We start from the raw sequence: 72,089 nt of genomic DNA, 5'->3' as shown, positions 1-72,089 counted from the left end.
TTCCTAGCTGGGGATTGTCGGCTTCTGAAGCCGAGAGGGATGCACCGGGTTGGAGCTCCCAGGCTCTCGATGTTAAAGTCCGCGCCGCCCGCTCCCGCTCCGCAGACCCGCAGCCCGGAGGTGTTGAACACGGCGGTCACAGCTCACCGGAGCACCAGCGCGTCGATCCAGCGCGGCGACCCAGGCAAGGCATCGCCCGCTCCGCTCCACGATAGCGCTCCAGCGCTGCGCCGCCAACGAAGCCGAGGTGCTGGGCGGTCCCCGCCAGGAAACGGCGCTCCAAGCCCGCTGGTAGGCCACGAGGACGGGTCGACGGGCAGCCCGGAGAAAAAGCTGCCTCACCGACCAGGTAGGGACCTAGAAGTAAGATTACCTCCTTCCCCCCCACAATAAGAAGTCCATTTCTCCTACAAACGAAAAACAAGACTAACTAAAAAACTGGGGAAAAAAATGGATTAAACGGACGGCTGCTGGTAGCAGCCGTTCCCCAAGATGGCTCCTCCTCCCTGGCTGATCATCCCCAATCAGTACCCCGTTCCTGCCTTCTCCCCATATCCCCTGACTCCGCTATTTTTAAGAACCCTATCTAGCTCTCTTGAAAGAATCCAGAGAATCTGCCTCCACCGCCCTCTGAGGCAGGGAATTCCACAGACTATGGGGTGAAGGCAGGAAAATGGGATTAGGAGGCAGAGATCAGCCATGATTGAATGGTGGAGAAGACGCGATGGGCCGAACGGCCTATTTCTACTACTGTTACCTGCGGAATTGTGACAGTGGTAATTCTTTTGCAGGGAGGAACTGCTGATGCTGGTTTACACCAAAGATAAACACAGCATGCTGGAGTAACTCAGCGAGACAGGCAGCATCTCTGGAGAGAAGGAATGGGTGACATATCGGGTTGAGGCCCTTCTTCACACTGGTTAGGGGAAAGGGCTGCGAGTGATAGATGATGATGTGGTGAGGTAATGAACAATGAATGAAAGGTATGCAAAAACATAACGATGGCTGTTTGTTGGGTCAAAACGCCAGCCATTCCTTCTCTCCAGAGATGCTGCCTGACCCGCTGAGTTACTCCAGCATTTTGTGTCTATATTTGCTTTCTTCCACCATCTGCAATTCCTTCCTACACATTATATTGTGTCTTACCCACTCTTCTCAGAATTATATAGATTTTATTAAGGTAACACTGCAAATAAATCAAAATCTGTCGACCTCAAAAATATCAAAACAAACCGTGTTAACTAGAGGGATACTTAGGGGCAGCGCAGTGGTGCAGCGGTAGAGTTGCTGCCTTATAGCGCAAGAGAAGGCAGGCACGGGTTATTGATAGGGGACGATCAGCCATGATCACAATGAATGGCGGTGCTGGCTCGAAGGGCTGAATGGCCTCCTCCTGCACCTATTTTCAATGTTTCTATGTTTCTATGAGACCCGGGTCTGATCCTGACTACTGGTACTATCTGTACGGAGTTTGTAAGTTCTTCCCTGGGACCGTGTGGGTTTTCTCCAGGTGCTCTGATTTCCTCCCTCATCCCAGAGACATGCAGATTTTAGGATAATGTGTTCTGCAAATTGTCCCGTGTGTAGAATAGAGCTAACGTGAGCAGGTGATCAATGGCCTGCGTGGACTCAACGGGTCCAAACTCTACCGCTGTGCCACCCTGCCGTGCTGACTTATCTTTTTTGGAGGATATTAAAGATGAGGAGAGGGGGAGACAGAGAAACGGGAGTGTTCAGGTTAAGGATAGGAACATATTTCAAAGAATGAGAAAACAGCAGTGCCAGCTTTGGAGCGATGGCAACATTCACGGGTGGATTGAGTTGTCTGTTTGAATATAAATTTGGGGACCATTCAGAGAGTACACTTATGTAGAGTCACATAGAGTCATACGGCATGGAAACAGGCCACTTCAGTCTAACTGGCGGAACGTGGACCTTTTTTTCATCCATTTTAGTAACCCGACCCGACCCGACCCGCAGTGTAATCAACGTTGTGGGGGGACAGTTTGTGTTAATAAATTATAATTCTGAAAATGAGGAGAAGATTTTTATCAAAGAACTTTTATTTTTACGAGGATGTTTCCGTAACCGGCTTCCGTCTCCGCACTAGTATCTTTGCTCCGCTACGGGATCTTTGGTGCAGAGACGGAAGCCGGTTACGGAAATGGGGCCGAAAATTACCCATGAATCTGCCCATGGCCGTACTACGTCTTTTTCGTCGAGTGGACTATCTTGCTCGCTATAGGATCTTTGGCCTCAACTACCTCCTCTGGCAGCTCGCTCCATACAGGCACCATCCCCTATAACAATTGCTTAAAGAGTTGCTATTAAGTCTTTCCCCTCACACCTTAAACCTATGAGCTTTGATTCCTGATTCCCCTTCGCTGGGTAAAAGTCTCAGTGCATTCATCTGGAGTTTAGAAGGATGAGCGGGTTCTTATAGAAACGTTTAAAATTCTAAAAGGACTGGACAAGCTAGATGCAGGAAAAATGCTCCCAATGTTGGGCGAGTCCAGAACCAGGGGCCACAGTCTTAGAATAAAGGGGAGGCCATTTAAGACTGAGGTGAGAAAAAACTTTTTCACCCAGAGAGTTGTGAATTTATGGAATTCCCTGCCACAGAGGGCAGTGGAGGCCAAGTCACTGGATGGATTTAAGAGAGAGTTAGATAGAGCTCTAGGGGCTAGTGGAGTCAAGGGATATGGGGAGAAGGCAGGCATGGGTTATTGATTGGGGACGATCAGCCATGATCACAATAATAATAATAATAATAATGGATGGGATTTATATAGCGCCTTTCTAATACTCAAGGCGCTTTACATCGCATTATTCAATCACTCCTCAGTCACACTCGGTGATGGTAAGCTACTTCTGTAGCCACAGCTGCCCTGGGGCAGACTGACGGAAGCGTGGCTGCCAATCGGCGCCTACGGCCCCTCCGACCACCACCAGTCACTCACACACATTCACACACATTCACACACAGGCAAAGGTGGGTGAAGTGTCTTGCCCAAGGACACAACGACAGTATGCACTCCAAGCGGGATTCGAACCGGCTACCTTCCGGTTGCCAGCCGAACACTTAGCCCATTGTGCCATCTGTCGTCCCGATGAATGGCGGTGCTGGCTCGAAGGGCCGAATGGCCTCCTCCTGCACCTATTTTCTATGTTTCTATCCTATCAATTTTTCTGGCACTCTGGCAAAATATTCCCTGGAGCACCAGGAAATAACCGGATGGAAGGAATTCAATATTAATATTGTCATTGGGAAAGGTTCAAAGAAAAAAATAAAGTTAGGAAATCAAATGTACATATCATTTTGACCACAGCATTTAAAATCATTTATCATTTTATGTGTGGAGCATGAAAGAAATCTCTTTGACAGGCATGTATTTGTCATTGCCCATGTACATTCTATACTTGTGTGTAGCAAGGAACCGCAGATGCTGGTTTAAACCGAAGATGGACACAAAAAGCTGGAGGAACTCAACGGGTCAGGCAGCGTCTCTCGAGAGAAAGGAATCGGTGACGTGTCGCGGTTGGGACCATCTTCAAACTGAGTCTGAAGAAAGGTCTCGACCCGAAACCTCAGCTTTTCCTTTTCTCTAGACATGCTGCCTGATTCATTGAGTTACTCCAGCTTTATGCGTCTCAGCCATTTGGCTCAGCCGCCAAGCACGTCATCCGGAGGCTGCAGCGAATCGTTCGATCAGCAGAGAAGGCTATTGGCTGTAACCTTCCCTCCATTGATGAACTGTACACTGCAAGGGCCAGGAAGCGAGCGGGCAGGATCATCTCTGACCCCTCTCACCCTGGTTACAAACTCTTTGAAGCACTTCCCTCTGGAAGGCGACTCCGGATTGTCAAAGCTGCCACAGCCAGACTTAAAAACAGCTTTTATCCACGAGTAGTTGCTCTACTCAACAGCCAAAAATTTGTAGCCTCCCTTTGATCTGGCATTTTATTTCTTTCACATGTTTAAACTATAATGATTTATTCTAAATGTTTTAATGTTATATATTTTATTCTTAATTGTTTACTGTATGTCGTGCTGTTACTTGCAAGCGGAGCACCAAGGCAAATTCCTTGTATGTGTACATACTTGTCCAATAAACTTATTCATTCATTCATTACATTCTTTACTCTGGGCGCTTCATGTGAACAAGTTCATTTTATTGGTGTATATTTAGTTTAGTTTAGGGATACAGAGTGGAAATCTGCCTTCGGCCCACCGTGTCCGCACTGCAGGGGTTTCGTTTCCCTTTACTCCACTTCGGTCAAACGGCCACCACTCCACTCGAGCGGTTTCCAAGAGAGAGAATACAACAAAAGGGATTCCCCTAGGTTCTAGACCTCGGAATTATGGTGGGATATGATCAAAGGTTGAATTGACCAGAGTGTGCTGATGAGAGAAAACAGAAACCAAGATGGACTCAAAGCAAGTCTAAAATTTACAGGCTTTATTAAACAATGAGAAATCGAATCTCACCAACACTACATAATACGTGGCTAAACTTATGCTTTAAACTACGACTATGGACGGAAAACTATCGGGCACGTCGTAAAACTTACTTTACACAATTTTAATTGCAAGTATACTCCCCCTTTCTCTTTCGCTTCTCAACTATCCTATTTCGGGAACTTCACCAGGTCACTGGGATACTCACAGCTTAGGTCGATCGGTTGGGCCCACGAGCCGTCCAGCAGAGCAGAAAGAGAGCGAGTTCTGGCTTGACCGGCTTTTATACCTGAGTTTCCTTTGAAATCCCCAGGTGGTCCTCTGGATAAAAGGGTTCTTTTGATGATTCCCAGTTTCGATCTGGCATGAACAATAGGCTTCCGATGATAAGGAGTTTGCTGATGTCATGATCCCTCAGCCTGATCGTTATCCCATCGCCTGGATGGGCTCCCATTGTCCTGATGGATGGGTCATCCACGATGGTGATTGTGCTTGCTGCTGGCCTGTTTACCACCGTCTGCTGAGGCTCGGTACCTTCCTTTGTGTTTCCAAGATAATCTCGTTATCTCCGTCTCAGCCTTTCCTGCCCACACCATTCGCAAGGTTGTGTGATGCCCAAGTCCACAGGCCAGACAGGTTTGAAACTTGAAACTGATTCTTTCTATGTGGATTGGGGGTTTTTCCGTTGCAGCCAGCAAATCTGTCTTTTTAAAATGTCCATGTCCTTATCCGAGTTCTTCCATAATTTTGGAGGATTTGCCCCAATAACTTACATGCCCCTACGATACGTCCAGGCTTGCATGTACCGTTTCGATTGACAAAGTTAGTGGGCAATCCTCCAGCCTCAAGAGCTGTAAACACTCCTGGTGAGAAGGTGAAATGATGTACCCCGAAAGCCCCCTTAATCGCTAAACTAGGCCCTCAAAGCACATTAACTTACACTATACACCTTTTACTTTACATCAATCCCACAAACCATACAGTACCCTCACGACCATTCCCTGAAAATGCAGGGATTACAACATATGTACAAAAACTATTGCACTAGAGTACAGACATTTTTACAGTGATGGGGTGTCGTTACGGTGACGTCGGGCGGCTCGATTTACCAGCTGTTGTAATTTGGCCATCCTCCTCCGCCTTTTAAATTTGCAATTAATGCATAGCAAATACACCACAATTATCATCTGGCAGATGATCAGAACATGGGACACGATGCGGACCCATGCTGGAACTATGATCCAGGACTCCAGGTCCCACCAACTTGGAGACTTGATCTCTTCGATCTCCCTGGCGATATCCAGAGTCTTTTGTTCCAGGGAGAAGAAGTGTTTGTGCGACAACTCGACCGCCACCAGCAACACTTTTAATTCTTCATTCACTGGGGGAATATCATACCCAAAATGGGCAACATAGTTAAATAAGTCAGTTACATTTTCTCGTACCGAAAGGTGAACCGAAGAAGGTTCCGGGATGGGTAATATTCGCTGCTGTGCCACATGGACTTCTGCCCTGGGTTTAAAGCAGAAGCTGCTGTGCGGTATCGGGCACCACAGCTGTGATCCGTGCTGATACCGCTGGGCACTTGTGGTGACACAGTACGTCCCACTGTCTATATACGCCACCTGTGGAGGGACATGGTCTGCCGCCATCGCCTCCGTGGTGCAGTTTATAGGCTGTGCCCCAACAGCCCTGAACCCACACTGAGGCCTAGCCTCAGCGCCCATGTGCTGGGGACACAGGATTACCTGTGCTCCCCGGCTCCGACAACCCAAAAGGTCAATGCCTGTCACAGCTTGCTCCCTCACTATGACATAGGGCGGGACCTTCCCGTAGCGAATATGCACCCCCCCACGAACAACTCCCACGTTCTCCACTCGGTACAGAGGAGCTGGTCGTGCCGAGGTTCCCATCACCGGGATTCTTACGACCACTCCCATTATGGTGTGATTGGATTTTCCACAATCCACCGGTAGAGTTGCTGCCTTTCAGCACCAGAGACCCGGGTTTGATCCTGACTACGGGTGCTTGTCTGTACGGAGTTTGTGCGTTCTCCCCGAGACCAGCGTGGGATTTCTCCGGGCGCTCCGGTTTCTTCCCACACTCCAAAGACCTACAGGTTTGTAGGCTAATTTGCTTTGATAAAATTGTAAATTGTCCACAGTGTGTGTAGGTTAGTGTCAATATGTGGGGATCGCTGGTCGGCGTGGACTGGCTGGGCGGAAGTGCCTATTTGCGCGCTGTATCTCTAAACTAAACGAAACTTATTATGAATGGGTTTGGAAGGCAATTACTGAGCACGATGACAACATTTTGTGACTGGGGTCAGATGTGAGTTACGTGAATGAATATTGATTACAACACTGGGGAGGCCCATTATCAATGGGCATTTGTTTCTTGGAGAGCAAATTATCCAGCCTGACCAACAATTATAAATTACTGATGAGGTGTTGCACCTCAATGGAGATGTAGATTCTACTTTGAGAAAGGTTTCTGGTACTGCGTGGGCTTACTTGTCAAGTGACTAATGGTGAGGGCTCACTCAATTAGCGTGCATTCTTTAGAAGATCAATGCATAATGATGCCGCAAACTGTGACTGTTTTGTTTTCTATCAACGTTTTTTTAAGTTCAGTTTAGTTTAGAGATACAGTGCAGAAACAGGCCCTTCGGCCCACTGAGTATACTCCTACCAGCGATACTTAGAAACATAGAATCATAGAAAATAGGTGCAGGAGGAGGCCATTTGGCCCTTCGAGCCAGCACCGCCATTCATTGTGATCATGGCTGATTGTCCCCTATCAATAACCCGTGCCTGCCTTCTCCCCATATCCCTTGATTTTTCTTTTTTTTTTCTTTTTTTCTTTTTCTATTTTTTTTTTTTTTATATAGAGAAAATAGAGAAAAGAAAATAAAATAAAAAAGAAAAGGAGATCATTATTTATAATCTTGACCAACCCTCGTCCAGGAGGAATCGCATTTCCTCAAGATGAGTGGTGTCCAACATACTTGCAATCCACATTTTAAGGGTTGGTATTTATGTACCCTTCCAAAATTTAAGAATTAATTTTTTTGCAATTATTAAACCGTAGTTAAGGAATAGATTTTGAGATGTGTTCAATTTATTCCCATCTTCCATTACGCCAAATATAATCATTTCAGTATTAGGTTCCATTCTTGTCTTGAATAATTTTGTAAATATTTCAAAAATATAATTCCAAAATCTATAAAGTATCCCTTGATTTCACTAGCGCCTAGAGCTCTATCTACCTCTCTCTTAAATCCATCCACTGACTTGGCCTCCACTGCGCTCTGTGGCAGGGAATTCCATAAATTCACAACTCTCTGGGTGAAAAAGTTTTTTCTCACCTCAGTCTTAAACGACCTCCCCTTAACTACATGCACATAGACACTATCCTACACACAATAGGGACAATGTTTACATTTACACCAAGCCAATTAACCTGCAAACCTGTACGTCTTTGGAGTGTGGGAGGAACCCGAAGATCTCGGAGAAAACCCACGCGGTCACGGGGAGAACGTACAACCTGCCTACAGACAGCACCTGGAGTCGGGATCGAACCCGAGTCTCTGGCACTGTATGTGCTGTAAGGCAGCAACACTATCGCTGCGCCACCGTGCTGCCCGTTATGTGTGAGGAAGTGACAAAGGCTGGAGATGAAAGAGTTATATTCCAACTGGACAACCCTCAGCCCTGTACAGCACCCGTAGTCAGGATCGAACCCTTGTCCCTAGTGCTTTTATGCAGCATCACCACCGTGACAACATGCCGTGGAGGACAAAGCTGACGGTGACAAAGCAGGCACGATGGCAGAGCTACTAGAACAGCTGCCTCACAGTGCCAGAGACCCAGGTTCCAATCTGATCTCGGATGTGTGGAGTATTGGAGCCCTAAGCAGACCATGCCGACTAGGTTTCCAGTATCTGCTTATACTTTTGAGCCAAATTAAAGTTTCAGAAATGATCGTGTGGTCTGCTTTGACTCAACATTGACCACATACATCAGTGTTTGAGGGTGACTTCCAAGCTTTTGGCTTTTCGGGCTGCTTCAGTTTTAACACAGTCTAGGATACTGGGCAGTTAAGTTGTGTCTCCACTCTAGCTTGCGTCCTTATGACCATTCAAATGGTTTTCTCTCGAGATATAGTGCGGACACAGGCACATCAGCCCACCGAGCCTGCACCAACCTGCGATCCCCGTACACTAACACTACCCTACTCACACTAGGGACAATTTTACGTTTACACCAAGTCAATGAACCTGCTAACCTGTATGTCTTTGGAGTGTGGGAGGAAACTGAAGATCTCTGACAAAATCCACACAGGTCACGGGGAGAACGTACAAACTCAGTTCATACAGCACCTGTAGTCAGGATCGAACCCTTGCCTCTGGCGCTGTTATGCAGCAATACTACTGTGACACTGTGCCATGGAGCACAAAGCTGACAGTCACAAAGCAGTCGTGGTGGCACAGTTAGTAGAACTGCTACCTTACAGTGCCAGAGACCCAGGTTCCAATCTGATCTCGGATGTGTGGAGTATGCCATTTTTCTGCCCAAATATCCAACTTTTAGGGTTTGATCCTGACTCCGGGCGCTGTCTGTACAGAGTTTGCACGTTCTCCCCGTGACCTGCGTGGGTCTTCTCCGGGATCTCTGGTTTCCTCCCAAAGACCTACTGGTTTGTAGGCTAATTGGCCTCGCAAAATTGAAAATTGTCCCGAGTGCGTTCAGTTCAGTTTAGTTTAGTTTATTGTCGCGTGTACCGAGGTACAGTGAAAAGCTTTTGCTGCGTGCTAACCAGTCAGCGGAAAGACAATACATGATTACATTCAAGCCATTTACAGTGTATAGATACATGATAAGGGAATAACGTTTAGTGCAAGGTAAAGCCGGCAAAGTCCGGTCAAGGGTAGTCCGAGGAGCACAAAAGAAGTAGATAGTAGTTCAGCACTGGTTTCTGGTTGTGGTAGGATGATTCAGTTTCCTGATAACAGCTGGGAAGAAACTGTCCCTGAATCTGGAGGTGTGCGTTTTCACATTTCTATCCTATTCAAGAGCGAGTGGCCAGGATGCGACTTGTCCTTGATTATGCTGCTGGCTAAAGTTCTTTGCTGCTGGCCTTGCCGAGGCAGCGTGAGGTATAAATGGGGTCAATAGAATATTGCTGCCTTACAGCGCCAGAAACCCGGGTTCGATTCTGACTACGGGTGCTGTCTGTACGGAGTTTGCCTCCGTGACCTGCGTGGGCTTTCTCCAGGTGCTCCGGTTTCCTCCCACACTCCAAAGACATGCATGTTTGTAAGTTAATTGACTTTGGTAAAACTGTTGCTAGTGTGTAGGATAGTGCTAGCGTGCGGGGATCGCTGGCCGGTGCGGAATCGGTGGGCCAAAGGGCCTATTTCTGCGCTATTTCCCCAATCTAAACTAAACTAAACATTCGTATCTAGGAACTTAATCAAGGAAGCAATCACAGCATTTAATACAGCTGTGTGGGTGGATCAAAATCATCAGGTTAATTTGGGGAAATAGCAGTTATTTCCTCTGACTGACGACAATCACTAAACAGAGACAGATGTTCCCATAAGTGCCTCAAAGGAATTATGATCAGAAGGGAACAGGAGTGGTATCCCCTTGCACACAGAAATAATTCCCAGCCATCCGCAATTTTATCCCTTAGGGATTTTTAAAGGTTTCCATTTACAGAGCACGATTCTTATTTCAAGTCTTTGCAAAAATTACTGTAGGACCTAGTAAGCAATTCCATTTTACTCAAAGGCCGACACAAAAAGCTGAGGTAACTCAGCAGGACAGGCAGCATCACTGGAGAGAAGGAATGGGTGACGTTTCGGGTTGAGAAGAAGGGTCTCGACCCGAAACGTCACCCATTCCGTCTCTCCAGAAATGGTGCCCTTTCCCGCTGAGTTACTCCAGCTTTTTGTGTCTATCTTCGGTTTAAACCAGCATCTGCAGTTCCTTTGTTGGAAAAAACTGCTGGTTTAAATCGAAGGTAGACACAAAATGCTGGAGTAACTCAGCTGGACAGGCAGCATCTCTGGAGAGACGGAATGGGCGACGTTTCGGGTCGGGTCTGAAGATGGGTCTCGACCCAGAACATCACCCATTCCTTCTCTGCAGTTCCTTGCTACACCTTCCATTTTACTCACTGTAAACCAAACACTTTGGAAGTATGACAGGCAGCATCTCTGGATGGAAGGAATTGGTGACGATTCAGGTCAAGACCCTTCCTCAGACTGAGAGGGTCTGGAGAAGGTTCTTGACCCATTCCTTCTCTCCAGAGATGCTTCCTGCCCCGCTGAGTTGCTCCAGTATTTGGTGTCTAGCTTTGGTGTAAACCAGCATCTGCAGTTCCTTCCTATACTTTGGAAGTACCCTCACTGTTATAATGTGAATTGCTCAATTTCTACATAGAAATGTACCGTAAACAGCAATGAGATCAACAGTCAGACCCTTCAGAGATTAGTTAAAGGTAAATTTAGAAACAAGGAACTGCAGATGCTGGTTTACAAAGATAGACACAATGTGCTGGAGTAACTCCATATCAATCAATATCAGTTTTATTCGTCACTTGCCCATAAAGTGCAAGTGAAATGAATTTGCCAGCAGCTGCACAATGAAAAAGAACACACAAAAACACAATTTTTTTTTTAAACACAAACATCCACCATCGCTGTGGTGGAAGGCACAAAATTTGGCCAGTCCTCCTCCATTTCCCCCCGTGTTCGGGACCTCAACTCTCGTCCAGAAGTTCAGACAAGGCAAAGTCCAGCAGGTCAGGCAGCATTTCTGGTGCCGATTAGGGTCGGGACCCTTCTTTGGACAGTTTCGACCAGAAACGTCATCAATCCATGTAGCCCAGGAATGGAGCCTGACCCGCTGAGTTACTCCAGCACCTTGTGGCTTCTCTTAGTTAAAGATAAATATTGCCGTGCATTTGGCGACTTTAACTTCCCCAATATGGACTGGGATCCCCCCCAATTCCCAGGGATTGTCTCCTGAAACAAAGGACAAACGGTTGAAGTGACTCAGTGGGACAAGCAATAGTTGTGCAGGGGATGGATCGAGATTGTTTTGGGCCAGGAACCTTCTTCAGACTCCGAGTTTCTTGAAACAATATGTAGATGTTAGGGATGGAGCCATACTAGATCTTTTTATTTATTTTTTATTTATTAGAAGTTGTGTACATTACAGTGATATAAGCCAAAAATAACATCATACATTTCCTGTACCACTTCATATTTTAAACTTTAAAAAGAAGAAAAGTAAAGAGAGTTAGATAGGATAGTGAGTGTGTGAAAGATACTAGATCTTATATTGGGGAATAAGACTGGTCAGATTAGTTTAGTTTAGTTTAGAGATACAGTACGTAAACAGGGCCTTTGCCCCAACGAGTCTGTGCCGACCAGCGATCCCCACATCCTACACACTAGGGACAATTTACAATTTTACCAAAGTCAATTCACTTACAGACCTCTCTGTCTTTGGATTGCAGGAGGAAACCGGACTCACAGTCATACGGCGTGGAAACAGGCCCTTTGGCCCAACTTGCCCACACTGGCCAATATGTCCCAGCTACACTAGTCCCACCTCAGAAGTTCATAAGTTCATAGGTGATAGGAGCAGAATTAGGCCATTCAGCCCATCAAGTCTACTCCACCATTCAATCATGGCTGATCTATCTCTCCCTCCTAACCCCATTCTCCTGCCTTCTCCCCATAGTCCCTGACACCCGTACTAATCAAGAATCTATCTATCTCTTCCTTAAAAATATCCATTGGCCTCCACAGTCTTCTGTGACAAAGAATCCCACAGATTCACCCCCCTCTGACTAAAGAAATTCATTCTCATCTCCTTTATGAATGAATGTCCTTTTATACCGAGGTTGAGTCCTCTAGTCTTAGACTCTCCCACTAGTGGAAACATCCTCTCCATATCCACTCTATCCAGGCCTTTCATTATTCTGTAAATTTCAATGAGTTCACCCCTCATCCTCCTAAACTTCAGCATGTACAGCCCCAGAGCCATCAAATGCTCATCATATGTTAACCCACTCATTCCTGGGATCATTCTCGTAAACCTCCTCTGGACCCTCTCCAGAGCCAGCACATCCTTCCCCAGATGTGAGGGTCCATAACTCCTCGCCCTACTCCAAATCAGTTTCAATTCAGGTAATTGCCATGTGTACCGAGGTACAATGAAGAGCTTTTGTTGCGTTCTAAGCAGTCAGCGGAAAGACGTTACATGATTACAGTCGAGCTATTCACAGTGTATCGATGGGGTCTGACCAGTGCCTTATAACGCCACGGCATTATGTCCCTGTTTTTTATATTCTAGTTCCTGTTATAGTCCAACGAAGTTTGGCTCAGTGCCAACGTAAACCTCAGCTGCCAATCTTACGACTAGTTTCTGTCATCTAGATGCCTTTGAGATGAACGTCGATGTGAGTGCCTGAAGCCAGATGTAGAACAGATTGTCACTATGTTAGGCTTCTTTTGTTAACACGGTGCCAATGACCCATGCACTGTTCTGCTTCAGGTATAGTCCATGCACCACTTGCTCTCTGAAACAGCCATATTTATATACGATGAAAGAATGGATTGACTGGGCTTACATTCACTGGAATTTAGAAGGGTGAGAGGCGATCTTATAGAAACATATGCAATTCTTAAGGGATTGGACAGGCTAGATACAGGAAAGAATTTCCCGATGTTGGGGGGAGTCCAGAACCAGAGGTCACAGTTTAAGAATAAGGGGTAGGCCATTTAGGACTGAGATGTGGAAAAACTTTTTCATGCAGAGAGTTGTGAATCTGTGGAATCCTCTGCCGCAGCAGGCAGTGGAGGCCAATTCACTGGATGTATTCAAGAGAGAGTTAGATATAGCTCTTCGGGCTAACGGAATCAAGGGATGTGGGGAGAAGGCAGGAACGGGATACTAATTTTGGATGATCAGCCATGATAATATTGAATGGTGGTGCTGGCTCGAAGGGCCGAATGGACTACTCCTGAACCTATTTTCTATGTTTCTAAAGATTCTGTAGAAAATTTAGAGTATTGTGAGCAGATTTGGGCCCCGTGTCTGAGGAAGGATGTGCTGGATCTGGAGAGGGTCCATTGGAGGTTTATGGGAATGATCCCAGGAATGATTGGGTTAGTGTATGATGAGTGTTTGAAGGCGCTGGACATCTACCCGCTGGAGTTTGGAAGGATGAGGGGAGATCTCATTGAAACTTACCAAATAGTGAAAGAGTGTATGTGGAGAGGATGTTTCCATGACGGGAGAGTATAGGACCAGAGGGCACAGCCTCAGAATGAAAGGTTGTACCTGAAGAAAGGAGACGGGAAGCAAATTTGTTTAGTCAGAGGGTGGTGAATCTGTGGAATTCATTGCCACAGACGGCTGTGGAGGCCAAGTCAATGGAGATTGACAGATTTTTGATTAGTACGTGTGTCAGGGGTTAGTCTGTGGAGAGGGCGGTGGAGGCAGGTTCTCTGGATGCTTTCAAGAGAGAGCTAGATAGGGCTCTTAAAGGTAGCGGAGTCAGGGGATATGGGGAGAAGGCAGGAACGGGGTACTGATTGGGGATGATCAGCCATGATCACATTGAATGGCGGTGCTGGCTCGAAGGGCCAAATGGCCGACTCCTGCACTTCTTGTCTATTGTCTATTGTTATGGGGAGAGGGCAGGAGAATGGGGTTTAGTGGGAAAGACAGATCAGCCATGATTGAATGGCAGTAGACTTGATGGGCCGAATGGCGTAATTCTGCTCCTATGACATGAACTTATTGAAAGAACTGCAGATGCTGGTTTACAGTATACTATAGATGGACACAAAGTGCTTGAGTAACTTTGCCTCCTGACCCGTTGAATTACTCCAGCACTTTATGTCTACCTTATGTTAAGGTTGCCTTGACTACTCCCCGCTTTTGGGTTCGAGACAGCTCTATTTTTTACAATGCCACAGGCATGTTTCCAGCAACACTCATCAACTCCAACAGAAGCGCTGTGGAAAGCATTTTATTGGAATGCATCACAGCGTGGTTTGGGAACAACTCCATCCAGGGCTGCAAGAAATTTAGCTCGAGTTTGTGTTTGAGATTAGTTTATTGTCACATGAACCGAGAAACAGTGAAAAGCGGTGCTGGCTTGAAGGGCCAAATGGCCTACTCCTGCACCTATTGTCTATTGTCTATTGTCTATTGGAAACAGTGAAAAGCCTTTGTTGCGTGCTAACAAGTCAGTGGAAAGAGAATACATGATTACAATTGAGCCGACAAAGTGTTTAAGAAGGAACTGCAGATGTTGGAAAATCAAAGGTACACAAAAATGCTGGAGAAACTCAGCGGGTGCAGCAGCATCTATGGAGCGAAGGAAATAGGCAACGTTTCGGGACGAAACCCTTCTTCAGTCTGAACAATTACTGGACAATTGAGCCGTCCACTGTGTGCAGTTGCATGATAAAGGAAATAATGTGATTTACATTGAGTGCAAGATAAAGTCCAGTAACGTCTGGTCACAGATTGTCCGAGGGTCTCCAATGAGGACGATAGTAGCCCAGGACTGCTCTCTCGTTGTTGATAGGATGGTTCAGTTGCCTGATAAAATGCAATAATTCTGGACGCAATACAGACCATCGTGCAAACCATCGCCTCCCTGCCAATGACTCCCATTTATACTTCACGCTGCCTCAGCAAGACTACCAGCATAATCAACGACCAGTCTCACCCTTCTCCCCCCCCCCACAAGAGGTACATAAGTTTGAAAACGCACACCTCCAGATTCAGGGACCATTTCTTCCCAGCTGTTATCAGACAAATGAATGGTCCAGACCTATGTACCCCACTGGAGATTTTTGAACTAGCTTTAATCGGACTTTATCGGACTTCAGTGTTATATCTTGCACTAAATGTTGTGCTCCTTATCTGTATTTGGTGTTCTGTACCCACCTGAACCTACCTGACCTCCCGGTTGCCGGACACGTCAATTCTCCAATTGTCAAGCTTGAAAGGGTTCAGAAAAGATTTAAGAGGATTCAAGAAGGAACTGCAGATGCTGGAAAATCGAAGGTACACAAAAATGCTGGAGAAACTCAGTGGGTGCAGCAGCATCTATGGAGCGAAGGAGATAGGCAACGTTTCGGGCCGAAACCCTTCTTCAGACAGATTTAAGGGGATGGTGCGAGCTATAGGGAGAGGTTGAGTAGACTGGGTCTCTATTCCATGGAGCACAGGAGGATGAGGGGAGATCTTATAGAGGTATTCAAAATCATGAGAGGAATAGATCGGGTAGATGCACAGAGTCTTTTACCCAGAGTAGAGGAATCGAGGACCAGAGGACATGGGTTCAAGGTGAAGGGGAAAAGATTTAATAGGAATCCGAGGGGTAACTTTTTCACACAGAGGGTAGTGGGTGTATGGAACAAGCTGCCAGAGGAGGTAGTTGAGGCTGGGACTATCCCATCATTTAAGAAACAGTTGGACAAGTGCATGGATAGGATAGGTTTGGAGGGTTATGGGCCAAGCGCAGGCAAGTGGGACTAGGGTAGATGGGACATTGTGGGCCGAAGGGCCTGTTTCCACACTGTGTTACTCTATGACTCTATTCCTACACAGACCTTTCTGTCCTAGGTCTCCTACATTGTCAGAGTGAGGCTAAACGCAAATTGGAGGAACAGCATCTCATATTCCGCTTGGGCAGCTTACACCCCAGTGGTATGAATATTGATTTCTCTCACTTCAGGTAGCCGCGGCATTCCCCCTCTCGCTATCCCTCCCCCACCGAAAGTCGCACCGGTTTCTCGTTTTCACCCAACAAACAACTAACAATGGCCTGTTTCCATTGTCATCGTTACTTTTTTGCATATCTTTCATTCATTGTCCTTTACCATCTATATCTCTCGTTTCCCTTATCTCTAACCAGTCAGAAGAAGGGTCTCGACCCAAGACGTCACACATTCCTTCTCTTCAGAGATGCTGCCTGTCCCGCTGAGTTACTCCAGTTCTATGTGTCTATCTTCAGTGCACTGTGGATGGCTTGATGTAGTCTATTCATGTATAGCCTTTTCTTTAACTGGATAGTACCCAAACAAAAGCTTTTCACTTGACCCCAATACACAGGCCAATAATAAACTAAGCATGGCCGGCCACAGTGGCGCAGCGGTAGAGCTGCTGCCTTACAGCGCCAGAGACCCGGGCTCGATCCTGACTATGGATGCTGTCTCTGCAGAGCTTGTACGTTCTCCCTGTGACCGCGTGGGTTTTCTCTGAGTTCTCCGGCTTCCTCCCACATTCCAAAGACGTGCAGATTTGTAGGTTAATTGATCTGTAAATTGTCCCTTCGGTGTAGGGTAGAACTACTGTATGTCTGGATGATTGCTGGTCAGCGTGGACATGTTGGGCCGAATGGCCACTTTCCATGCTGTATCTCTAAACTAAAGGAATGTTTCACCCGACGCCGGAGTTCCATCTTCACGGCAAGAGGGCCCTGAAAATCATCGGACTGGCTGCACGGCCACAGATGGGCCCCGACCTCGGGTGTTTCACAGAGGAAGAGGACTTAACTTTCTGGTGCCTTTCCCCACAGTGGAAATTTTTTATTCCGCTGTGGGGGGACGTTTGTGTTGAACTATAATGTGTTGTGTCCATTTTCTTTATTTTTTAACCTTTTTCTCTGGTTTGTATGGAAACTTATCTATTTCATGTAAAGCACTTTGTTGTCAAAGCGAGTTGACTTAAAACGTGCTATATAAATAAAACCTACTTACTTACTTTCTTACTTACTAAACTAAACTAAACCGAATTGAACTAAACTAAACTAAACTAAACTAAATTAATCTATCTCTGAAATCTCCAAAGACGTACAGGTATGTAGGTTAATTGGCTTGGTAAATGTACAAAAAAATGTCCCTAGTGGGTATAGGATAGTGTTAATGTGCGGGGATCACTGGTCGGCACAGACCCAGTTTCCAGGGCCTGTTTCCGCATTGTGTGTCTAAACTAAACTAAACTAAACCAATCTATCTCTGAAATTCCATTCACTTGATGAGGACGTGAGATCTTGGTCTGATAGTTTTTTTAAGTGCCCTGCAGGAAAGAGAGTATTCTGAGCTGAGCAATTCACCATTATAAACAGAAAACTGTACTGGGAATTGTGCTTTGTACAAACAAGGAGAAACTCAAAGCCCTCATGTGCACTGTTGCAAGACACCAAAGGGGGTCCGGGGTTTTAACAGGCGACTGGAGTACAAGAACACTGGTGCTCTTAAAAACAGCCACATCGCTCAATATATTAAAGGTCATGCATTCATGCACACAGGTAGTTAAATGAAGAAAAATAATGTCAAGTGAATCCTGTTACCAGAAAAGTGATATTTCCGAGGATGTTGCCAGGACTTGAGGGTGTGAGCTCCAGGGAGAGGTTGAGTAGGCTAGGACTCTATTCCTTGGAGTGCTGGAGGCTGAGGGGTGATCTTATTGTGTATAAAATCATGGGAGGAATAGATTGGGTAGATGGACAGACCCTCTTGCTCAGAGTAGGGGAATCGAGGACCAGAGGACATAGGTTTAAGATGACAGGGAAAAGATTTAATAGGAATCTGAGGGGTGACGTTTTCACACAAAAGGTGGTGGGAGTATGGAACAAACTGCCAGAGGAGAGGTAGTTGAGGCAGGGACTATCCCAACATTTAAGAAACAGTTAGACAGGTAAATGGATAGGACAGGTTTGGAGGGATATGGAGCAAATGCGGGCTGGTGGGACAAGTGCAGCTGGGACATGTTGGCCGGTGTGGGCAAGTTGGGCCGAAGAGCCGAAACCTCGCCTATTCCTTCGCTCCATAGACGCTGCCTCACCCGCTGAGTTTCTCCAGCATTTTTGTCTACCTTCGATTTTACCATCATCTGCAGTTCTTTCTTATACATGTATCTATACACTGTGAATGTCTCGATTGTAATCATGTATTGTCTTTCCGCTGGCTGGTCAGCGCACAACAAAAGCGTTTCACTGTACCTCGGTACACGTTACGATAAGCTAAACTAAATTGAAACACGGTAAGCCGAAGGGCACGTCTCTGTGCTGTATCTTTCAATCAATTCCTAGTACCTCCCATCACCACATATTCAGGCCATGATTCTTTTGATTATTTTAATGTCGCCTGCCCATTTTTACATCACAAGCTTTCTTTATTTTACTCCCTGCGCCTGCCTTTCCTTCTCCGCTTGGAGCTTCAATCTTGGACCAGTTCACATTTGGTAGTCAGCCCTCAATGCACCCAAGGGTATTGGCTGCTAATCATAGTCCCATTTGCCCATTCCCTTTAATTCCTGGCAACATATCGCTGTAGCGTGTACAACTGACATTCACTGCTCTTGTGTGTGTTTAATAGCGATTACCTCTCTCATGTCTTCCAGTTCTGATGTAAATTCGTTATTCCGTCGTCAGTATATAGGACAATTAAACACCCTTGATCATAGCATCATAGCCCTGGTGCCATGCAGCGCGCCCACAGGCCCATTTGGCCAAGCTCTTCACACCGACCAACATGACTCATTTGCCCATGTTTGATCCATATGATAAAGTCATAAGTAGTAGGAGTAGAATTAGGCCATTCAGCCCATCAAGTCTACTCCACCATTCAATCATGGCTACATAAAAAAGCTGGAGAAACTCAGCGGGTGCAGCAGCATCTATGGAGCAAAGGAAATAGGCAACGTTTCGGGCCGAAATCCTTCTTCAGTTTCTCCAGCTTTTTTGTGTACTTTCGATTTTCCAGCATCTGCAGTTCCTTCTTAAACATTCAATCATGGCTGATCTATCTCTCCCTCCTTAACCCCATTCTCCTGCCTTCTTCCCATAAACTCTGACACCCGCACTAATCAAGAATCCATCTATCTCTGCCTTAAAAAGACCCACTGACTTGGCCTCTATAGCCCTCTGTAGCAAAGAATCCACAGATTCACCACCCTCTGACTAAACAAATTTCTCCTTATCTTCCGAAAATAACGTGCTTTAATTCTGTGGCTATGACCTCTAGTTCTAGACTGTCCCACTAGTGGAAACATCCTCTCCACATCCACTCTATCCAAGCCTTTCATTATTCTGTATGTTTCAATGAGGTCCCCTTCATTCTTCTAAACTCCAGCAAGTACAGGTCCAGTGCCGACAAACGCTCATCATCGGTTAACCTACTCATTCCTGGGATCATTCTTGCAAAATCCCTCTAAACCTTTCCAATCCATGTTATAAGGTCATAAGATCAAAAGTAATAGGAGTAGAAATAAGCCATTTGGCCCATCAAATCTACTCTGCCATTCAATCATGGCTGATCTATCTTTCCTTTTCAACCCTATTCTCCTGCCTTCACCCCATAACCTCTGACACCTGTTTTTGAAATGTTTGTACATCAGTCTATGAAAGTAAGCATGCAGGTACAGCAGGCAGTGAAGAAAGTGAATGGCATGTTGGCCTTTATAACAAGAGGAGTCGAGTATAGGAGCAAAGAGGTCCTTCTGCAGTTGTACAGAGCCCTAGTGAGACCACACCTGGAGTATTGTGTGCAGTTTTGGTCCCCAAATTTGAGGAAGGACATCCTTGCTATTGAGGGAGTGCAGCGTAGGTTTACAAGGTTAATTCCCGGGATGGCGGTAGTGTCATATGTTGAGAGAATGGTGCGGCTGGGCTTGTATACTCTGGAGTTTAGATGAATGAGAGGGGATCTTATTGAAACATATAAGATTGTTAAGGGTTTGGACACGCTAGAGGCAGGAAACATGTTCCCGATGTTGGGGGAGTTCTGAACCAGGGGCCACAGTTTAAGAATAAGGGGTAAGTCATTTAGAACGGAGACGATGAAACACTTTTTCTCACAGAGAGTTGTGAATCTGTGGAATGCTCTGCCTCAGAGGGTGGTGGAGGCTAGTTCTCTGGATGCTTTCAATAGAGTGCTAGATAGGGCTCTTAAAGATAGCAGAATCAGGGGATATGGGGAGAAGGCAGGAACGGGGTACTGATTGGGGATGATCAGCCATGATCACATTGAATGGCGGTGCTGGCTCGATGGGCCGAATGGCCTACTCCTGCACCGATTGTCTATTGTATGTTTTGATGAGGTCCCCCCTCATCCGGCAACCCTGACTACTTAGGGTTAACACAAGGCATCAAGCTTTGATGGATGTTGTTCTTTCAACGTACATTGTAGTCCAAATATGGCCTTTGTGGTTTAAGACTGAGGTGGAATATATCATAAAAAAGAGGGATTTAACCATGCAATTCATGGGTAGAACTTGCAACCGTCATGGGTTATTGGCATCAGACTGATGCACAAACCTCACGGGAAAAATAACTCAATTCACAACTAAATAAATAATATAGATATGTGGATGACAACCCTCTTGTGTATTGGTGGAATAACCAAACATAAATCACAGTTGTGCTTTACTTTCAAAAGAAATCAACTCCATCTTGAGAAACATAGAAACATAGAAAAATAGGCGCAGGAGTAGGCCATTTAGACATGGCTGATCATCTAAAAACAGGACCCCATTCCTGCTTTCCCCCCACATACCCCTTGATTCCTTTCACCCTGAGAGCTAAATCTAACTCCCTCTGGAAAACATCCAGTGAATTGGCCACCACTGCCTTTTGTGGCAGAGAATCGAGAGGTTTGAGATGCTGTGCTTAATGTCTGGGATTATATTGAACATAGAACAGTACATTGTAGCAAGGAACTGCAGATGCTGGTTTAAACCGAAGATCGACACAAAATGCTGGAGTAACTCAGTGGGTGAGACAGCATCTCTGGAGAAAAAGAATAGATGGCGTTTGGTGTTGAAACCTGAAGAACGTTATCAGAATCAGAATCAGAATGCTTTATTGTCATTGCATGTCTCACATACAACGAGATTACTGTGTCTCTCCATTTAAAAGAACTTCAAACATTCACATATCTATTCCTTTAGAACAGTACAGCTCAGGAACAGGCCATTTGGCCCACAATGTCTGTGCCAAACATGATGCTAAGGTAAATAAACCTCAAATGCTTGCCTATGACCTACAACTCCCATTCCCTGTTCATCCATGTGCCCATCTAAAAGCCTCATAACATTCTTACTGAAATTCTGGAAAAAGACATCAATCAGGTCCCACAGTGAAGATGTGGATTACTGACATGTCCGAGACATTACATTTAGAAAACATTAGGCTTGTTTTCGCTGAAAAAGCAGACCAATTCTTCAAAACATGGTCTCCTTGCACTGAATTTCTTCAACAACAGAATGGTTGAACACAAATTTAAAACCGATGCTTGGGATGGGTGAGCGGGGGGGGGGGGGGGGGGGGGGGGGCATATCTCCATCTTTTTTTTCTCATTTCCCTTTTTTCTTCTTGCACTTCTTTGGTAGTTTAGGGGCATTTACTTCTCTCTCGTTTGCATTTTTCTTCTTTTTCTTCATTCTTTCCTTTTTTCTCTTTTTTTTTTGATTTATGTATTAATGTTAAAAATGAAGCTGTACAAAAATTGCATAACTTTCATGTTGATTGCTTTATTCTTGTACAATTGCTTCTAATAAAATAAATTCCAAAAATATATATATATATATATATATATATATGAAGGGCAATGTTCAGTGGTTAAAAACAAAAATAAATAGATAAAATAAATAAAAGTCTCCTAAATGCTACCATCGTATCTGAGCCCAGTACCACCCCTGGCAGCTCGTTCCAGGCACCCACTACCCTCTCTGTAAAAATATTTCCCATGCATATCTCCTTTTAACTTTGTTTCTCTCAACTTCAAGCCCAGCCCTTCAGTCTTTGAACAGGGAAAGGTTGTTCATTCTTTAAGTAACACTGTAGAAATATCTCAATGTTGATTTGCACCTCAACTCCCCTTGATCGGAGGAACACACAAGGATTTCCGCTACTGTATATTTCGTTTTTCAATTTACAGATGCATGGCGGAAACAGACCCTTCAGTCCACCGAGTCGGCGCTGACTGACAATCACCCCGCATACTAGCACCATCCTACACACTAGGGACAATCTTACCGATGGCAATTAACCTACACACCTGCACGCCTTTGGAGTGTGGGAGGAAACAGGAGAACCCGGAGAAAAGCCACGTGGCTACAGGGAGAATGCACAAACTCAATAAGGACAAGCACCCGTAGTCAGGATCGAACCTGGGTCTCTGGCGCTGTGAGGTAGCAACTCTATCGGTGCGCCACCTTGCCACACCATGTCTCAAATAAAATGATTGAACTTTTCTTTCCAACATAGCGTGTCGTTTTGATTTTAGCAGAGCCTGTCATAAATGTTAGCTGGGCGAAAGCAATAAATGTAAGAGTGCAAATATAAAGGTAGAAATACGGATTGAAATCAATGGGGTGGCACGGTTGTGCAGTGGTAGACTTGTTGCCTTAGAACGCCGGAGACCCGGGCTCGATCCTGACTGTGGGTGCTGTCTCTACAGAGTTTGTACATTCTCCCCGTGACCTGCGTGAGTTTTCTCCCGGATCTCCAGTTTCCTCCCGCACTCCAAAGACGCACAGGATTGTAGGTTAATCGGCTTGGTATAAACCATTATCTAAATGGTGACCGACTAGGAAAAGGGGAGATGCAGCGAGACCTGGGTGTCATGGTACACCAGTCATTGAAAGTGGGCATGCAGGTGCAGCAGGCAGTGAAGAAAGCGAATGGTATGTTAGCTTTCATAGCAAAAGGATTTGAGTATAGGAGCAGGGAGGTTCTACTGCAGTTGTACAGGGTCTTGGTGAGACCACACCTGGAGTATTGCGTACAGTTTTGGTCTCCAAATCTGAGGAAGGACATTATTGCCATAGAGGGAGTGCAGAGAAGGTTCACCAGACTGATTCCTGGGATGTCAGGACTGTCTTAAGAAGAAAGACTGGATAGACTTGGTTTATACTCTCTAGAATTTAGGAGATTGAGAGGGGATCTTATAGAAACTTACAAAATTCTTAAGGCGTTGGACAGGCTAGATGCAGGAAGATTGCTCCCGATGTTGGGGAAGTCCAGGACAAGGGGTCACAGCTTAAGGATAAGGGGGAAATCCTTTAAAACCTAGATGAGAAGAACTTTTTTCACACAGAGAGTGATGAATCTCTGGAACTCCCTGCTACAGAGGGTAGTCGAGGCTAGTTCATTGGCTATATTTAAGAGGGAGTTAGATGTGACCCTTGTGGCTAAGGGGATCAGAGGGTATGGAGAGAAGGCAGGTACGGGATACTGAGTGGATGATCAGCCATGATCATATTGAATGGCGGTGCAGGCTCGAAGGGCCGAATGGCCTACTCCTGCACCTAATTTCTATGTTTCTATGTTTCTATGTAAATGTTTTTTAAAAACTGTCCCTAGTGTGTGTAGGGTAGTGTTAATGTGCGGGGATCATTGGTCAGTGCGGACTTGGTGGGATGACGGGCCTGTTTCCACGCAGCATCTCGAAACTAAACTAAACTAAACTAAACTAAATCACATTTGGAGCGCCACCAGGCAATTGATTTATCTGTAACACTCATTCCAACAATCTCTTTCTTAAAATTAGCTTTCTTGATGGTGGTCTTGGGGTTACCAGATGATCGTAAAAACCAGCTGCCTTTACTGTTGTTCTTCCGTGATTCTGTCCCACTTAGGCGATTTTTAGGCGACTGTCATAGTCGTAGCAGGTCTCCGAAAAACCAGCGACTGGACTTATAGACAATAGACAATAGGTGCAGGAGTAGGCCATCCGGCCCTTCGAGCCAGCACCGCCATTCAATGTGATCATGGCTGATCATCCCCAATCAGTACCCCGTTCCTGCCTTCTCCTCATGTCCCTTGACTCCACTATCTTTAAGAGCTCCATCTAGCTCTCTCTTGAAAGTATCCAGAGAATCGGCCTCCACCAGGCAGAGAATTTCACAGACTCTTGTGAAACTGTGTGAAAAAAGTGTTTCCTCATCTCTGTTCCAAATGGCTTAGCCCTTATTCAAACTGTGGCCCCTGGTTCTGGACTCCCCCAACATCGGGAACATGTTTCCTGCCTCTTGAGTGTCCAAACCCTTAATAATCTTCTATGTTTCAATGAGATGCCCTCTCATCCTTCTAAACTCCAGAGTGTACAAGCCCAGCTGCTCCATTCTCTCAGCATATGACAGTCCCGCCATCCCGGGAATTAACCTTGTAAACCTACGCTGCACTCCGTCAATAGCAAGAATGTCCTTCCTCAAATTAGGGGACCAAAACTACGTATGGTCTCACTAAGGCCCTAGACAACTGCAGAATGGGCCTGTCCCACTTAGGTTAATTTTTTAGGTGATTGCCGGCGAATACGACAATAGAATTCACCGAAGTTAGCATCGGCGACAACCTATGTCACCTGGCGACAGCACCTACGTCAGACCACGCTCATTGGCGCCAAACCTACAGTCGCCACTGTATGTTCAAAATGTTTCAACATATTGAAAATCCAGCGGCGACCAGAAAGACGCTACGACTCTTTGGGCGACTGAGGAGACGACTCACGACCGTACAGGCGACACCCTGGCTACCATGTGGCGACAGCCTAGTCGCCTGCAGCTGCCAAAAAAAATCGCCCAAGTGGAGATTTAACGTAACTGAAAAGTCACCTAAGTGGCGATTTAACCTTAATTAATGGCCATTTAACCTTTCTAGCCACCCTCCAGATTCACAGTAAAGCCATTGACTGTGCATTAATCTCTGAAATGAGCTGACGAGCCAATCAAGGACCTTTCCAAAGCCGTTACGCCACAGGCTTAGAAAGCCCTAGACATGACTCATTGTAACACACCCAGCACATTTACTTTGAGACTAATCCAGAAGGCTGCAATAAGTTCCCTTTTCCGTAACGAGCGGATCGCAATAGATTGCAAGCACGCAAATACACTTTTGCTACTTTAGTAAACCGATACCACGAATCTCAGTTGACACTAAAGTTAGACAGGATACAGCTTGTTAGAATGCCTTGCATGGCTTGAATTAATGGGGGAAACTAATCCTTCAATTCAGATGTCAGGGAGTTCCATAGCTGGCCATGTGCCTCTGGGACAAGAGAGGATTCTCTGGCTAAAATGTTTCTTTTATAATGGTGACCCTTGGTTCATTATAAGATCACAAGATCATAAGTGATAGGAGCAGGATTAAGCCATTCGGCCCATCAAGTCTTCTCCACCATTCAATCATGGCTGATCTGTCCCTCCCTCCTAACCCCATTCTCCTGCCTTCTCCCCATAAACCTGACACCCGTACTAATCAAGAATCTATCTATATCTGCCTTAAATATATCCAGTCTTTGCCTCCACAGCCTTCTGTGGCAAAGAATTCCACAGATTCACCACCCTCTGACTGAAGAAATTCCTCCTCAACTAAAATTCCTCCTCATTTATTCTGCAATTTGATAAATTAACTGCAGCCTTCATGAATAAATTCCAGAAGGTTATAGGATTTTCATATTAGCAAGCGGCCCAGTGGCACAGTGGTAGAGTTGCTGCCTCACAGCACCAGAGACCTGGGTTCGATCCTGACTACGGGCGCTGTCTGTACGGAGTTTGTACGTTCTCCCCGTGACCTGCGTGGGTTTTGTCCGAGATCTCCGGTTTCCTCCCACACTCCAAAGACGTACAGGTTTGTAGAATAATCGGCTCAGTAAAATTGTGATTAGTCCCTCGCGTGTGTAGTGTTAGTGTGCGGAGATTGCTGGCTACGCAGGCTCGATGGGCCGAAGGGCCTAATTCCATGCTGTAATACACTAATGAACTGATTACATAATTAAATCTAATATTAAACAATGACTAAGATTAAGTAACATCCATTCTAGGTTAGTCTAGTTCACAGACTAGAGACTGCAGAATTTAGTAGAGACGGCAAAATCCAACGGTAACTCTACCAGCCTCTAATTACTGGGATCAATTTAAACAAAGACGAGTAAAAACCTGAACACCAATAAAACAAAAGTCTTTGATTTAGATCAATGTATTCTCCAACTGTTCCAGCATAGTAGTATATTGGGGACTAGTGTTAAAGATTACTACAGTTTTGGGCATGATTTTTGAATGCACTTTTCTGAGGCTGTGGCCTCTGGTCCTAGACTCTCCCAGGAGACGTCTTTGAGATGTCTGAAAGGCGCCCATTAAATAAAATGTATTATTATTATTATTATAAAGTGCGGAAACAGGCCCTTCGGCCCAACTTGTCCACACCAACAAACATGACCCATCTACATTAGTCCCAACTGCCTGCCCTTGGCCATGACCCTCTAAACCTGTCCTATCCATGTGCCTGTCCAAATGTGTCTTACACATTCTGCCTTCCTACACAAGATAGTACCACAAATGGAAACATCTTCTCCACTCTATCCAGGGCTTTCACTACTCGGTCCGTCTCAATGAGGTCCCCCTCATCCTGCAACCCTGACTACTGAGGGTTAATACAAGGCATGAAGCTTTGATTGGTGATATTCATTCAACATACACTGTAGTGTATCCACTTTCTAAAATAATTTGACTTCCTTGCCAGAGAAAATGATTTCAAATGCAATTATACTTTGAAGTCCTGGGGGTGGAGTTGGATTCACGGGAGGTGGGTGGTCTTGGAGGGGAGGATGATCCTCAAACTGCAGAGCATCTTGGACAATACAGCTCACCCTCTCCATGACACCTAAGGAGCACCTTCAGCAACAGACTGGTTCCACCAAGATGCAGCACAGAACGCCACAGGAGATCCTTCTTCCCTGTGGCTATCAAACTGTACAACTCCTCCCCCCTTCTGTCGTGGGGTAGACTGAGACTGAGTCTGACTCCCCACCCCCCTACCTCCGAGATCTCCGGTTTCCTCCCACACTCCAAAGACGTACAGGTTTGTAGGTTAATTAGCTTGGTTATACAGTAAATGTTACAAATTGTCCCTAGTACGTGTAGGGTAGTGTTACCACCCTACACATACTATGTGCGGGGATCACTGGTCGATACGGACTCGGTGGGCTGAAGGGCTTGTTTCTGCACTGTATCTAGGAAACTAAACTAAACATTCTACTGTTCAGGAAATAATCTTTTTGTATTTCTTGGATCCCAGCTGAATGAGCTCACACTTCCCTGCATTGAACTGAACTTGTCAAGATTAGCTGGACATCTGGTATTTGTCCTGAACTTGACATTGGGAAACGGTTTGCTTTGAGACCGTTTGTGTCTATTTCTGCATCTGTAGATTTAGTTTAGTTTAGAGATACAGCACGGAAACAGGCCCTTCGGCCCACCGGGTCTGCGCCGAGCAGCGATCCCCGCACATTAACACTATCCTACACACATTAGGGAAAATTTACAATTTTACCAAAGCCAATTAACCTACAAACCTCCACTTCTTTGGTGTGTGGGAGGAAACTGGAGCACCCAGAGAAAACCCACGCAGGTCACGGGGAGAACGTGCAAACTCCGTACAGGCAGCACCCGTAGTCACGATCGAACCCAGGCCTCTGGAGCAGTGAGGTGTCAACTCTACCGCTGTGCCTTCGTGCTACCCCCAATCTGTCCTGAAGAATCTTGCATCCTGCGGAGGTTTTGCACAGCTGTGAAGACCCGGGTTCGATCCTGACTACGGGTACTGCCTGTATGGAGTTTGTACGTTCTCCCGTTGGTTTCCTTCGGGTGCACCGGTTTCCTCCCACATTCTAAAGACATACAGGTTTGCAGGTTAGAAAGTAGTATCAAAGAACTGCAGATGCCATTATTACCAAGGACAGACACAAAGTGCTGGAGTAACTCAGCAGGTCAGGCAGAATCTCTGCAGATAAAGGATGGGTGACATTTCGTGTTGGTACCGTTCTTCAGACTCAAGAAATGGAGGAGGCCCAGGACAGGAAGGTCATTATGGGAATGGGAAGGGGAGATAAAGTGTATAGGAAGGAGCTGCAGATGCTGGTTTAAATCGAAGATAGTCTCAAAAAGCTGGAGTAACTCAGGGGAATTCTGAAGAAAAGGAATAGGTGATGTTTCGGGTCGAGACCCTTCTTCAGACTGAGTCAGGGGAAAGGGAAACGAGAGATCTCGACAGTGATATAGAAAAATATAGAACAAACGAATTAAAGATATGCAAAAAGTAACGATGATCAAGGAAAGTTGGAGCCCACAATGGTCCATTGTTGAGTTCAAGTGTTCGGCAACCGGGAGATCGCTGTTAAATTGACTCTTCAATTTAAACTCTTCAGTAAGTTACTTTGGCCATTCCTTAACTCTGACTTTGAAAAAAGTACAAAGATAAGCACAAAAAGCTGGAGTAACTCAGCGGGACAGGCAGCATCTCTGGAGAAAAGGAATGGGTGATGTTTCGGGTCAAGACCCTTCTTCAGACTGAGAGTCAGGGGGAAAGGGAAACGAGAGATATAGACGGTGATGTAGAGAGATAAGGGCCTGTCCCACTTAGGCATCATTTGCGCATCACGCAGATGGCGAGGGAAGATTTTGTACGTCCCAAAATCCTGGGGCGCCGCGCGCGACCGCACATCACGTCACCACGCACCACATGTGCGTAATGCGCACCATGCGCACGCAATGCGCACCATGCGCACACCACGTGGGACAGGCCCTATATAAAACAAATGAACAAAAGATATGCAAAAAAGCGACAATGAAAGGGGAAATGGTCCATTGATGGCGGAAACGAGCGACAGACAAAGAAACTCAACAGAACGAGAGTGAAACTATTACCACGATTGGCCTCTGTAAAATTGCCACTATCTCTCACTTTGTTTAAACAAGTCCTTGCGCACTAGCGTTGAGCCCGCGCCGACCAGCGATCACCTTTATACTGCCCGAGAGCCAGGGGAAAGGGAAATTAGAGATATAGAAGTTAAAATGGAACAAAGGAATCAAAGGTGAGCAAAGGGCAACGATGATCAAGGAAGAGCGGAGCCCACAATGGTCTATTGTTGGCTGTGGGGTAGGTGATAACGAGTTATACAGACAGTGAAACTCAACAGGACAACAGTGAAACTAGTACGATGACTAGGGTGGGGGAGAGCCGGAGAGAGAGGAGATGCAAGGGTTACTTGAAGTTAGAGAAATCAACATTCATACTGCTGGGTTGTAAGCTGCGTCTAGTGCCAGCTCAGTATCTCATTCCACTCAGGCAGTGTTTCCACAGCCTTGTTCTAAATGGGATATTGTCCCAGCTGAGGCTGAGAGGTGGGACCCAGGGCTGATTAGAGTGTGCGCTCAGTGTCTGGCAATGTATGACGAACATTCCTAGGCTGGTAAACTGCAGGGGACTGCCTTGTTGCTGACACCCATTCCACACCGTGTCTGCAGAACCCTTTGCAAAAACGCCCGCTAACAGAGAACAAGGATGCAAAGAGGTTTCTGTCGGAGAATCATAGTCACACAGCGTGGAAACAGGCCCTTCGGCCCAACTTGCCCACACTGACCAACATTCCCCTTCTACACTAACTTCATGAGTGGTAGGAGCAGGATTAGGCCACCACTTCACCATTCAATTATGACAGATCCATGGCAGAACCCCATTCTTCTGTCTTCTCCTCATAAACCCTGACGTCCTTAACAATCAAGAATCTATCTATCTCTGCCTTAAAAATACCCATTGAAACATAGAAACATAGAAATTAGGTGCAGGAGTAGGCCATTCGGCCCTTCGAGCCTGCACCGCCATTCAATATGATCATGGCTGATCATCCAACTCAGTATCCTGTACCTGCCTTCTCTCCATACCCCCTGATCCCTTTAGCCACAAGGGCCACATCTAACAATCTTCCTGCATCTAGCCTGTCCAACCCCTCCACAGCCTTCTGTGGCAATGAATTCCACAGATTCACCACCCTCTGACTGAAGACATTCCTTCACATCTCCTTTCTAAAGCTAAAACCTTTTATTCTGGGGCTGTGCCCTCTGGTCCAAGACTCTCCCACTAGTACCTCTGTACTGTCGTGCCACCCTGTGTTTAAAAAAAGCTGAAGCCAGCATGAGGTAATTTATTAGCAGGAAGAATATGTTCCCCCACCCAATATATTTGCTGCTGACACATCTATTGAGGGTTTAGTCCGTGATCCCAAACTGAGAGCACACATCAACTCAAACAATGTGCCGAAGTGATTCAGCAGGTTAGGCATCATCTCTGGAGAACATTCTCAAGTGATCTTTCAAGTCAGAACGCTATTTCAGACAAGAAACGTCACCTATCCATGTCCTCCTGAGATGCTGCCTGACCCGCTGAGTTTCTCCAGCACTTCGTGCTTTACACACAATAATATCAGGGATGGTATTTTCTCAAAGTTGTATTAAAGGCCAGCACGACTGAAACTAACTGGCGCCCTAACTAATCAAAAACCTGTCAATCTCCACCTTAAAAATATCCAATGACTTGGCCTCCACAGCCTTTTGTGGCAATGAATTCCACAGATTCACCACCCTCTGACTAAAGAAATTCCTCCTCATCCCCTTTCCAAAGGCACGTCCTTTAATTCTGAGGCTATGCCCCCTGTTCCTAGACTCTCCCACCAGTGGAAACATCCTCTCCACCTCCAGTCTATCCGGGCCTTACACTATTAAGCAAATTTCAATGAAGTTCGCCCCTCATCCTTCTCAATTCCAGCTTGTACAGGCCCAGTGTCTACAAACACTCATCATACATTAACCTAATCATTCCCGGGATAATTCCCGTAAATCTCCTCTGGATCCTCTCCAATGCCAGTACATCCCTCCTCGGATATGGGGCCCAAAACGGCTCACAATATTCCAAACGTGCTGATATTAGACTGTATTGATAATATAATTGTAAGACCTTAATGAGCTAAAGCTATAGTTATGCTTTCAAATAAGTTTAATAAGTTTTTACTTACAAATTTGTGATGAAGACACAAAATTTTATATTGATGTGAATCAAGGAACAACAGATGCTGGTTGGCAAAATAAGCGCTGGAGTAACTCAGTGGGATCATAAGTTCAAGGGTTCATAAGTGATAGGAGCAGAATTAGGCCATTTGGCCCATCAAGTTTACCCCGCCATTCAATCATGGCTGATCTATCTCTCCCTCCTAACCCCATTCTCATGCCTTCTCCCCATAACCCCTGACACCATACTAAACAGAGTAAGCAGCATCTCTGTAGTGCGGGTGTCAGTGGTTATGGGGAGAAGGCAGGAGAATGGGGTTAGGAGGGAGAGATAGATCAGCCATGATTGAATGGTAGAGTAGACATGATGGGCCAAACGGCCGATCTCTGCTCCTATCACTCATGACCTTATGACGGCATAACATGCATGGACAGGTGATGTTTTGGGTCGGGACTCTTGAAGTCTAAGGAATGGTCCCGACCTGAAACGTCAACCGTCCATGTTCTCCGGAGATGCTGCCTGACCTGTCGAATTGCTCCAACACGTTGTGTCTTTCGAAAAGTAATATTAATGTTCTTGCATTCTGTCAGCGTCATTCTTTCTGTTTTTATCATGGTGCCGTGCCTCTGTACGAGGGGACAGCTCTGATTAACGACACCAGGGTCTCATTGCCTCACAAGTAAGATTTAAGCAGATGCGCCAGGCAGCTGTTTGCTATTTTAACTCCAGGCCACAAATACAAAAGAATGTTTTTAAGGGGTATTTATAAAGTCCTTGTGCATAGTGCTTTTATTACCTCAGAGGGACCCTCAGATTAACTTTGGTGACCCTCAGATTATTCTTGATCGGACTTTGCTGGCTTTACCTTGCAGTAAATGTTTTCTTCGACTTCTTGCGAATGAAACATTAATAAACCAAAGGAATAGTTAGATCTCCAGCTTTTATCTGGTGAAGAGATGTAGCTGTGTAATGGAGATGAGGTTGCCTTCCACTCCTGTTGTGCAGTTGTACAGGGCCCTGGTGAGACCACATCTGGAGTATTATGCCGAGTTTTGGTCTCCGAATTTGAGGAAGGACAGACATCCTTGTGATTGAGGCAGTGCAGCGTAGGTTCACGGGATTGATCCCTGGGGTGGCGGGACTGTCATATGAGGAAAGATTGAAAAGACTAGGCTTGTATTCACTGGAGTTTAAAAGGATGAGGGGAGATCTTGTAGAAACATATAAAATTATAAAAGGACTGGACAAGCTAGATGCAGGAAAAATGTTCCCAATGTTGGGCGAATCCAGAACCAGGGGCCACAATCTTGGAATAAAGGGGAAGCCATTTAAGACTGAGGTGAGAAAAAACGTTTTCACAGAGAGTTGTGTGAATTTGTGGAATTCCCTGCCCCAGAGGGCAGTGGAGGCCAAGTCACTGGATGGATTTAAGAGAGAGTTAGATAGAGCTCTAGAGGTTAGTGGAGTCAAGTTCAAGTTCAAGTGAGTTTATTGTCATGTGTCCCTGTATAGGACAATGAAATTCTTGCTTTGCTTAAGCACACAGAAAATAGTAGGCATTTACTACAAAACAGATAAAATGTGTCCATATACCATGATATAAATATATAATATAAATATATAAATATATACACACATGAATAAATAAACTGATAGTGCAAATAACAGAAAGTGGTTGGTAATAATCAGAGTTTTGTCCGAGCCAGGTTTAATAGCCTGATGGCTGAGGGGAAGTAACTATTCCTGAACCTGGTTGTTGCAGTCTTCAGGCTCCTGTACCTTCTACCTGAAGGTAGCAGGGAGATGAGTGTGTGGCCAGGATGGTGTGGGTCTTTGATGATACTGCCAGCCTTTTTGAGGCAGCGACTGCGATAAATCCCCTCGATGGAAGGAAGGTCAGAGCCGATGATGGACTGGGCAGTGTTTACTACTTTTTGTAGTCTTTTCCTTTCCAGGGCGCTCAAATTGCCGAACCAAGCCACGATGCAACCGGTCAGCATGCTCTCGACTGTGCACCTGTAGAAGTTAGAGAGAGTCTTCCTTGACAATCCGACTCTCCGTAATCTTCTCAGGAAGTAGAGGCGCTGATATGCTTTTTTGATGATTGCATTAGTGTTCTCGGACCAGGAAAGATCTTCAGAGATGTGCACGCCCAGGAATTTGAAGCTCTTGACCCTTTCAACCATCGACCCGTTGATATAAATGGGGCTGTGGGTCCCCCTCCTACTCCTTCCAAAGTCCACAATCAGTTCCTTGGTTTTGCTGGTGTTGAGGGCCAGGTTATTGCGCTGGCACCATATGGACAATTGCTCGATCTCTCTTCTGTACTCTGACTCATCCCCATCAGTGATACGCCCCACAATAGTGGTGTCGTCAGCGAACTTGATGATGGAGTTCGCACTGTGGTTCGCTACGCAGTCATGGGTATAGAGTGAGTACAGCAGGGGACTGAGCACGCAGCCTTGAGGTGCTCCCGTGCTGATTGTTATTGAGGCTGACACATTTCCACCAATACGAACAGACTGTGGTCTGTGGACGAGGAAGTCAAGGATCCAGTTGCAGAGGGATGCGCAGAGACCCAGTTCTGCGAGTTTGGTAACCAGTTTGGAGGGGATGATTGTGTTAAATGCCGAGCTGTAATCAATGAATAACAGCCTGACATATGAGTTTTTGTTGTCCAAGTGGTCCAGTGCGGAGTGGAGGGCCAGCGAGATCGCATCCACCGTTGATCTGTTGTGGCGGTATGCGAACTGCAGTGGGTCCAGGTTTTTGTCGATGTAGGAGTTGATTTGCTCCATGATCAACCTCTCAAAGCACTTCATCACCACCGGCGTTAGTGCCACTGGTCGATAGTCATTGAGGCATGTCACCTTACTCTTCTTGGGCACCGGTATAATTGATGCCCTTTTAAAGCAGGTGGGGACCTCAGACCTCAGAAGTGAGAGGTTGAAAATGTCCGTAAAAACTCCCGCCAGTTGGTCCGCACAGGTTTTTAGAACACGACCGGGTATACCATCAGGACCAGGTGCTTTTCGGGGGTTCACCCCTCTGAAGGATTTCCTGACATCGGCCTCTGTGACTGAGACTGAAATGCCATCATAGCGAATGGGGGATCGGGAAGGCACATCAGTATTCTCCCTGTCAAAGCGTGCGTAAAACGCATTGAGCTCGTCAAGGGATATGGGGAGAAGACAGGCACGGGTTATGGATTGGAGACGATCAGCCATGATCGCATTGAATGGCGGTGCTGGCTCGAAGGGCCGAATGGCCTCCTCCTGCACCTATTTTCTATGTTTCTATGTTTCCTGTGACCACTTGATGGCTATCCAGTGTGCTTTTGTCTCAGTTGGCTGGATGGACGCTAGGTGTTGTACTAAGCATTATCACATACTGTATCTATACACTGTAAATGGGTTGATTGTCATTATGTATTGTCGTTCTGTCTGACTGGTTAGCACGCAACAAAAGCTTTTCACTATACCTTGGTACACGTGACAATAAATAAACTGAGTTGCTTAACACTAAAATAAATAATTTTGAAGTGTAGGAAGGAACTGCAGATGCTGGTTTACCCCGAAGATAGACACAAAATGCTGGAGTAACTCAACGGGACGGGCAGCATCTCTGGAGAGAAGGAATGGGTGATGTTTCTGGTTGAATTCTCTCTTCAGATCTTCAGTGATTCAGGCCCGAAGAAGAGTGTTGACCCAAAATGTTACCCATTCCTTCCTTCAGAGATGCTGCTCGTCCCACTGAGCTAATTCAGCATTTTGTGTCTATCTTGGAAATCATTTTAAGAAGATCTACTGTTCTAGAGTCATAGGCACATACAGCATGGAAACAGGTCCTTCGGCCCAACTTGCCCATGCTGACCACAATATCATCTACCATCTACCTTAGTCCCACCAGCCCACGTTTGGCCCATATCCCTCTAAACCTTTCCTGTACCTGTGCAAATGTCTTTTAAATGTTGCTCTATGGTCATAAGGAATAGGAGTAGAATTAGGCCATTTTGTCCATCAAGTCTACTCCATTCAAACATGGCTGATCTATCTCTCCCTCCTAACCCCATTCTCCTGCCTTCTCCCCATAACCCCTGACACCCGTACTAACCAAGAATAATATCTGCCTCAACTACCTCCTCCAACAGCTCGTTCCATACACCCACCCCTCTCTGGGTGAAGAAAGTGCCCCTCAGGTTCCCATTAAAGTTTCCCCCTTTCACCTTAACCCCAGTCCTACTGTTGTAGCAAGTATGGGTGGCCAATTTTCAACCAAGTGACTAAAACTGTCTCTTTTTGACATCCTGACTGAACGATAAATATCAAGCCACAACACAAACAAGACGTCCATTGCTTTGGAACCGTGCCAGGGCACAGAGTTACAAGTTCAGCTCCACCCACGGTGCAAGGCAACTTAAAATCACATCATTGGATCAATTTGGAGTAAAGGAAAACACTGGTGATTGAGTGGTAAGTGGGTTGTGGGAACAGAGTGTTTGTAAAACCACAGCGCGACAAGCCGTGGAGATGGTTGTGGCAAATAAAGCCAATTCATCGAGAAAAACTGGTCCATTTACAAGGGAAGGCCCCCGATCCGTCTGAAGAAGAGTCCAGACCTGACACGTCACCTGAATCAGTCTGAAGAAGGTTCCCAACCAGAACTCTACCGCTGCGGCACAGTGCAGCAGCGGTAGAGTTGCTGCCTTACAGCGCCAGGGACCCGGGTTCGATCCTGACTACGGGCGCTGTCTGCACAGAGTTTGTACGTTCTCCCAGTGGGCTTTCTCCGAGATCTTCGGTTTCCTCCCACACTCCAAAGGCTTGTAGGTTGATTGGCTTGGTATAAATGTAAATTGTCACTAGTGCGTCGATTGGTGTAAGTGTGCGGGGATCGCTGGTCGGCACGGACTCGATGGGTCGAAGGGCCTGTTTCCGCGCTGTATCTCTAAATTAAACTTAGTTAAAACCATGGAGATGGATGAAGTAAATAAAGCCAATCCATTCAGAATACCGAGTCCATTTCCAACAGAAGGCAGAAAGCCTCAATCAATATGAAGAAGGGTCCCGACCTCAAACTTCAGCAGAATCACTGAAGCAGGATCATAACGTCATAAGGACAAAGGGGTTAGGAGTAGAATTAGGCCATTCGGCCCATCAAGTCTACTCCGCCATCCAATCATGGCTGATCTGTCTTTCCCTCCTAACCACATTCTCTTGCCTTCTCCCGACCTGACCCGACCCAAAACGTCACACAATCAGTCTAGAAAGATCTTGACCCAAGACGATGCCTATCCATTCCCTCCACAGATGCTGCCTGACCCGCTGAGTTCCTCCAGCACCACTGAGTTCAGTTTAAAAATGCAGAAACTGCAGCCATTCAACAAAGGCCTCCTACTTTCTCCAGAAGATCTATACAATGAGCGTGGATTTTTATAACCAGTCATATAACTACATCGTAAGAGGAATCTTAGATGTTGGTCTACACTGGGCGGTAGAGTTGCTGCCTGACAGCGAATGCAGCGCTGGAGACCCGGGTTCGATCCTGACTACGGGTGCTGTCTGTACAGAGTTCCCGTGATCTGCGTGGGTTTTCACCGAGATCTTCGGTTTCCTCCCACACTCCAAAGACATACAGATTTGTAGGTTAATTGGCTAGGCAACTGTAAAAATTGTCCCCATTGGGTGTAGGATAGTGTTAATGTGCGGGGATCGCTGGTCATCATGGACCCGATGGGCCGAAGGGCCTGTTTCTGTGCTGTAATCTCCAAAACTAAAAACTAAATAAAACTAAAACTAAAGATAGACACAAACTGCGGGTCAGGCAGCATCTCTGGAGAAAAGGATACGTGACGTTTCGGGTCGAGACATCTTCATCAGATGATGAGTCAGAGAGGGGGAAGCCAGAGGTATGGATAGGTACAGAACAAAGCAGAGCCTGCATCAACGACTTAGGAAAGGTAGAGCCCACAATGGTCCATTGTTGGCTGGGGACGAGGTGATAATGAAGGAATACAAACGGTGAAATTAGCACGAGGAAGGACCAGGAGGAGAAAAAGAGAGTGAGGGGGAATGCAAGAGCTACTTGAAGTTAGAGGCATCAATATTTGGGCTGCCTCGACCAAAAACGTCACCTGTTCCTTTTCTCCGGAGATGCTGCCTGACCCGTTGAGTTATTCCAGCACTTTGCGTCCATATAATTGCGGTGTTGAAATTAGGGTACAGAGGAAGTCGCCAATCATCTGAACTCTGATTAGCTATGACATTGAAATACATGCCCGATGTTAAAAATACAAAAGTTATAAGCACATACAGTACCAGCAGATTCAGTAACAGGTTCTTTCCTACAGTGATGAGCCTCTACTCGCTAGAATCTAGAGGATTGAGGGAGGATCTTATAGAAACTTACAAAATTCTTGAGGGGTTGGACAGGCTAGATGCAGGAAGATTGTTCCCGATGTTGGGGAATTCCAGAACAAGGGGTCACAGTTTAAGGATAAGGGGAAATCTTTTAGGACCGAGATGAGGAAAACATTTTTCACACAGAGAGTGGTGAATCTCTGGAATTCTCTGCCACAGAAGGTAGTTGAGGCCAGTTCATTGGCTATATTTAAGAGGGAGTTAGATGTGGCCCTTGTGGCTAAAGGGATCAGGGGGTATGGAGAGAAGGCAGGTACAGGATACTGAGTTGGATGATCAGCCATGATCATATTGAATGGCGGTGCAGGCTCGAAGGGCCGAATGGCCTACTCCTGCACCTATTTTCTATGTTTCTGTCCCACTTTGGTGATTTTTTAGGCAACCACAGGCGACTTGTTTATCGCCACATGTTCGCCGGTGGTCGCCGGGAGTAGTCTCCTCGGTCGCGCAAAAAGTCATAGCGTCTTTCTGGTTGAAAACACGGTGACAATTTTTCGGCCACAGTGGGTTTGACGCCAATGAGCGTAGCTTGACTTCTCCTGATGTAGGTGCTGTCGTAGTTGTCGCCAGGTTAACGTAGGTTGTCGCCGTTTATTCGGCGACCTGCTACGACTATGACAGTCGCCGGCATTTGTGTAAAAAATCGCCAAATGGGACCGGCCCATAATTGCAGACACTTCTACAGCTTCCTCTGAGTTTAATTTAGAGGGATAGACATATAATGCTGGAGTAAAACTTTGCAGGTCCATTTTCTCCAAAGAAGCATCCCTGGCCCACAATCTTTGGTATAAAGCAGCATCTGCAGTTCCCTTTCATTACATTTTAGTTTAGAGGGATATGGGCCAAATTAGGGCAGGTGAGACTAATGTGGCTGGGGCATCTTGGCCAGCATGGAGTAGGCGTAGGGCCTGGTACCTTGATGTGTGACTTTATGGCTCCCTAGGGCACAGCGGTAGAGTTGCTACCTTACAGTATAAAGTATAAAGTATAAAGTATCCTTTATTGTCATTCAAATTTTAAGTTTGAACGAAATTTCGTGCCTTGCAGTCCTGACAGAGAATAAAATAACAGAACACACAATGAACACAGTTTAACATCCACCACAGTGAGTTCACCAGGCACCTCCTCACTGTGATGGAAGGCAAAAGTCTTCAAGTCTTTGTCTCTTCCCTCCTTGTTCTCCCTCTGCATTGAGGCGATCCAGGCTTCCGATGTGACCCAGCCGGGTGATGGTAAGTCCCGCGGCCGAATCCAAGCTCCGCGAACGGGCCGGTTCAAACTCCGCGGCCCGGGGCGGACGAAGCTGCCACCCTCCAGTCCAGCGGACGAAGCTGTTGTTGCGGGAACTACGGAGAATCGGTCACCAACCTGGGACCTGCGAGCTCCCGATGTTGTCGTCCACTGGGCCCGCGGCCAAAGCCTCCGAGGCTCCGAAGTCAGGCCGCCGCTGCCCCAAAGTCGGCCAGCTTTGCAATGGTAAGTAAGTCCTGGCTCTGCCTCCGGAGCCTCGAGGTCGGCCCCAGTTGGAGGCCGCCAGCTCCGCGATTAGGCCACAGCGCAGACGGAGACGGAGATACGACAAAGAAAAGGTCGCATCCCCCCCCGAAGGAAGTGACTAAAGCAAGTTTCCCCCGCCCGCCCCCCCACACATACACAATTAAAAATAAACTAAAACATACGTCCAACAAGACAAAAAAAAAGAAAAAAAGAACAAAAAGACAGATGGACGTCAGGCGAGCCGCAGCTGCTTGGGCAGCGCCGCCACTTCCGCGCCAGAGACCCGGGTTCGGTCCTGACTACGGGTGCTTGTCCGTATGGAGTTTGTACGTTCTCCCCGTGACCTGCGTCCGTATTCTTCGGGATCTCCAGTTTCCTCCCACACTCCAAAGTCGTGCAGGTTTGTAGGTTAATTGGTTTTGGTAAAATTGTAAATTGTCCTTAGTGTGTGTAGGATAGCATAAATGTGCGGGGATCGCTGGTCGGTGCGGACTCGGTGGGCCGAAGGGCCCGTTTCCACGCCGTATCTCTAAACTAAACTAAACTAGACTGCATGCAATAAAAATAATTTTACTGTACATCTTTACATGGAACCATTGAATCATCGAATATTCCTCCAGGGCTCCATAGGGTGAATGTAGGGAGGAGGCTTCTCCTGGCTGTGAAGTCTATGACCAGAGGTCACGGTCACACATGTTCGACCCGGTACCATTGCGTATCTCCATATTTCGTGCATTACATATTGTTGGAAGGGAAGACGCAAATATTGTGCATATATCAAAAGCTCCCGAGAGCACTTTAGAGGATGACTTATTGAACACCCGCTCAAGACTGACATAACAGATGTTATGTCAGTGGAGGAGCCAAGGGGTTATGGGGAGCAGGTGGGAACATGGAACTGAGGCCAAGGTTAGTTCACTTAGTTTAGAGATACAGTGCGGACACAGGCCCTTCGGCCCACCGAGTCCATGCTGACCATCGATCCCCGCACGTTAACACTACCCTACACACACCAGGGACAATTTACATTTATACCAAGACAATTCACCTACATCTTTTTAAGAAGGGACTGCAGATGCTGGAAAATCGAAGGTAGACAAAAATGCTGGAGAAACTCAGCGGGTGCAGCAGAGCGAAGGAAATAGGCAACGTTTTGGGCCGAAACCCTTCTTCAGACTACATCTTTGGTGTGTGAGAGGAAAGGGAAGATCTCGGTGAAAACCCACGCAGGTCACACAGAGAACGTAGAAACTCCATACAGAAAAGCACCCGTAGTTGGGATCGAACCCGGGTCACTGGTGCTGCAATCGCTGTAAGGCAACGACAATATTTTATTGAATGGCGGAGCGGGGTCTTGAGTGTTGGGGAGGTGGTGCATCTTCCTTTTCTTTCGTGTCCATCTTCCATGTTTCAAATGTTGACCTCGCTGCCATCGTCTGTCCTGAGAAGGACGCAAGCTTCCGGCGACAATCAGTGGGAGCCGTCACTTGTCGCAGTAGATGATGGTGGTAGCAGAATTAGCTCGGGATACTTCCAGTCTCCAGCCCCGCGATCGTGGACGCTTCTGCTATGGGGCTGGGTGGTGCACATACACCCTTGAGACTCTGTCAGTGTCAGACCCAAGGAAACTCTAGATTATTGGGTTTTACTACTCTTAATAACCCAGCACACTTCAATTTCCTTTGTTTTGATGTTAGATAGCACAGAGAATATAATGCAGTGCAGATCCATCCCACAGCTGTAGGCTTGGCGATCGCTTCGCCCAACACCTCCGCTTGGTTCGCAATAACCAACCTGATCTCCCGGTGGCTCAGCACTTCAACCCCCCCCCCCCCCCCCCCCCATTCCGAATCTGACCTTTCGGTCCAGGGCCTCCTCCATGGCCAGAGTGAGTCCCACCACAAATTGGAGGAACAGCACCTCATATTCCGCTTGGGCAGTTTACACCCCAGTGGTATGAACATCGACTTCTCCAATTTCAGGTAGTCCTTGCTTTCTCCTTCTTTCCCCTCCCCTTCCCAGCTCTCCCACAGCCCACTGTCTCCGCCTCTTCCTTTCTTCTTACGCCCCCCCCCCCCCCCCACCCCTACCTCCACATCAGTCTGAAGAAGGGTCTCGACCCGAAACATCACCTATTCCTTTGCTCCATAGATGCTTCCCCACCTGCTGAGTTTCTCCAGCTTTTTTGTCTACCTTCAATTCCTCCAGCATCTGCAGTTCTTTCTTAAACCTATTTCTCTTCGCCCCAGCTACTATACTGGAGTTTGGCTTGATTGCATTCATGTAAGCATTATCTGAGTTGGATAGCACACAAGACGAAGCTTTTCACTGTACCCCGGTACACCTGAAAATAATAAACCTGAACCTAAACATTATTCCCACAGTGGCACGACCACTGACTCACAGCGCCAGAACCAGGGGTTCGATCCTGACCTCGGGTGCTATCCGTGGGGAATTTTAACATACCCCATGTGACCATGGAGTCATTGATTCATAGAGTAATTGAGCTTGGAAACAGGTCCCCGCCGACCAACATGTCCCATCTACACTAGTCCCACTTGCCTGCATTTGGCCAATATCCCTCAAAACCTGTTCTATCCATGTATCTGTCTAATTGCTTCTTAAATGTTGTGATTGTCCCTGCCTCAGCTCCCCCCTCCGGCAACTCGTTCCATACACCCTTTATTGGAAACACAAAAACACAGACAATAGGTGCAGGAGTAGGCCATTCTGCCCTTCGAGCCAGCACTGCCATTCAATTTGATCACAGCTGATCATCTACAATCACAACCCCGTTCCTGCCTTCACCCCATTTCTCTTGATTCCGTTAGCCCTAAGAGCTATATCTCCCTTGAAAACATTCTGTATCTGTGTACTGTGGACATCTTGATTATAATCATGTATAGTTTTTTCTCCGCTGACTGGATAGCAGGCAACAAAAAAGCTTTTCACTGTACCTCAGGTACACGTGACAATAAACTAAACTAGTCTTGCCTAACTAACCTCATTACCAGTATTGAGAGTCTGTGCAAACAGGGACCACAGGACTGAATAATCAGACATGAGCTGTTGCTGACTGATTCCCCATTGGGAAATCCTGGCATGTTGACCCTGTTTTCAGATCATTAAATTTAATGATTGGAAGTTTGTGGCAACTCTTCTGGGACCTTTCAGTACATTTTAACGGTGGTGGAGTCATCTCTTTGATAGTTCACCTCTATTAAACCAGCCCTCCCAAGTAGGGTGGCACGGTGGCGCAGTAGTAGATTTGCTGTCTTAAGGGCCTGTCCCACTTACGCGACCTTGGCTCGCAAATTACGCGACCTCGTGGTCGCTTGAGGCGTACGGGCACCGTATGGCAGCGCGGGGCCGGTCCCACTTAGAAGCGCTGAGTTGTGCAGGGCTGTTCCCGACATCGCACGGGGTTCCGAAATTCTTGCAGTGATCAAAATCTTCTCGCGCCAACGGCCTGTCGGCACGCAGGCGCATTGCGGTCGTACGCAGCGTCTTGACGTCATACGCAGCGCTTTGACAGCGTACGTCTAGTAGCAATGTTACAAAATTTTGAGATTTTAAAAATCAAATCTGTAATTTATCCCATCAGATAAAGCATAAAAATAAGTTTAATTTGACACCTAATTCACTTTCATATCTCAAGTATTTAAAAAGTTATGGCCATTTTCATACTCGGAAATGAGCATCTTGTTCCCTATTGATTTTCTATGGACATTACAAAAAAGCTGTGATCGTGAACAGTCAAAAGCCCATAACTTTCTTAAAAATTAAGAGAACTGAATGAAATTTTCAGTTATCATAGATTGAAGCATTCTGAAACAAACATAAAATAATCTTACTTGGATGACCTGAAATTAAAGCATATAATTAGTTAGTTACCTAATTGTAGCTAATTTCAGACTTCAATTACTAGATCTAAACATCTATCCATTTCTTAATAAATGATTAACATTTTTAAATAGCCTAAATGTCCAAATAATATTCACAAATAATTCACAATAAAACATGATTTTTAAATCTCATTTACATTAATTTATAGACCAAATGGAAGGAATTCAGTGTTCAATTGCTGTAAATAAATGCCCATTTAAATCAGCTTTCCAGTGGGTCCCTGTGGAACGCGCTGGTTTAGAACGTTCACATTGCGGTAGATTTGTGCCCCAAATGCCCAGAAAAATACTGCGCGATATAATGGGCCCAAATTGAGCTACTCGCAATATTAAATTTTGTATAAAGGGATCTTTAGAAGCCCTTTTTAATGTAAAAATATACAGTCTAACTTCAATTATTTGCTTTATGAGACCTTGCGGTTGCTGGCGGTCGCGGGTTTAGAGATGGATTTTTAAACTACTATAACTATTATACGAGGCCTTTAAAACTAATAATAGCTTTTGCGACGGGGTCTTCCAGCGATTTTTCGTTAATAATTAACTAGGCTGAACATCTTCGATTTGAACAGCCTAGAGAAAATCGCGTTTTAAACCCGCCCCCTCTAAACGGCGCCAAAACCGCGCACACCCGCAGCGGCAGATTTTCAACGACGCTTCAGGTAGGCTTTGCAACATACCTACGTCTAGCGCGTGGCGTTGCGTGATGACGTCACCGCCCAACACCCTAATTCTGTCGGCCCGCCTCCTGCCCAGCTGATTGGTAAGCATGACGTAAATTACGTCACGTGCGAACTTAACGCAAACTTATCGCAAACTTAACGGGAACTTAGCGCGAACTTCGCATGAACTCCGCTTCCGGTTGGTCGCGCCAAAACGCACGCAATCGCATGCAAGTGGGACAGGCCCTTTACTGCTCCAGAGATCCGGTTTGGTCCTGACTACGGGTGCTGTCTGTGTGGAGTTTGTACGTTCTCCCTGTGACCTGGGTGGGTTTTTCTCGGATTGCTCCAGTTTCCATCCATACCCCAAGGTCGTGCAGGTTTGTAGGTTAATTGGCTTCTGGAAATTTGCGAATTGCCTCCAATGTGTCGGATAGTGGTGTACAGGGTGATCGCTGGTTGAGGCGGACTCAGTGGGCTGCAGTGCCTGTTCCCATGCTGTATCTCTGAATCTAAAACTAAAAAAACTAAACTAAAACCCACTGTGTAAAAGTTACCCCCCAGGTTCCTATTAAATCTTTTCCCTCATCTTAAACCTATGTCCCCTGGTTCTTGATTGCCCTACTCTGGTACTCTGGTCCCAACTGCCCATGCTTGGTCCATATCCCTCCAAGCCTGTCCTATCCATGTACCTGTCTAACTGTTTCTTAAAAGTTGTGATAGTCCCAGCCTCAACTACCTCCTCTGGCAGCTCATTCCATACACCCACCACCCTTTGTGTGAAAAAGTTACCCCTCAGATTCCTATTAAATCTTTTCCCCTTCACCTGAAACCTATGTCCTTGATTCCCCTATGGGCAAGAGACTCTGTGCATTTACCCGAGCTATTCCCCTCATGATCTTGTACACCTCTATCAGATCATCCCCCATCCTCTAGCACTATAAGGAATGAACTCGTAGCCTCCTCAACCTCTCCCTGTAACTCAGGCCCTCAAGTCGTGGCAAATTCCTCGTACATTTTGCGGTACTCTTTCCAGCTTAACAGCATCGTTCCTGCAGCGAGGTGACCAAAACTGGACACAATACTCTAAATGTGGCCTCACCAACATCTTGTACAACTAATTGGCACAAAGAAAAGTTCAACGCATCTTTGAACTGACAGAAACTCAGCTCAAATGACTTGTAAAGATGCCGTATCCGTGATCACTAGCGCTGTGGTAGAGCCGCAGCTTCAGGTCACCAGAGATGCAGGTTCGATCCTGGCCTCAGGCACTGTCTGTGTGTTGCTTAAATGTTCTTCTTATTCATAAGTTCACGTTCACACCTTTTAGGAGCAGAATTAAGCCAATCGGCCCATCAAGTCTACCCCGCCATTTAATCGTGGCCGATCTATCTTTGCCTCTCAACCCCATTCTCCTGCCTTCTCCCCGTAACCCCTGGGACTGTGTGGGTTTCCTCCTGGTGCTCTGGTTCCCCTCCCCCCACATCCTAAAGACATGCAGGTTTGTTGGTTTGTTGGTTTCATAGCAAAAGGATTTGAGTATAATAATAATAATAAATTTTATTTATGGGCGCCTTTCAAGAGTCTCAAGGAGCAGGGTGGTTCTACTGCAGTTGTACAGGGTCTTGGTGAGACCACACCTGGAGTATTGCGTACAGTTTTGATCTCCTAATCTGAGGAAAGACAATCTTGCCATAGAGGGAGTACAGAGAAGGTTCACCAGACTGATTCCTGGGATGTCAGGACTTTCATATGAAGAAAGACTGGATAGACTCGGCTTGTACTCGCTAGAATTTAGAAGATTGAGGGGGGATCTTATAGAAACTTACAAAATTCTTAAGGGGTTGGACAGGCTAGATGCAGGAAGATTGTTCCCGATGTTGGGGAAGTCCAGAACAAGGGGTCACAGTTTAAGGATAAGGGGGAAATCTTTTAGGACCGAGATGAGAAAAACATTTTTCACACAGAGAGTGGTGAATCTCTGGAATTCTCTGCCACAGAAGGTAGTTGAGGCCAGTTCATTGGCTATATTTAAGAGGGAGTTAGATGTGGCCCTTGTGGCTAAAGGGATCAGGGGGTATGGAGAGAAGGCAGATACAGGATATTGAGTTGGATGATCAGCCATGATCATATTGAATGGCGGTGCAGGCTCGAAGGGCCGAATGGCCTACTCCTGCACCTATTTTCTATGTTTCTATGTTTCTAAATGACCCTCTGTAAATTGACCCTAGTATGTAGGACACATAAGTTGGTGTACGTGTGATCGATGGTCAGCGTGGAATCAAGTGGTCCAAAGGGCTTTGTTTCAACGCTGTATAAAACTAAAAACTACATTCTTAGAAAGTCCTTCGAGGGCTCGATGGGCTGCAAGAAGGAATCTGTGGAACTGAGGGCCGCAGCTTTAGAATACTTCGGAGGCCATTTAGGAGTGAAAAATCTGGAATGTTCTTCAATCAGATGACAGGGATTCTTTGGAATTCTCTACCCTGGAGGACTGTGGAGGCTCATTGTTGAGTTAATTCAAAACAGGGATTGCTAGAATTTTGGACAGTAAGGGAATCGGAGTCAGGGTGGGCTAGTGCAGAAAAGCACAGCCGAGACTGACGTTTCACCCGCAGATATACACAAGATGCTGGAGTAACTCAGCGGGACAGGCAGCATCTCTGGAGAGAGGGAATGGGTGATGTTTCAGGTCGAGACCCTTCATCAGACATGATCTTTATAAATCCTGAAGCAGCCCTTGTTCAGCAGGTAGCTGACTTCTGTTAACTTTGAATGAATGAATAAGTTTATTGGCCAATTATTCACATACAAGGAATTTGCCTTGGTGCTCCGCCCACAAGTGACAACATGACATACAGTGACAATTGGGAATGACACATAAAATATTAAACATTAATAGAAACATAGAAAATAGGTGCAGGAGGAGGCCATTCGTCCCTTCGAGCCAGCACCGCTATTCATTGTGATCATGGCTGATAAAACATTATTGATTAAACATGTGAATTAAGTAAAATGCCAGGGCAAAAGGAGGCTGCAGCTTTTTGGTTATTGAGTAGAGCTACTACTCGTGAAAAAAACTGTTTTTATATCTGGCTGTTTCCACGTTGGAGCACCCACACCGAGGGTGGTGGGTGTATGGAACAAGCTGCCAGAGGAGGCAGTTGAGGCTGGGACTATCCCAATATTTAAGAAATAGTTAGACAGGTAAATGGATAGGACGTTTGGTGGGATATGGTCCAAACGCGGGCAGGTGGGACTAATGTAGCTGGAACATGTTGACCAGTGTGGGCAAGTTGGGCTAAATGACCTGTTTCCATACTGTATAACTTTAGATATACAGCACAGAAACAGGCCCTTCGGCCCACCGAGTCCACGCGGATCAGCGATGCCCACACGGTACCCGGACGTGCCGTAGAAGGACAAGAAGCCAAAGCGAAGAAGTGGAAGTCAAATAACCGAACGGAAGAAGCCGAAAAGCCAACTAACCGAAAGGGCGGGACGCCTAGAAGCCAACTCACTGAACGGACGCCACGCAGAAAAGCCAAATAACGGACATGACGTCGCCGGGGGGGGCGGGACCTGTCAGCGATTGGTCCTGACCTCCGCGTCGATCATATCACAGGCCAGGGGAGACGGGAGGGTGGGGGTCATTTTTCCCACACAAAACCACTCGGGGCTGGAGAGTGACTGGGCGCTCTGTACCCGAGCTCCAAGGTGTAAGCGGCCAAAGGAACGCATCCCTCGGGACAGCCCTCACTCTCCCCCCCCCCCTCCCCTGGGGTCAGCGCTCTCCAGCCACAGCTGCCGCCCGCCTCGTCTCCCCCGTCCGGCCGCACTGTGATGGGCTGTGGGTCGGCAGCGCACACACACACACACACACGGGGCCGGGTGGAGCAGAGCTGGGAACAGTCTGGTCCCTCCGCCCACCCAGAGTCACTGACCACGATGCACCACCAACGGACCCCGACCCCCACACCAGGGTGATTCACCCCCCTGACCCCCGGACCCAGGCCCACACACAGGGTGATTCATCCCCCTGACCCCCGGACCCCGGCCCCCACACAGGGTGATTCATCCCCCTGACCCCCGGAGCCCGGCCCCCACACCACGGTGATTCAACCCCCCCCCCCACCGACAGACGGCCCGGGGTGCATTAGAAGGTCATCTGAGCATCTTGAAATCAATCTCATGAGCACGAGTGAACAATAGCCGAGCAACGCGGTATTGATCAGCCCACATCACACAGAGCGGAAAGATGCCACTGATCAATACAGCGTCGCTCGTCGTTCACTCACATTGATTCACTTTCAAGATGCTCAGAAGATTTTCTAATGCATCCCGGGCCGTCTGTCCCCTTGGCCGGGGGAGGGGGGGAGTGAATCACCCGGTGTGGGTGTCGGAGTCCGGGGGTCGGAGGAGTAAATCACCCTGGTGTGCAGGTCGGTGTCCGTTGGCGGTCCATCGCGTTCTATGACGGAGGGACTAGCCTGTCCTCAACTCTGCTCCAGCCGGCCCCGTGTGTGTGTGTGCTGCCGACCCGCACGGGAGAGACGAGGCGGAGGGCGGCCGTGGCCGTGGGAGAGTGGGGGCTGTCCCGAGGGATGCGCTCCTTCGGCCGCTTACACCTTAGTGCTTGGGTTCAGAGTGCCCAGTCACCTATAGCTTGTGTGGAAAAATCACCCCCCACCCTTCCCGTCTCCACCGGCCAGTGATGTGATGGACGCAAGGGTCTGGATCAATGGCGGACAAGTCCCGGCGACGTCATGTCCGTTGTTTGGCTTTTCGGTATTGCGGCCTTTTGGTGAGTTGGCTTCTAGGCGTTGGGGCCTTTTGTTGAGTTAGCGATTCAGCATTGCGGCCTTTCGGTGAGTTGGCTTTTAGGCGTCCAGCCCTTTTGGTTAGTTGGATTTTAGGCGTCCTACCCTCTCGGTTATTTGGAATTTCGGCTTTGTTTCCATTCAGTTATTTGGCTTCCACTTCTTCACTTGGGCTTCTTGTCCTTCAACGCCATGTCCACACACGTTCCCACACACCAGCACTATCCTGCACACTAGGAACAATTTACAATTTTAACCAAAGCCAATTAGCCTACAAACCTGAAGGTAGACAAAAATGCTGGAGAAACTCAGCGGGTGAGGCAGCATCTATGGTGTGAAGGGAATAGGCAACGTTTCGGGTCGAGACCCTTCTTAAAAAACCTACAAACCTGTATGTTTTGGGGATGTGGGATGAAACTAAACTAAACTAAGTGCCTAAGATGCAATCCCAGTAAGGGCTGAACAGCTGTGGGGAGGTGGAGGGGGTTACTGAGGTTGAACTGTGGAGCTCCCTCAGAGATTAGAGTATCTGAATGGGTTTATGGCTAATCCAGCACAAAGTACATAAGTCAGTCAATGCACAACAGGTGGTAAAACTATCAATGATCCAACTCAGAGACGATTGAGATCTCTGGGCTTTGTTTTATTGGATTCATGCAGTAATTATTTGGGCTTCCTCCCTGATCCGTGAAGCCTTGTGTTCACATGAAATTCCAAGCAAATGGATTCCTGTCATCCGTCCAAATCTTCATACATCCCAGGTCTTATTTCATTTTCCAGAGCACCACTCTCAATTTCATCAAATCGCAAAGATTTTGGGCGGCATGGTGGTGCAGCGGGAGAGTCAAATCTGGCGCCGACCTGTAGGGGGTATGGGCTGCCTAGCCTGCAGCTGTCTGTTTTTCATTTCTTTTTTCTTATTTTTAGTTAGTTTAGTGTTTTGTTTTTAAGGAGTTCTAGCTTTTTTATGTGTGTGGGGGGGGGGGGGGGGGGGGGGAGGGGGAAACTAATTTTCAGGGTCCCTACCTGGTCGGAGATGCAGCTTTTCTCCGGGCTGCACTTTCGACCCGTCCTCGCGGCCTACCAGCGGGCCTGGAGGGGCATTTCCTGAGGGGACCGCCCGGAGCCTCGGCATCGGCGGCGGCTGCGGAGCTGCGGGTCCAAAGAGCGAGGGGACCGCCCAGAGCCTCGGCATCGGCGGCGGCGGCGGCGGCGGCACCGGCGGCGGTGGAGCTGCGGGTCTGGGGACGGCGGTGCAGCGCTGGAGCGCCATTGCGGGGCGGGCGGTGCCTTGCCTGAGTCGCTGCGCTGGACCTCCGGTGAGCTGGGACCGGCGTTAAAAACATCGCGGAGCTGCGGGCGGCGGTGCTGGAACTTTCCATCGGGAGCCTGGGATCTCGCGACGAGATCGCCAGTTGAGCTCCATTCGGCGCGGCCTTGTCGGCTCCGGAAGCCACGGTCTCGAGTAGGGAGGCGGCCGTTCCAGGGTTCCCATGCCGCTGAGAGGACTCTCCCGACGCCGGAACATCATCATCCGGCGAGGACGGCCTGGAACATCGGGCCTCCGTAGAGGCAACTGTGGAGGCCTCAATAGGCCCGACTATGGGTGGACATTGGGGATGGGACTGGACTTTGTGCCTTCCCCCATAATGGGAACCATTGTGGGGGGATGTTTTTTATGTTAAAGCTATTTATTATTGTTATGTTTGTATTCCTTTTTTAATGTGCTGCATTGGCAAAAGGAATTTCACTACATCTAGGTGTATGTGACAATAAATCAACCTTTGAACCTTTGAGTCGCTGCCCGACAACGCCAGAGACCCGGGTTCGATCCTGACTACGGGTGCTTGATTGTACGAAGTTTGTACGTTCTCCCCGTGACAATAGACAGTAGACAATAGGTGCAGGAGTAGGCCATTCAGCCCTTCGAGCCAGCCACATTCAATGTGATCATGGCTGAACATCCCCAATCAGTACCCTGTTCCTGCCTTCTCCCCATATCCCCTGACCCCACTATCTTTAAGATCTCTATCTAGCTCTCTTGAAAGCATCCAAAGAACCGGCCTCCACCGCTCTCTGAGGCAGAGAATTCCACAGACTCACAACTCTCTGTGAGAAAAAATGTTTCCTCATCTCTGTTCTAAATGGCTTACCCCCTTATTCTTAAACTGTGGCCCCTGGTTCTGGACTCCCCCAACATCGGAAACATGTTTCCTGCCTCTAGCGTGTCCCAACACTTAACAATCTTATGTGTTTCAATAAGATATCCTTTCATCCTTCTAAACTCCAGAGTGTACAAGCCCAGCCGCTCCATTCTCTCAGCATATGACAGTCCCGCCATCCCGGGAATTTACCTTGTAAACCTACTCTGCACTCCCTCAACAGCAAGAATGTCCTTCCTCAAATTAGGGGACCAAAACTGCACAAAATACTCCAGGTGTGGTCTCACTAGGGCCCTGTACAACTGCAGAAGGTCCTCTTTGCTCCTATACTTGACTCCTGTTTTTATAAAGGCCAACATGCCATTCGCTTTCTTCACTGCCTGCTGTACCTGCATGCTTACTTTCATAGACTGATGAACAAGGACCCCCAGATCCCATTGTACTTCTCTTTTTCCCAACTTGACCCCATTTAGATAGTAATCTGCCTTCCTGTTTTTGCTACCAAAGTGGATAACCTCACATTTATCCACATTAAACTTCAACTGCCATGCATCTGCCCACTTCCCCGACCTGTCCAAGTCATTCTGCATTCTCATAGCATCCTCCTCACAGTTCACACTGCCACCCAGCTTTGTGTCATCTACAAATTTGCTAATGTTACTTTGAATCCCTTCATCCAAATCATTGATATATATTGTAAATAGCTGCGGTCCCAGCACCGAGCCTTGCGGTACCCCACTAGTCACTGCCTGCCATTCTGAAAGGGACCCGTTAATCCCTACTCTTTGTTTCCTGTCTGCCAACCAATTTTCTATCCATGTCAGCACTCTACCCCCAATACCATGTGCCCTAATTTTGCCCACTAATCTCCTATGTGGGTCCTTATCAAATGCTTTCTGAAAGTCCTGCATGGGTTTTCTCCGAGATCTTCGGTTTCCTCCCACACTCCAAAGTCGCGCAGGTTTGTAGGTTAATTGGTTTGGTATGTAACATTTTCCCTAATGTGTGTAGGATTGTGTCAATGTGCGGGGATCGCTGGTCGGTGCGGACCTGGTGGACTGAAGAGCCTGTTTCTGTGCTGTTTCTCTAAACTAAACTAAACTAAATTATCTAATGTAAATCGCATTGGATGGAGATAACAAGCATTCCATCCACCCAACACACGTTGAATGTGTCCATAAGTCACAGGAGCTGGATTAGGCCATTCAACCCATTTAGTCTACTCGGCCATTCAATCATAGTTAACGTAACTCTTTATCAGATACTTCGGTTCTGAAGGGAAACGGCAAATATTGAAGAGACAAGAAATTGCAAATGCTGGTTTACAAAAAAACGACACGAAGTGCTGGAGTAATTCAGCAGGTCAGGCAGCATCTGTGGAGAACATGGATAGGTGACGTTTCACAGAGTGCTGGAGTAATTCAGCAGGTCAGGCAGCATCTGTGGAGAACATGGATAGGTGACGTTTCACAAAGTGCTGGAGTAATTCAGCAGGTCAGGCAGCATCTGTGGAGAACATGGATAGGTGACGTTTCACAGAGTGCTGGAGTAACTCAGTGGGTCAGGCAGCATCTGTGGAGAACATGGATAGGTGACGTTTCACAGAGTGCTGGAGTAACTCAGCAGGTCAGGCAGCATCTGTGGAGAACATGGATAGGTGACGTTTCACAGAGTGCTGGAGTAACTCAGCGGGTCAAGCAGCATCTGTGGAGAACATGGATAGGTGACGTTTCACAGAGTGCTGGAGTAACTCAGCGGGTCAGGCAGCATCTATGGAGCTAAGGAAATAGGCAACGTTTTGGGCTGAAACCCGTAAGGGTTTCGGCCCGAAACGTTGCCTATTTCCAGAAGGATTTCGGCCCGAAACGTTGCCTATTTCCTTAGCTCCATAGATGCTGCTGCACCATAACTCAGCTGGTCAGGCAGCATCTGTGGAGAACATGGATAGGCGACGTTTCACAGAGTGCTGGAGTAACTCAGCGGGTCAGGCAGCATCTGTGGAGAACATGGATAGGTGACGTTTCACAGAGTGCTGGAGTAACTCAGCGGGTCAGGCAGCATCTGTGGAGAACATGGATAGGTGACGTTTCACAGAGTGCTGGAGTAACTCAGCGGGTCAGGCAGCATCTGTGGAGAACATGGATAGGCGACGGGACACGTCAGGACCCTTCTTCAGATTGATTGCCGGTGGGGGTGGGGGGGATGAAAGGTGGAAGAGAGGAGGACCAAGGCGAGTGATAGGTGGAAACAGATGTGGGCGGGGGGTTGGACAAAGACAAGAGATGAAAAGACAAAAGGTGTGAGATAAGGATAGCAGATGTGCGAATTGTGAAGCCAGGGGAAGAAATGTAGGTGGAAACATAGAAACATAGAGACTAGGAGCAGGAGTAGGCCTTTCAAGTCAACACCGCCATCCAATATGATCATGTCTGATCATCATGGCTGATCATGGCTCAGCACCTGAGGTCAGGATTGAACCAAGATCTCATGCACTGTGAGGTAGCCTCTCAACCAGCTGCTCCAACGTTGCCGCCCTTGTATGTTGTGAGAAACATGGATAGTTTCACATTAATTCACCAGGATTAATTTCCAAAGATAGGCACAAAATGCTGGAGCGGGACAGTTGGCATCTCTGGATTGAAGGAATGGCCGACGTTTTGGGGCGAGACCCTTCTTCAGACTGAGAGTCAGGGGGAAGGGAAACGAGAGATACTGGCGATGTAGAGACCAAATGAATGAAAGATATGCCAAGAAGAAGCGATGATAAAGGAAACAGGCCATTGTTAGCTGAGGGCTGGGTGAAAACGAGTGACAGACAATGAGACTCAACAAGACAACTTTGAAACTTGTACAACAACTTGGGAGAGGGAGGGACGGGGAGAGAGGGGATGCAAGGGATACTTGATGTTCAATGCTGCATTAGAGTCACAGTCACACAACGTGGAAACAGGCCTTTTGGCCCCACAATGGCCAACAAGTTACTGATAGGGGACGATCAGCCATGATCACAATGAATGGCGGTGCAGGCTCGAAGGGCCAAATGGTCTCCTCCTGCACCTATTTTCTATGTTTCTATGTTTTCTACACTAGTTCCACCTGCCTGCGTTTGGCCCTTATCCATCCAACCCTGTCCTCTCTGAAGAAGGGTCTCGACCCGAAACATCACCCATTCCTTCTATCCAGAGATGCTGCCTGTCTCGCTGAGTTACTCCAGCATTTTGTATCTATCTTTGGTGTGATCCAGCATCTGCAGTTCCTTCCTACACATGGTTATTCTCCAGGCTGATAACACAATCATACGAGGCCAATGGTCCATAACCACGATGAAATTTCTGTTTGCAAATTGTGACAATGTTTGACTGTGGGCTATACTAGAGAAATGTACACAGCCGTTTTTCGTTCAATTTGCAATTTACTGTGCACTGTTGCAGCTGAATAGAAATTTTAAATGATTTGTCACCTCATTTATTGAGAAGCTGTTAACATGGGATTTTGTTTTCTCGGAAGCTTTCTGCCCTCAAACTAAATTATCACTAAGTGTTACCATATGCAACACGATGGGATTCGAGAAAGAGTTTGCTGCACTTGATATCTGTTGCTTACCAAGGCAGATAAAATATAACATTGTGGTATCACTGTGTATAGAGATACGGTGATATGGTGTGGATACAGGCCCTTCGGCCCACCATGTCGGCACTGACCAGCGATCCCTGCACATTAACACCACCGCACATGCACTAGAGACAATTTATATTTATATCAAGCCAACTAACCTACATAACTGTACGTCTTTGGTGTGTGGGAGGCAACCGAAGATCTCGGAGAAAACTCAAGTGGTCGAGGGGAGAATAAACAAACTCTGTACAGAGGGCACCCGTAGTCAGGATCATAGAAACATAGAAACATATAACATAGGTGCAGGAGTAGGCCATTCGGCCCTTCGAGCCAGCACCGCCATTCATTGTGATCATGGCCGATCGTCCCCAATCAATAACCCGTGCCTGCCTTCTCCCCATATCCCTTGACTCCACTAGCCCCTAGAGCTCTATCTAACTCTCTCTTTAATCCATCCAGTGATTTGGCCTCCACTGCCCTCTGTGGCAGGGAATTCCACAAATTCACAACTCTCTGGGTGAAAAAGTTTTTTCTCACCTCAGTCTTAAATGGCCTCCCCTTTATTCTAAGACCGTGGCCCCTGGTTCTGGACTCGCCCAACATTGGGAACATTTTTTCCTGCATCTAGCTTGTCCAGTCCTTTTATAATTTTATATGTTTCTATAAGATATCCCCTCATCCTTCTAAACTCCTGTGAATACAAGCCGAGTCTTTTCAATCTTTCCTCATATGACAGTCCCGCCATGCCAGGGATCGAACCTGGGTCTCTGGTGCTGTGAGCGCCGTGCCGCCCTTTTTGTCCGGAGGTGCCGGATAATCGGTGGTGGGACCCGTACTTGAAAATGCGACCCATTTTTTCGCCACTGCAACATTTCGTGTTGGCAAGTTTGATGCATTGCTTTTGTATTTCATGCTGAATATTTTGTTCAGTGAGAGGATGAAGCACAGTTTGTCGAAGACGTTTTAACAGAGGCATTTCCCTTTCAATAAAACATGATTGAATCTCCAGTGCGTTTCAAATGCTGGGGAATTCTGGCTTGGAGCTGTCCCAGCATCAGGCAGGAGAACTTTTAAAAGTCAAATAATCGACTGGTGAAGAGTCAAAATATATCTTGCTCAGGAGGCAAGTCGAGTGTGTATCACAGCTAAAGCTAATTCAGTCTGGCATTCAATTCCATCTGGTATCATCAAGAAGATGGAGTTGCAGAGGTTTTTAAATGTATTCTGAAGGCTGAACTAAATGTTGGCTGTGTTAGTGTGAGCGACACAAGAGAAATATTGTCTAAAGGATCCAGCGTTTATCGTTTGCTGAGTTCAAGTACGGGTTATTTTTTTTCAACCTTTCACTGTACGCTGTCGGTCGATAGCATTTATTGCCGATCCTTAAAGGGCCTGTCCCACTTACGCAATTTTTTCGGCGATTTGTCATAGCCGCAGCCGGTTGCTGAAAATTTTCAACAAGTTGAAAATCCAGCGGCGACCAGAACAAGGTACGAGTCTTTAGGCGACTACTCACGACCGTACAGGCGTCACCCCGCGACATGTTGCCCGTATGGTCGTGGTGACGCCTGTTTGGTCTTGAGTAGTCGCTCAAAGAGTCGTACCTTTTTCTGGTCGCCGCTGGATTTTCAACACGTTGGAAATGTTCAGCGACCTCCTGCGACTGTGACGGGTGCCGGCAAGTTGCCGAAAAACATCACGTAAGTGGGACAGGCCCGTAATTGCCCTCCTTTCTTACTATGATGTTTAGTAGATGGTTAAAATTGACCAGGGCATGTAAGGAAGGCTGGCTTACTTCCTTAGAGGATACAAGTGAAAGGCTCGGATAGAGTGGATGTGGAGAGGATGTTTCCACTAGTGGGAGAGTCTAGGACCAGAGGTCATAGCCTCAGAATTAAAGGATGTTTCTCAAGGAAATGAGGACAAATTTCTTTAGCCAGAGGATGATGAATGTATGGAATCCATTGTCACAGAAGGCTGTGGAGGCCAAGCCAATGGATATTTTAAGGCAGAGATCGATAGATTCTTGATGAGTACGGGTGTCAGGGGTTATGGCGAGGAGAATGGGGTTGAAGGGGGGATTAGATCAGCAATGATTGATTGGCGGAGTGGGCCGAATGGCCTAATTCGGCTCCTATCATTTATGTTCTTATGAACTTAGACCAATTGGCTCAACAATATAGTTTCATGGTCACACCAGTGCCTCTTCTGGATCAATATGGGCGGCATGCTAGCGCAGCGCTAGAGTTGCTGCCTCACAAAGCCAGAGTCCCGGGTTCGATCCTGACTACGGGTGCTTGTCAGGTCGGAGTCTGTACATACGTGGGTTTTCTCCTGGCGCTCCGGTTTCCTCCCACACTCCATAGACGTACACGTTGTAGGCTAATTGGCTTGGTGTAATTGTAAATTGTCCCTAGTGTGTGTAGACTAATGTTAATGTACGGGGTACGCTGGTCTGGGTTGACTTGGTGGGCCGAAGGGCCTCTTTCCATGCTGTATCTCTAAAGTAAGCTAAACTATACAAAACTAATTTCAAATGACTGGTTTATTCAATTAAGTCAATGTACACATTTTAACTACTTTGTCACTAGTTACCATATATTTAAGAAGCTTTGCCATAATTAGTTGTTTAATAGGACATAGGAGCAAAATTAGGCCATTTAGCCCAATGCACCTACTCCGACATTCACACATGGCTGATCTATTTTTGCTTCTCAACCCCATTGATCAGCCATGATCATATTGAATGGCGGTGCAGGCTCGAAGGGCCGAATGGCCTACTGCACCTAATTTCTATGTTTCTATGTTTCTATTCTCCTGCCTGCTTCCCATAACCCTCAACACCCTAACTAATCAAGAACAGTCTTTAAAAATACCCAACGTCTTGGACTCCAAGGCCATCTCTGGCAGTGAATCCCACAGATTCACCACCCTATGGATAATGAAAGTCATCCTCATCTCCATTCTCTCTGAGGACCAGAGGTTGAGGCGTGACCTGATCAAAATATACATGATTATCAGAGGCAAAGCTAAGTAGACAGTCGGAGCCTTTTTTTCCGGGGTAGAAATGTCAAATACATTTTTTAAAAGACCTTTGGACAGGTATGCTGCACGGAAACAGGCCCTTCAGCCCACTGAGTCTGCATCGACCAGCGACTCGCCCACATTTAATTATCAGAGGCATAGCTATGTACACATTCAGAACCATTTTAGACAGTCAGAACCTTTCCCCCACATATACACTACCCTACACACAACAGAGCAAATTTTTACATTTACAACAAGCCAATTAGTCTTTGGAGTGTGGGAGGAAACCGAAGATCTTGGAGAAAATGTTTGAGGGATATGGGCCAAATGCAGGCAGATAGGACTAGTATAGAAGCCAGAACAGGCATCATTTCCACTCACTCCTACAGTCTTGGAGTTGTAGAACATAGAAACAGGCCCTTCAATACACAATAGACAATAGACAATAGGTGCAGGAGTAGGCCATTCGGCCCTTTGAGCCATTCAATGTGATCATGGCTGATCATCCACAATCAGTACCCCATTCCTGCCTTCTCCCCATATCCCCTGACTCCGCTATCTTTAAGAGCCCTTTGTAGCTCTTTCTTGAAAGCATCCAGAGAACCGGCCTCCACCGCCCTCTGAGGCAGAGAATTCCACAGACTCACAACTCTCTGTGAATAGTGTTTCCTTGTCTCCGTTCTAAATGGCTTACCCCTTATTCTTAAACTGTGGCCCCTGGTTGTGGACTCCCCCAACATCGGGAACATGTTTCCAGCTTCTAGCGTGTCCAAACCCTTAACAATTTTATATGTTTCAATAAGATGCCCTCTCATCCTTCTAAACTCCAGAGTGTACAAGCCCAGCCGCTCCATTCTCTCAGCATATGACAGTCCTGCCATCCCGGGACAGTCATATGCCTTCGGTCCAACCTGTCCAACTTGACCTACATGTCCCATCTACACTAGTCCCACCTGCGTGCATTTGGCCCATATCCCTCCAAACCTGTCCTATCCATGTACCTCGTTAACTGTTTCTTAAACTTTGCGATAATACCTTCTTAATCACCTCCCCCATGCACCCACCATCCTCTGTGTGAAAAAGTTGTCCCTCAGGTTCTTATTAAATCTTTCCCCCCTTACCTTAACCCAATGTCCTCTGGTTTTTGATTCCCCTACTCTGGACCAGAGAACCTGTGCATTTACCAGTTTAAGAATAAGGGGTAGGCCATTTAGGACTGAGATGGGGGGAAAACCTATTCACCCAGAGAGTTGTGAATGTGGAATTCTCTGCCACTGAAGGCAGTGGGGGCCAATTCACTGGACGTTTTCAAGAGAGAATTGGATATTGCTCTTTTAAGTGCTAACGGAATCAAGGGATATGGGGAGAAAGCAGGAATTAGGTACTGATTTTGGATGATCAGCCATGATCACATTGAATGACGGTGCTGGCTCGAAGGGCCGAATGGCCTACTCCTGCACCTATTTTCTATGGCACGCTAGAGACGGGAAACATGTTCCCGATGTTGGGGGTGGGGGGGGTCCAGAAACAGGGGCCACAGTTTAAGAAGAAGGGGTAAGAACAGAGATGAGGAACATTTAGAACAGAGATGAGGAAACACTTTTTCACACAGAGAGTTGTGAGTCTGTGGAATTCTCTGCCTCAGAGGGCGGTGGAGGCCGGTTCTCTGGATGCTTTCAAGATAGAGCTAGATTGGGCTCTTAAGGATAGTGGAGTCAGAGGATATGGGGAGAAGGCAGGAACGGGGTAGTGATTATGGAAGATCAGCCATGATCACATTGAATGGCGGTGCTGGCTCGAAGGGCCAAATGGCCTACTCCTGTACCTATTGCCTATTGTCTATTGTCTATTCTTTCTATGTTACCCGATCTATTCCTCTGACGATTTTGTACACCTCTATACGATCATCCTTCAGAGGCGATGAGTGGCAGATAGATTGAATAAGAAAAGAGTTGAGTTAACATCTGTTTTAAGTTCCAATTCAATATTCCCATCAAAATATGAACATAAGAAAAAGCAGGTGCAGATCAGTCAGTCCAATGAGTTGGGTCTGTTATTGATCAGATAATGTTATTTTGGCCGCTAATCTTGTCAGTCCTCCAGAACCACAAATCTATTGGCCAAAGATCTGCCCATCACGACCTTAAATACATTCCGTCACTCATCTTTCCCAATATAACCAAATTCATTTTCGTAAGTAGATATGTGATGTGAAGTGAGGCAACTCAGATAGACACACAGAGTCTCTCGCCCAGAGTGTAGGGGAATCAAGAACCAGAGAGGACAGAGATTTAAGGTGAAGGGAGAAAGATTTAATTGGAAATCTAAGGGGTATCTTTTTTACACAAAGGGTGGTGGGTGTATGGAACAAGCTGCCAGAGGAAGTAGTTGAGGCTGGGACTATCCCAATGTTTAAGGAACAATAGACAGGTACATGCATAGGACAGGTTTGGAGGGGTTTAGGCCAAACGCAGGCAGGTGGGATTAGTGTATGGATCTGAAGAAGTATATTGACCCGAAACTTCACCCATTCCTTCTCTCCAGAGATGCTGCCTGTCCCGCTGAGTTACTCCAGCATTTTGTGAATCTAGACTCTATAACCCATATGATCAGCTAGTGGCAGTGATAATCCTTCTCAGAGGTGGGGGTTCCACCAAGGGAACTAGTGGAGGTTCAAAAGAAAACTGGAGGTTTTGTTGGGGAGTTCAGAACAAGAAGGTCTTCATGAAATGTGTATGAAAGAACTGCAGATGCTGGTTTATACTGAAGATAGACATAAAACCTCCAGTCATAATACAACATTCTTTCCCCACTACTTTGGAGGGCTAGACTCTATTCTTTTTTTTAAAAAGGTGCTTGACTAACTCAGTTGGTCAGGCAACATCTAGGGAGGACATAGATAGGTGATATTTCGGGTCGAGACCCTTCTTCAGACGGATTGTATTAGGGAGCAGAAAGTGGGAAAAGAGGTGGGTGTGTAATTCAATGCCACAGAAGGCTGCGGAGGCCGACTCAATGGATATTTTAAAGGCAGAGATTGATAGATTCTTTATTAGTGCGGGTGTCAGGGGTTATGGGGAGAAGGCAGGAGAATGGGGTTGAGAGGGAAAGATAGATCAGACATGATTGAATAGCAGAATAGACTTGATGGGCCGAATGGCCTAATTCTGCTCCTTTTACATGAACTTATAAAACAAGGAACTGTAGATGCTGGTTTTATACAAAAGGGCACAGTGCTGGAGTAACTCAGCGGGTCAGGCAGCATCTCTGGATAACATGGATAGGTGACGCTTTGGGTAGGTGCCATTCTTCAGAAGAAAGGTTCCAACCCTTTTCAGATGTCACCTTTCCAGGCCCTCCAGTGATGCTGCCTAACCCAGTGAATTACTTCAGCACTTTGTTTCCTCTTTGGGTAGGATACAATCTGGCAAGTGATAGGTGGCCAGGTCTGAAGAAAGGTTTCGACCCGAAATGCCACCCATTCCTTCTCTCCAAAGATCCTGCCTGTCCCGCTGGTTACTCCAGCCTTTTGTGTCAATCTCAAGTTAGTCCAGAACCAGTGGCCACAGTTTAAGAATAAGCGGTAAGCCATTTAGAGCGGGAGATGAGGAAACACTTTCTCACACAGAGAGTTGTGAGCCTGTGGAATTCTTTGCCTCAGAGGGCGGTGGAGGCCGGTTCTCTGGATACTTTCAAGAGAGAGCTAGATAGGGCTCTTGAAGATAGCGGAGTCAGGGGATATGGGGAGAAGGCAGGAACGGGGTACTGATTGGGGATGATCAGCCATGATCACATTGAATGGCGGTGCTGGCTTGAAGGGCCGAATGGCCTAATCCTGCACCTATTGCCTATTGTCTATTATCTATAACCCATGACATTGCCCCACACATGGCTAGGACAGTTTGGAGGGATACGGGCCAAACACAGGCAGGTGGGACATGTTGCCAGAGTGAGCAACAGCGGAAATTGGAGGAACAGCACCTCATATTCCGTCTGGGGACCTTGCGTCCTTATGGCATTAACATTGAATTCTCCCAATTTGGCTAGCCCTTGCTGTCTCCTCCCCTTCCTTAACCCTCTAGCTGTCTCCTCCCACCCTCCCATCTGCCCGCCCTCGGGCTCCTCCTCCTCCTCCCCTTTTCCTTCTTTCTTTCCCCCCCCCACCCCCCATCAGTCTGAAGAAGGGTTTCGGCCCGAAACGTCGCCTATTTCCTTCGCTCCATAGATGCTGCTGCACCCGCTGAGTTTCCCCAGCAATTTTGTGTACCAGGTGGGACATGTTGGCCGGCGGTGCTGGCTTGAGGGGCCGAATGGCCTACTAGTGCACCTATTGTCTATTGAAAGGTGGATGCAGGTGAAGAGGGTTTTGATGGGCTGATGAGTAGACAAAGGCTTGAGCTGAAAAGGAGACCAAATGGTAACAAATGAGGACAAAGGGAGAGAAGTGGGGAAACAAGGAAACAAACGTGTGACAGACCAAGAGAGACGAGGAGTGTAATAACACTTTGCATTTTACTCATTTCAGCATTGTGTCTAGACTTTATTCTTATTAGCACTCAGGTCTCTTGAGTGGAATGTAACCCAAGATCTTCTTTCTCTGAGCCGCGGGCTGACAGCTTATTCTGACATGAAAACAGGCCTCCCTGGTGACTGTTCCCTTTGACAGAGGTTCAAGAGCCAGAAGTCATGGAGTGAATGTGATTGGGGAAAAGTACCAGAAGAGACTAGGGATGTAAACCTTATTTTGACGCCATTAGTGGTCAAGGTTTGAAGTGAAGGAGGCAGCCCGGTGGCGCAGCGGTAGAGTTGCTGCCTCACAGCGCCAGAGACCCGGGTTCGATCCTGACTACGGGAGCTTGTCTGTACGTTCTCCCCGTGACCTGCGTGGGTTTTCTCCAAGATCTTCGTTTTCCTCCCACACTCCAAAGGTTTGTAGTTTAATTGGCTTGTTGTAAGTGTAAAGAATGTCCCTATTGTGTGTGGGGCAGTGTAAATGTGGGGTAATGTGTACTCGCTAGAATTTAGAAGATTGAGGGGGGATCTTATAGAAACCTACAAAATTCTTAAGGGGTTGGACAGGCTAGATGCAGGAAGATTGTTCCCGATGTTGGGGAAGTCCAGAACAAGGGGTCACAGTTTAAGGATAAAGGGGAAATCTTTTAGGACTGAGATGAAGAAAACATTTTTCACACAGAGAGTGGTGAATCTCTGGAATTCTCTGCCACAGAAGGTAGTTGAAGCCAGTTCATTGGCTATATTTAAGAGGGAGTTAGATGTGGCCCTTGTGGCTAAAGGGATCAGGGGGTATGGAGAGAAGGCAGGTACAGGATACTGAGTTGGATGATCAGCCATGATCATATTGAATGGCGGTGCAGGCTCGAAGGGCCGAATGGCCTACTCCTGCACCTATTTTCTATGTTGCTATGTTTCTATGAATAGCTGGTCGGTGCAGACTCAGTGGGCCGGAGGGCCTGTTTCCGTGCAGTATCTCTAAACTCCGAAGACGTACAGGTCTGAAGGTTAATTGGCTTTGGTATAAATTGTAAATTGTCCCCAGTGTGTAGGTAGTGCTAGTGTAGGGGTTATCATTGGTCGGCGCAGACTCGATGGGCCAAAGGGCCTGTTTCTGCACTGTATCTCTACACTAATCTAAACTGAAGTAAACTAAACTGTACCAAACCGAACCCAACTGAACCAAACCAAACTAAACTAAAGTATCTGAGGGATGCTGTAAGCAGATTCAATCATGGATTGGACAGGTTTGGAGGGATTTGGGCCAAACGCAGGCTGGTGGGATTAGAGTAGACGGGACATGTTAGCCGGTGTGGGCAAGTTGGGCCGAAGGGCCTGTTTCCACTCTGTATCACTCTATGACTCTATAACCCATATGGTCAGCTAATGGAAGTGATAATCCATCTCAGAGGTAGAAGTGCCACCAAGGGAACTAGTGGTGGTTCTAAAGAAAACTCTGGAGGTTTCGTTGGGGAGTTCGAAACAATGGGGTCATCATGAAATGTGTGTGAAGGGAACGTAGATGGGAATGGGGAAAGTGTTTGAAGGGAAACAAAATTGCAAGACCATGGGGTGAAGGTGGGGGAATGGCATTGGCTGGAGTGAGTGCTCGTTCTTGGAGCTGACGTTGACTCCATCTGGCAGTCTGTCCTCCATCTCTGCTGTAGTCTCTCTATATAAGTCCATGAAACTGTTCAACCTGAATCTTCGCTTGCGCTTCCAAGCCCGTAACTATTTCTGATAAACACAAAGTGCTGGAGTAACTCAGCGGGCCAGGTAACATCTCTGGAGAAAACCGACAGGTGACATTTCGGGTCGGGACCCTTCTTCAGAAGCTATATGACGTGCTGTGAAGTCACGGTACTATGTGGTACATGGAACATAGAAGTTAGAACATAGAACATAGACTATAGATCATAGAACATACAACATAGACCATAGAACATACAACATAGAACAGCCAACATTTTACCTACAACATACAACATACACCATAGAACATACAACATAGAACACACAACATACAACATACAACAGATTATAGAACATTTTACATACACCATACAACATAGACCATAGAACATAGAACACATCACTTGCCTTTGGGCCCACAATGTCTGTGTTGAACATAATGCCAAAACCAACTATCATTTTCCATATTCCTCCATGCACTGCATATCCATATGAATATCCAAAAGTTTTTTAAAAGTCTTTGAAGACTATCGTATCTGCCTCAACCACCTCCCCTGCCAACACTCACCTGTATATAAAACTTGTCCTGCACATCACCTTTCAACTTTGCCCCTCTCACCTTGAACATATGCCCTCTAGTATGTAATATTTCCATCCAGGGAAAAAAAAGTCAGACTGTCTACCTTGTCTATGCCTCTCATCATTTTATATATTTCCGTCAGGTCTCCTCGCAACCTCCGGCGTTCCGTAGAAACCAAACCAAGTCTGTCCAACTCTCCTTGTAATTAACCATATAACCATATAACAATTACAGCACGGAAACAGGCCATCTCGGCCCTACAAGTCCGTGCCGAACAACTTTTTTCCCTTAGTCCCACCTGCCTGCACTCATACCATAACCCTCCATTCCCTTCTCATCCATATGCCTATCCAATTTATTTTTAAATGATACCAACGAACCTGCCGCCACCACTTCCACTGGAAGCTCATTCCACACTGCTACCACTCTCTGAGTAAAGAAGTTCCCCCTCATGTTACCCCTAAACTTCTGTCCCTTAATTCTGAAGTCATGTCCTCTATTAACACCCTCTAATCCAGGCAAACCTCCTATACATTTTTTCCAAAGTCTCCACATCCATCCTAGAATATGGCGACCAGAACAGAGTAGCATGATGGCACAGCGGCAGAGTTGCTGCTTTACAGCGCCAGAGACCCATGTTCGATCCTGACTACGGGTGCTGTCTGTACGGAGTTTGTACGTTCTCTCTCCGTGACCTGCGTGAATTTTCTCCGGGTGCTCCAGTTTCCTCCCACACTCCAAAGACGTATAGGTGTGCAGGTTAATTAGCTTGGTATCAATTGTAAATTGTCCCCAGTGTGTGTATTGGAAAGACACTTTCGTAGATCCACTCGGCAAAGGATGAAGGAATCTATCCTCATCTATCTACTATTACTGCCAACTCATTATTTCCCCGCGTATGACATTTTCCATTGGAAACCAACCTCCCATTCGGTCCATTTACACCCTCACGCTGCCTCGGCAAGGCCAGCAGCATAATCAAGGATGAGTCGCACCCCGGCCACTCCCTCTTCTCCCCTCTCCCATCGGGCAAAAGGTACAGAAGTGTGATTCAGGGACAGTTTCCTCCCAGTTCTTATCAGGCAACTGAACCATCCAACCCACAACTAGTGAGCAGTGCTAAGCTACTATCTACCTCATTGGTGACCCTCGGACTAACTTTGATCGGACTTTGCTGGCTTTACCTTGCACTAAAGGTTATCCCCTTATCATGTATCTATACACTGTAAATTGATCGATTGTAATCAAAGTTCACGAGATTGATCCCTGGGGTGGCGGGACTGTCATATGAGGAAAGATTGAAAAGACTAGGCTTGTATTCACTGGAGTTTAGAAGGATGAGGGGATATCTTATAGAAACATATAAAATGTTATAAAAGGACTGGACAAGCTAGATGCAGGAAAAATGTTCCCAATGTTGGGCGAGTCCAGAACCAGGGGCCACAGTCTTAGAATAAAGGGGAGGTCACTTTAGACTGAGGTGAGAAAAACTTTTTCACCCAGAGAGTTGTGAATTTATGGAATTCCCTGCCACAGAGGGCAGTGGAGGCCAAATCACTGGATGGATTTAAGATAGAGTTAGATAGAGCTCTAGGGGCTAGTGGAGTCAAGGGATATGGGGAGAAGGCAGGCACGGGTTATTGGTAGTGGACGATCAGCCATGATCACAATGAATGGTGTTGCTGGCTCGAAGGGCCGAATTGCCTCCTCCTGCACCTATTTTCTATGTTTCTATGTATTGTCTTTCCGCTGACTGGTTAGCACGCAACAAAAGCTTTTCGCTGTACCTCGGTACACGTGACAATAATCTGAACTGAACAGATCTAATAACCAACCCCCCGGCCCCATAGGAGAAGCGTCCACGTGGTGGGGGCTGGAAACTGGAAGTATCCCGAGCTAATTCTGCTACCACCATCATCCATTGCGACAAGGGATGGTCTCCACTGATTGTCGGCGGAAGCTTGCCTCCTTTTCAGGACGGACGATGACAGCGAGGTCAACATTTGTAACGAGATGAACACGAACAGAAGATGACAAACCCCTTAACGTTACTAATACCAAGGTGATATCTTGAGTAACTTCAATCATACGTGTGGTCTTAAAAACTGCAGTAAAGTGTAATTTGAGTCACTGGGACTTAACTTGGCGATACCAATGCTTTATTTATTTTTTATTTGTCATGCATGGACACAAAGAATGCCTCCTGTTTAGACTTCCTGCACCCTGCTGGTATATAGACAAACAAGAATAGAATATTGAAACTTTGGAATTACTTCGCAAACACGCAGTGCATCGAAACGACAGAGGCCAAATTGCCTCAAAAAATGCAGCTTTCATTAATTACAGGGGAGGCCAACACCACAGTCGCACAATAAAGAGGGGGCATTATCTGAAATTTGTTGCTAGTGTGCCCAGCAGCAAAATCAGGAAACACTTGGAAAGCAGAGACGGGATGGATTTAGACTTCGGAACACAAAACTGCTGGGCGAACTCATCTGGTCAGGCAGCATCGATGATTCGGGTTGGAACCCTTTCTGGCTGTCCATTCCTTCCATAACTAGAGAGCAGTCCTGAACTACTATCTACCTCATCGTTGACCCTCGGAGTATCTTTGATCGGACTTTGCTGCCTTTATCTTGCACTAGACGTTATTGTCTCATCATGTGTACATGTACATTGTGAACGGCTCGATTGTAATCATGTAATCATAAGGCCATAAGGAATAGGAGTAGAATTAGGCCATTCGGCCCATCAAGTTTACTCCGCCATTTAATCATAGAAGCATAGAAAATAGGTGCAGGAGTAGGCCATTCGGCCCTACAAGCCTGCACCGCGATTCAATATGATCATGGCTGATCATCCAACTCAGTATCCTGTACCTTCTCTCCATACCCCCTGATACCTTTAGCCACAAGGGCCACATCTTTGCCACAAGGGCCACATCATGGCTGATCTATCACTCCCTCCTAACCCCATTCTCCTGCCTTCTCCCCATAACCTCTGACATCTGTACTAATCACAAATCTATCTGTCTCTGCCTTAAAAATATCCACTGACTTGGCCTCCACAGCCTTCTGTAGCCAAGAATTCCGCAGATTCCTCTGACTAAAGACTATTGTCTTTCCGCTGACTGGTTAGCATGCAACAAAAGCTGTTCACTGTTCCTTGGTACACGTGACAATAAACTAAACTGAGCTGACCTGATTCCTCCTATATATCGGCAAGATCAAGCACAGACTGGGCGATCGTTTTGCTGAACACTTTCGGTAGTCAAACACTTTAACTCCCCTTCCCCTTCCCCAACTCACCTTTCTGTCCTGGGCCTCCCCCACTATCAGAGTGAGGCCAAACGCAAATTGGAGGAACAGCACCTCATATTTCACTTGGGCAACTTACAACCCAGTGGTATGAACATTAATCTCTCTAACTTTTCGCAAGTCTTGCATCCCCTCTCTCTCCATCGATCCTCCACCCTAGTCATTGTACTGGTTTCACTGTCATCTTACTGTGCTTCACTGTTTGTATAGTGGAGTATGGTGTACAATTCTGGTCGCCTAATTATAGGAAGGATGTCAACAAAATAGAGAGAGTACAGAGGAGATTTACTGGAATGTTGTCTGGGTTTCAGCAACTAAGTTACAGAGAAAGGTTGAACAAGTTAGGGCTTTATTCTTTGGAGCGCAGAAGGTTAAGGGGGGACTTGATAGAGGTCTTTAAAATGATGAGAGGGATAGACAGAGTTGACGTGGATAAGCTTTTCCCACTGAGAGTAGGGAAGATTCAAACAAGGGGACATGACTTGAGAATTAAGGGACAGAAGTTTAGGGGTAACATGAGGGGGAACTTCTTTACTCAGAGAGTGGTGGCTGTGTGGAATGAGCTTCCAGTGAAGGTGGTGGAGGCAGGTTCATTTTTATCATTTAAAAATAAATTGGATAGTTATATGGACGGGAAAGGAATGGAGGGTTATGGTCTGAGCGCAGGTATATGGGACTAGGGGAGAATACGTGTTCGGCACGGACTAGAAAGGTCGAGATGGCCTGTTTCCGTGCTGTAATTGTTATATGGTTATAACTCATTATCACCTTTTCCATAGCCCACAATGGACCATTGTGGGCTCCACCTTTTCTTGATCATTGTTTCTGGCTTTGATCTGTCCTTTTGCATATCTCTCATTCATTTTTTTACACGTACCTTTTCATATTTCTCGTTTCCCTCTCCCCTGACTATCAGACTGAAGAAAGGTCTCGAGCCGAAACGTCACCTATTCCTTCTCTCTGGAGATGCTGCCTGACCCGCTGAGTTCCTGCAGCATTTTGTGTCTAGCAAAGAGTAGGAGTAAACGGGTCCTTTTCACAATGGCAGGCAGTGACTAGTGGGGTACCGCAAGGCTCAGTGCTGGGACCCCAGCTTTTTACAATATATATTAATGATTTGGACGAGGGAATTGAATGCAACATCTCCAAGTTTGCGGATGACACTAAGCTGGGGGGCAGTGTTAGCTGTGTGGAGGATGCTAGGAGGCTGCAAGGTGACTTGGATAGGTTGGGCGAGTGGGCAAATGCATGGCAGATGCTGTATAATGTTGATAAATGTGAGGTTATCCACTTTGGTGGCAAAAACAGGAAAGTAGACTATTATCTGAATGGTGGCCGATTAGGAAAGGGGGAGATGCAACGAGACCTGGGTGTCATGGTACACCAGTCATTGCAAGTAGGCATGCAGGTGCAGCAGGCAGTGAAGAAAGCGAATGGTATGTTAGCATTTATAGCAAAAGGATTTGAGTATAGGAGCAGGGAAGTTCTGCAGTTGAGACCACACCTGGAGTATTGCGTACAGTTTTGGTCTCCTAATGTGAGGAAAGACATTCTTGCCATAGAGGTAGTACAGAGAAGGTTCACCAGACTGATTCCTGGGATGTCAGGACTTTCATATGAAGAAAGACTGGATAGACTCAGCTTGTACTCGCTAGAATTTAGAAGATTGAGGGGGGATCTTATAGAAACTTACAAAATTCTTAAGGAGTTGGACAGGCTAGATGCAGGAAGATTGTTCCCGATGTTGGGGAAGTCCAAAACAAGGGGTCACTGTTTAAGGACAAGGGGGAAGTCTTTTAGGACCGAGATGAGAAAAACATTTTTCACACAGAGAGTGGTGAATCTCTGGAACTCTCTGCCACAGAAGGTAGTTGAGGCCAGTTCATTGGCTATATTTAAGAGGGAGTTAGATGTGGCCCTTGTGGCTAAAGGGATCAGGGGGTATGGAGAGAAGGCAGGTACAGGATACTGAGTTGGATGATCAGCCATGATCATATTGAATGGCGGTGCAGGCTCGAAGGGCCGAATGGCCTACTCCTGCACCTATTTTCTATGTTTCTATGTTTCTATCCACACTATGCTACTGAATCAGTTGGCGTCTGTTAAAGCATCCATCCATGCTGAAGCAAAAATAAGAATGGATCGACTGGGCTTGTATTCACTGGAATTTGGAAGGAGTCAAGTCAGGTTAGGAGAGTTTATTGTCATGTGTCCCAGATAGGACAATGAAATTATTGCATTGCTGCAGCACAACAGGAAATTATAGTCATAAATACTGATCAGATCAGTGTGTCCATATACCATAGAATATATATATATACACACATCAATAAACAGATAAAGTGCAATTGGCTGTTATTACAATACATGAAATTCTTAAGGGATTGGACAGATTAGATTCAGGGAAAATGTTCCCACTGTTGGGGGGAGTCCAGAGTCAGGGGTCAGCCAGTTTAAGAATAAGGGGTCGGCCATTTAGGACTCAGATGAGGAAAAACGTCTTCACCCAGAGAGTTGTGAATCTGTGGAATTCTCTGCCACAGAAGGCAGTGGAGGCCAATTCACTAGATGTTTTCAAGAGAGTTAGATTTAGCTCTTTGGGCTAACGGAATCAAGGGATATGGGGAGAAAGCAGGAACGGAGTACTGATTTCGGATGATCAGCCATGATCACATTGAATGGCGTTGCTGGCTCGAAGGGCTGAATGGCCTACACCTGCACCTATTGTCTATGTTTCTATGTTTCTATGACCTGGCAATATTGCACACCTCAAGCACTCGATGAACAGGGTGAAGCCTGATCACCGTCCGCAACTCGTTCAAAATCACCGTGACAATTTATTCCTTCTGGAAGATAGTTCCGACTGAAGTTGTGTGGGAGCTGGTGGATTGGCAGCCAAAGGGCTCCCAGATTAAAAACAGCTCCTGCTTCCTTGGCAATGAAACACAAGAGCTATTCATTGTCCTCGGGTTAGTCGGTGGTTCTGTATTTTTTTTTCCTTCTTGCTGTTATTGTACAGAACGTGCAGAAACAAACAGATCTCCTGCCCGTAATTCCCCGCTGTGACCTGCTGCCGTTGGAGATGACACAGATCATCAGTGGATAAACCAACATCATTACTTTCCCAGCGTATGGCATCCTCCACTGGAAACCAACCTCCCTTCCATTGACTCCATCCACGCCTCACGCTGCCTCCACAAGGCCAGCAGCTTAATCAAGGACCAGTCGCACCCCGGCCATTCCCTCTTCTCCCCTCTCCCATCGGGCAAAAGGTATGGAAGTGTGAAAGCACACGCCTCTAGATTCAGGGACAGTTTCTTCCCAGCTGATTTGAGAATTAAGGGACAAAAGTTTCGGGGCAACATGAGGGGGAACTTCTTTACTCAGAGAGTGGCAAGTTCAAGTTGAAATGAGTTTATTGTCATGTGTCCCTGTATAGGACAATGAAATTCTTGCTTTGCTTCAGCACACAGAACATAGTAGGCATTGACTACAAAACAGATCAGTGTGTCCATATACCATAATATAAATATATACACACATGAATAAATAAACTGATAAAGTGCAAATAACAGAAAATGGGTTATTAATGTTCAGAGTTTTGTCCGAGCCAGGTTTAATAGCCTGATGGCTGTGGGGAAGTAGCTATTCCTGAACCTGGTTGTTGCAGTCTTCAGGTTCCTGTACCTTCTACCTGAAGGTAGCAGGGAGATGAGTGTGTGGCCAGGATGGTGTGGGTCTTTGATGATACTACCAGCCTTTTTGAGGCAGCGACTGCGATAAATCCCCTCGATGGTAGCTGTGTGGAATGAGCTTCCAGTGGAAGTGGTGGAGGCAGGTTCGATTTTATCATTTAAAAATAAATTGGATAGGTATACGGACGGGAAAGGAATGGAGGGTTATGGTCTGAGTGCAGGTAGATGGGACTAGGTGAGAGTAAGTGTTCGGCACGGACTGGAAGGGCTGAGATGGCCTGTTTCCGTGCTGTAATTGTTATATGGTTATATGGTTAGCAGGCAACTGAACCATCCTACCCCAACCCCAGAGTAGTCCTGAACTACTATCTACCTCATTGGTGACCCTCGGACTATCCTTGATTGGACCTTACTCGTTTTACCTTGCACTAAATGTTATTCACTTATCATGTAACTATGCACTGTAAATGGCTCGATTGTAATCATGTATTGTCTTTACACTGACTTGTTAGATCACAACAAAAGCTTTTCAGTGTGCCTCAGTACACGAGACAATAAATTAAACTGTATCTGAAACTGAGACTGAAGTTAGACAAAAATGCTGGGGAAACTCAGCGGGTGCAGCAGCATCTATGGAGCGAAGAAAATAGGCAACGTTTCGTCCCGGTTTCGGTTAGTGTGTTGGGATCACTGGTTGGTGCGGACCCGGTGGGTCGAAGGGCCTGTTTCCGCACTGTATCTCTGCACTAAACTGAAAACGAAACCATCATACATGAAGAAGGGTTTCAGCCCGAAACATTGCTTATTTCCTTCGCTCCATAGATGCTGCTGCACCCACTGCGTT

The sequence above is a fragment of the Amblyraja radiata genome, chromosome 6 (genome assembly GCF_010909765.2).
Source record: "Amblyraja radiata isolate CabotCenter1 chromosome 6, sAmbRad1.1.pri, whole genome shotgun sequence".
NCBI lineage: Eukaryota > Metazoa > Chordata > Chondrichthyes > Rajiformes > Rajidae > Amblyraja > Amblyraja radiata.
Note: the sequence above shows the minus strand (reverse complement) of the source record.